Genomic DNA, 69,396 nt, shown 5'->3' with positions numbered 1-69,396 from the left:
GCTTTTAAGTGGGCTTTGTCCGGGCCGGATACAAAACACGGGTCATGCGGATTTGTAACATAACTACCAAACACACAACTAAACCCGGATAAGCCCTTCTATCTAACTGTAACATAGCTACCAAACGGCCCCATAAAGTGTTGATCGTCTTTTATCTGTGTGTATTTGAACATTAGAGTATTAACATCTCACACATGTTATAAGATTATAATACTTCATATGAATTATGTTTGATTCATAAGATTGAATATCGTAATTTAATTCTTGATAAATAATTACAGTATGATAATGAGTCATGACCACTTTCGCACTAACAAAAATAATCTCACAACTTAATATTAGATGAACAATTATATGATAATAAGCCATAACAACTAAAAGACAGCTTATAGTACTCCTATATTCCATAAAGTAAAAATTGTGGAAATAATACAAGCATTACATTTTTCCTCAAAAAGACACTAAGAAATATACCATGGTTTTATTTTCTCATATGTTGAAAATACGCCCTACTTATTATGCGAAACTATAGATGTATATTAAAATCTGTGCAAACATAATATTGCTAAAAGTATATTGTATACATAGATAACGTTGATACACATGCATCTTGTGAATTGTATGATTGAAATCAGTAGCAATTCCTAAACATAATTTTAGAAGTGGGTCTAAAGAAATGGAAATAGCTTGCAGCCTGAATTAAACAAATAGGGAAAGAATAACGGTTTTTCTTTCACTTAAAAATGAATAAATTTGTAAGTTTACAATAATTTTTAAAAAAATTCAAAACGACACATATATTCTTAAAGAAAAGAATTTATGCGTATTAAGGAAGACAAGATGAGAATTTCAATTGACCATAAGAAAAATTACGTCTCTCTCGTGGCAGTCTAGCATCAACCCTAAATCCGTCATTCAATAAGATAAAATTATACGAAGATTATACGCAAGAATTGTGCACATTCCCTCTAACAATGATTTAATTTCATATTATGCAAGAGGAATGCTCAAATTCCGTCTACCAATGATGTGACTCTACATTATTTGGGTGACTATTTATTTGGATAGAGAAAAGACATTTGTGAAGTTGGAAATCGCCTAGCTAGCATAATATAGGAGACTCGAAGAAAAAGGAAAACAAACGTGGGAACATAGTCTAACATGATATACTGGATTAGTATGTCTACGTTTGTTGTTGGATATTTTAGTGTAATTGAATTAACTTGATTGATCAACGTGGTTATAATGAGACATCAAATAAGTTGAAAGTGCGGGGTGTACACTTATTTGAATTCCTTATGATTAGACGGGGTTTGGGGGCAGCAGCCCCTGGCTGGGGTCGAGCTGTACAGAAAATTCATCCGGAAACGTAATTTCCGAAAGTTGAAGGACTATTTTGCAATTTCCTATTCCCGCCAAAAGCTGTTAAAAACAGTTATGAAACGAAGATACGCGACTCTTCGTTTTCAACCTCTTCTTATGATCAATTTTTGGGTTCAAAGTTTGATACAGGATCTACATACGAATATCTTCGAAACCTGAATTGAATCCGATCAAATATTGGTAGAACCGCCAAATTGATTTGATCTGAAAGTGTTTCACGCCTTTCAGTACATCCGATTTGTTCACGTTTTGTTTAAACTCCCTAACATTTGTGTCTCTATGTATACGTATATTATAAAGTACTCCATGTAGATATAGTACTACTACTATTTTTGCGTCCAATAATTCTCATCCATGGCATATTGCCATTCATCAAATAATGTAGTCTTTCAAGTAAATTCTTTGACATAATAGTTTTGTTTTATTATGTAAACTGAATATAGAATCAACACTAATAAAAATTAGCAATATCCTCAAAAGTAGACTTAAAAGAAAGGTTGAGTGATGTCCAAGAGGAATAACTAAAGATAAATTCTAGTGGGGCCCATTGGTAGTTAAAGTCTTTCTTTTTTATCAACCTCTGAACCTTTTCTATATTCAAAGCAATGGCCGATAAATATTTGAGTTTTGTGAGGAATAAATTCCAAATACCGATTAAATAAATGAATATAAAAGGTATTACATTTTTAGACATCATTCACAAGCATAACTAAAGTCAATCACCAGTAGCCACACATTGACTGTTTTCTCTTTATATTGTTGAATCTATTGTTGTAGATGATAATATAAACATAAAAGTTAAAATGAAGATGCTCATCTATTAACTAGAATAGAAAGATCTTATAGTTTCGAAGATCAATTATATATGCATTGAGCACAGCATCACCTTGACAAATAAAAGTTAAAATGATCTTATTTTTGTATTGTTACAATTATATTTTCACCTTGACAATCTAACTATTGATTTGAACAATTAAATATTCATGTTGAAGATGGGGATTCCAACCCTTGATCTTCCAAAAACAAGATTCAACCATAGAGCCAAGGAAAAATGTCCTTTTAATGTTCCAATGTGTTGATTCCTTTTTTTTCTTTATTGGGACAGATGAATTAAAAAGACAACATAGGTATATGGTGGGAGTAACAGGTTGAAGATTGTGAAAGAATTCTTCTTTCCATACACATTCTTTTGGACCATCCCTCATTAAAACTACACTATTTGTGAAGTTATCCCAATGCATTTTAGGGGGGATTTACCCTTCAAATTATGTTTCACATGTGATTTTCTGTTGCACTATTAAATGATACCTATAGGAATAGGATCATAAATATTCCTAAAGGGTAGAAAGAAAAGAGGAAGTTATTCTACATTCCACCACCTGTTGCTACCAGTCCATTATAATTTATTCCACCCCCAAAGGGCCCTGCCTTTCTTTTCATTCAATCTAATTCTGTGCAATTCTTGGGGCCTCTCATCGCTCATCATTTTGCTTCCCCTCAAAGAAAAATATCATTATTTTCCAATACTAATATTAGTTTTTTGCAGACCTTTCAGTTTCCACTACATGGTATTCCAAGAAAATGCTGGTGATGAAAAAGTTATACACCGTGTGAGGCAACTTAACATTATTGAAAAAAAATGTACGTGGAGACCAGTCTAATTAGAGAAACTTATCAATCACTAGTGAAAAAACAATTAACTTTAGGGTCTCAACTCAAAAGCATTATGGAGCTTAAAAAATTAGCTGACAATTATTAGGCAATATTCTGATTTGTGATGCTTCAAATAAGAAGTTTTCAAAGCAAGTACTACTATAATGCTCTTGCCCTTATCTTTTCTTGTACAGTTATCAAAACAAACTAGTGGTGCATATCTTTTAGACTTTTTTAGGGGACAAAAGCAGGGTAGGGGACTATCACTTGTTTCTTGAAAAATAATATCTGAATTTGGTAAGGAGTAAGGTCCAACTATTGCATAGTATGAGTATCCATCAATGCAGCTTTGCCTCTCAGCTTCACTAGAGTTAGCAACTTTTTTGACTTGTCACCTGCAAAAATGTGGCACCACGATGATATGAGAGATGGATTTTTATGTGAGTTACAATGCTAACAACAAATTGAATTCAAGTTCAATCTTGCACCACTACACCTATCCGTCATTCTATTCTCTACCTCTGCAACTAGCATTCGACGCCAACAACAACGACAGCGATCACAATCTGCAGCAGCCCCACCAATATCTCCTCTTCAATATCTTTGTTAGCATCCACTTCTTCATCTTCATCCATATAATTCCTGAGAATCTCAATAACTTACTTTTACAAGGTACTCACTGAATGATCTTTTGAAATATGAGTCTACTGATCAGTTTATAATATGTAGAAGGACTGTTTGTTACATTATTTACAATTTACTATAAATTTAATCAACAAATAGTAATAACGACAAACCATGTGATAAATAAATTTAAAGGCGTGGCGTCTGACAATCTCATGAGATGCAGAAACTGAAGGCGATCTCTTGCAACAGCCAGAGAGGCTTGAAACTATGTTCTGCTGCCTATGGGCAGCTCAGAACTGGTCAGGGAGTCAACTACATCACCGTGCTGGCATTCGCGCCTTTAATCCAACGTTATCGTCTGCAGCTCACGGCTGTTGATGATCTCCTGAGGCATGCTCTATTGGAAATTTTATTCTCTGCTTAGAAGAAACCATCGAACAATAACATTCAAAGAAGGAATATTCTACATTCAAATAACTAATTAAATTCGAGCTAGCATAGTCTGCCATCAACAACAAATCCATAAGTCGAGAACCCAACATACTGAAGGTACTATTAGGCCATCTGCAACGCTGTCTCTTATCCGTCCCTTAACTGTCTCTTAAATTACTATTCATGGGCCCTACTGTACTTTTTTACTCCAACCTGCAACCCTTCATCTCTTATCCGTCCCTTAAGTGCCTCTTAAATTACTATTCATTCAATTTCATTTTTTATTTTTATTTCCAACAAATTCAATTAATAAAAAACACACTTCATTAAATAAAATAAAAATACAACTTAAAATCCTAAAAAAATATATAATTAAATTCGTGGCAAAATAAATAAAAAATACATAATTTAAAATATTAGAAATTAAAATGCAAATTATTGACCATAAAAATTCAACGGACGGAAGAAAATCTTAGTCAAACCAAATTTATAATAGACGCGTATGAGAAAAAGCAAGCGTCATCGATCGCTGTTTGATGAAGTCCACGTCAGATCATTCAACTCTGTATATTTTGATGCTCTAAATTCATTTTCATTTTTTATTTTTATTTCCAACAAATTCAATTAATAAAAACACATTTCATTAAATAAAATAAAATTACAACATTGCATTCTTAAAACAATAAAACAAAACATAATTAAAAATCCTAAAAATGAAAAATACATAATTTAATTTCTACCGTCGATGATGTGCGTCTACTAGTTGTCAAAGTTTGCCCAAATGTGCTCAATTAGATCACGTATGCACTCCACTCCACTTGGAGTTGGGCGTGGGCGGTAGAGTCACGTATCTTTGCCCGAATAGACAGCCGTTCTTGTATAGACGGATGCACTCCACTTCGAGACGGACTACTTGCTATTGAGCTTCCAGGAGTTTCAGGGTCGAACAAATTTCCCGCCTCGGATCCTTCGTCTTGGACAATCATGTTGTGCAAGATTATGCACGTATACATGATGTCGACCATGCTCTCCATGAACCACGTATGAGCCGGGGCTTTGATAATGTTGAAGCGAGCTTGGAGAACCCTGAACGCCGGCTCCACATCCTTCCGAGCAGCCTCCTGCTTCTACACAAAAAGAGCATGTTTTGCGTTCACAGGCCTGGTGCACGTCTTCACGAATGTTGGCCACTTCGGGTAGATGCCGTCGGCAAGATAGCACCCCATTTTATAGAGCCGGTTGTTAGCGGTGAAGTTGATGGCCGGCACTTTACCATCCAAAACTTCGGCGAAGAGGTCGGATTGGTGGATCACGTTTATGTCGTTGTTCGAGCCTGGGACCCCGAAGTACGCATGACAGATCCATAGCCGGTAGCAACGACCTCGAGTATAACGGTGGGGTGGGTGCCTTTGTGGCCGCTCGTGTACGACCCCCTCCACGCCACCGGGCAATTCTTCCATTGCCAGTGCATGCAAGCGACGCTGCCAAGCATCCCGGGGAATCCGTGTACTTCTTCGTGAAGGCGGAGCAGAAACTGACAATCTGTCATGCTTGGCTTTCGGAGAAATTTGTCGGTGAAGGCTGCCCGGACGCCTTTACAGAATTGGATCAAGCACATTCTCCCAGTGCTTTCTCCAATGTGGAGGTATTCGTCGAACACATCCGTCGTTTGTCTAGTCGTAAGTTGACGGATTGCTGCAGTACATTTCTGCAGCGTCGTGTGGCTGGGACGACCGACAATGTCAAACCTTTCTTGGAAGAACTCTTCCCGGGCCGCCAATGTATTTGCGATGTGGAGAAATAGCGGTCGCCGCATGCGGAAACGGCGACGGAAGTAGGTATCTCCCCATACCGGGTTATCGCAGAATTAGTCGCGTACTAACCTTGCGGCGGCTTCCTCCCGGTTACGATGGATGTAAGTCCGGGAGCGTCTTTGGGGCGGCGCGGCTTCCTCCGCCTCCCGGCGTCAATCTTCTTCAAGTGATTCTTCCATTATTCGACGCATTTGCTCAAATGGATCCATTAGATCGATTAACTTTGAGAGAAGAATAAAAGAGATGATTTGAGATGAAAATTGGAGTGGAAAGAAAGATGATTTGAGAGGATTGGATGTGTGTTTGTGTGTGAAATGAGGATGAAATAGGAGTATTTATAGAGTAAAAAAATAAAATAAAAAATAAAAAAAGGGAAAACGGTCGAAAACGGTAACATTATCACCGTTTTCGAATTTTAATTTTAAAATTTTTTTATTAAATTTGATTTAAAAAAAAATATTTATTGCGTCAGCGTGACGAAACTTACTCACGGGTCGGCGAGTGGGCGTCAAGCATCGCCCCGGAGCACGCCACGTCGCGCAAGCGCGTGGCGAGACAGCTCGCGTGCTGTCTCGGTGTGACGGGGGTCTCGACGGGATGGTGCAGCGTCCCGCGCCCGTCTCGTCACGGAGGGACGGAACTCGAGCCACCCACGTAACGCGTTGCGGGTGGGCGTAGAAACTAAAAATAAAACACAAAAATATATGAAAAGACGTTTTTTCAACAAAAATAAGTACTTACTGGAGTAGAAAAATTGAAGAATTGTAAGAAAATTGAAGAACAAGATTCAGGCAACAAAAGATGAACAATCTATAACATCAGTTATTCTACTCCAAATGTAAACCGTGATTCAAACAGTCATGAAAGATGAAACAAACAAAAATTTCAGAGAAAATTGTAAGTAAACAAAATATTCAATGGCCAAGGAGAACGCATCTTCTCAAAATAAGCAAATCTTCTCAACCAATCCAAGAATAACTTCCAAACTCTAATCTATCCAAACAAGACATGTACTCCATATTTCAAGAAACTAGCTAACAACTTTATCAACCAAATATGCATCTGATTTAAAAAGAGCCAAAAAAAAAATACTAAGCCAAATTATATACTCCGTGAAATACCAAAAAGATCAGAAAAGATACAATCTTGTTCAAAAGAAACACACAAATGTGCAATCATCTACCAAATATAATGAGAGATTATAGTTATAATTATTACTTTTAAATAGTTGTATTAGGATTGATAATTTTTGACACTAAGATATAAAGAATTGTTTTGGTCAAAACTTATTGGATTGAATCCCCATCAAATCTACCTAATAATTTCGGGTTGAGTCGAATAAAATAATATTAGTATTATTTTATAATTTTTATTACTATAAAAACATGTTATACTTAAAATTTACTATTATTTATATTTAAATTGTGATGGGGAGTTAATCATATAATATTTTATTGTGTAAATTAACTTTTAATCATATAATATCGGATTTGGGGGATTCCGTCTTTGTCAACTCGAATGATTGTATTGTTAAAAATAGGATTGTAAATATGAAATTCTTGAATTTGGGTCAAAGCCTTACTGAATTTGAATCTTTAGGCGATGATTAAGTTTGAGTTGGGGTGAATAAATGTTTATATACTTAATAATATTTGATCTGGATGCTTGGAAGCACTAAAGCAGAAAAACAAATCATAGATTCTCATCGTCCTCGTCAGTCTGTGGTTAATAATTCGAGCAAAGAAGCAATCCACGAACCTAGTTCTCTGTGATTTTACAATTTTGTTGAATCAATAGAAAATTTGAAAAATGGACATTGAAGAAAGACAGGCGGAGCACATAGACTATTTTGTGAAGAAGGCTTCCACTCTGAACGGCCCCGCACTAGCAAACGTCGTCGTTGAGGCCACTTCGCACCCTTCTCTATTTGCTTTCTCCGAGATTCTCGCAATTCCCAGTGTTCTCGAGGTATGTGTTGCTTATTTTAGGTTAGGCTAGTGGCACTGAAAGTTTGAAGATTTTAATTTTAGTTTTGCTAGTGAAGTTAGAAAGGTTTCGCTTATGATGATTTTGGTTAAGTGGGGTTCATTGTTAGTTCTCTTACTCCATATTTTAGTTTTTGGTTTATAATTTTTTATACAGTTACATATACTGAATTTGTGTTTGTTTGTAAGAATTTGTTGGTAATTTGCTGTATTGTCTCTTTTGTGTCTCTGTGGAAGTGTCTCTGATTGTGCTAACAGTTGTTGGGAGTTAATAGAAAGGAGAGTTATAATTACGCCTTTATGATATTAATGTGGTGAGTTAATGGAGGGATTTTTTGTATAAGATTGAAGGGAAATGTGCAATATTGTGCAGTTCGGACAATCTCGTAGTTTTGCTTGCTGATTAAAATGCAGTATATAAGCTTTGATTTTTAAGTTACCGGTTGCTAATACCTATTTAAAACTTGCTTTAGTTTCAAGTTTTTAACCTATGTATATATATGTGCAGCTTGAAGGAACTGAGAATAATGTCTTCCTTGATTTGCTTCGCATGTTTGCACATGTTACTTGGAGTGAATATAAGAGTAAGGCTCAATCTCCTCATATACAATTTTTCATGGGTATAGATTTCACCCAAATTACATGATCTCTTCATTATGACTTATGTTGTGTCATTTCCTCAAAGTTATTGCACTTCATTGTCTGTGTTCCATGTTGGAACATATATAATCGTCTGTTTCCTGGCTAAAATTCTCTGCGTTTCAGCTAGATTAGTAATTTCTTTTTATGTTTCCACACCAGGGATTTTGTATTTACTGTCAGAAGAAATCTTTAAAATCTTTGTGTTACTGGTGTTTTAGTGTTGACGATCTTGCTGTCTTCCTTAGCTTAGGGATGCTCACACCATGATAACACTCGTGCATTATGGATGTACTTTTGTTTTCCATTAGTTTATTTTTTACTTGAAGTTGTTTGGACACCTCCAGTAATATACGCCCTATGACTATAAATTCAATGGGGGTAACAGGTGCCTGAACTCATCTGTTATATGTTGTCAAAGGACTCCCATTGATTGATTGTTAACAGAATTTACAGCCAAACATGATTTGGGAAGCTGCTTTATAAAATAGAATAATTACTGGCCAGTTGGAATCTTAACTCTTTATAGGACTAGGAGCCTTTGATCTGTAGTGAGAATTTGGAAAAAAATATCTTAAATGTGCATATAGATGGAAACACACGCACTAAATATACATGGTCAGGCTGAATTTTTAATTTTTATTGAAAAAGATGATCCCAATAACTCTGCACAATGAAATAAATTACTGATTGCAAGATGTATACACCTATGCTTTAACTACAGCATATGGGCACTCCTATGTTTCTATTAGGCTTCTTCGTCTGGCTTTTTGTGTCATTTATCAATGGGGTAAGTGTTAATGGGGGAACAGTGCCTTAAAAAAAGGAAAACCTTCTTGTGAATGTTGGCAGAGAGGCCTTAGCTAGAGCATCATAAGTTTGATATTTTGGTGCTTATACTAAAAGAGTTCCTTCTACAATATCTATGGATGCATTTTTCTTTCCTTACCAGTTTTACATTTTTATGCCACGTGGCAGATGTTGCTGGTCGTCTTCCACAATTGGTTCCTGATCAAGTTCTCAAGCTGAAGCAGCTGACTTTGCTTACTCTGGCCGAGACAGACAAGGTAGCTTGTAGCACACACTTTCTAGCTAGTTGTAGATATCTGCTACCTCATTTCATTGTCAGTGATTACTTCTTATAGGTGATTATATTACCACCCGATCCTGAAATTAGTTACATTATGTTGTTCTGTTTCATCTAAGAAAGGTCCTAGTGGTTTGATATCTCAGTCATTTTGTATTTATTCTATATAAATATCTTGTCGATTCAGAATTTGAGGAAAATTATATTAGAAAAGTTACAGAGCTGGTGTGGGGGTTCTGAAGAGTCAATTGAATGCATTCTGAAACTACTACTTGTTCATTTTTACCATAATTTCCTGGTGCAATTTTACTCCGTGTGTAAAAAACTTGTTTTCAAAATGTGCTGGTCACCAGCCCATTTTACTACATCTGTCCATGAAAAATAGTCCTATGTTTCCATTTTGGTCCATCCACCAAAATAAATCCTTATATATATATGCTAAGTTTCTCTCTCTAATGAGGTGGAATACTTCAACCACTTTTTTTTCTCTATTTCTCTTACTTTACCAATTTTCATTTGTACCCATGTCGTCCACTATCAAGATTATTTGTCATGGACAGATGCAGTATTTTCTTTGGTTTGACATGCCAGATGATGCAAAAAAATTGCATTTGTGTAGTATTCTTTCATTTGTGTTTTCGGAATATTTGTTATTTCATTGCTTGAAATGACATATTTTGCTGTGATTATTTTAGGCTGTTTTTCACGTTATCTAACTGCTCTTGCTTGACTCTCTGATCTCGGCCTCCCCCCTAGGTATTGCCATATGACACATTGATGCAGGAGTTGGATGTTTCAAATGTTCGCAAGTTGGAGGATTTTCTCATCAATGATTGTATGTATGTGGTAAGCGTTTATGCTTTTTGCTCCAGAATATGTGCAACGAATGTCACTTCAGTTCTGAGATGAACTCGCCACCAATATTTTTATCAACATGATATCTACTCCATTTTCTTTTACTTTTGTTGAGCCTTTGAGACTGCCCCTTTCCTCACTTTTGATAGCCATCTTTCATTTTTCTTTACTAGCGTCTTTGTGCTTCCTTTTGAAACAGGACATACTAGCTTGTTGTTCTTCAGTGTAAGGTCGGTGATATGAAATTCCAGTGGTGATTTTTTTTTTGTGCTTTCATGGGCAGGGGATAGTTAGAGGAAAGCTGAATCAGTTACGAAGATGCTTTGAGGTCTCACTCTAATAACATACCTTTGATTAATGTGTTTAGCAGTTAAACATTTGACTGGTGAATTGGTAAATCATCAATCTTTGGGCTTGTAGGTGCAATTTGCAGCTGGGAGGGATATCAGGCCTGGACAATTAGGCAGCATGATTGATATTCTAGGGAATTGGTACATGTTTCTCCCTCTGAGATTTGAATCTTTAAGCTGATTTGTCCTTGTCCTAGTTTAAAATTCCAACTGCTGGGGTTTAAGTTTCTAAGTATCTTGTTGGGATTTAGATAGCTGGTCTTATCTGATCTTATCTTCAAAATTATTGTTCTGGAACCTTTCTCTGCCATTTTCTGTCAGAGTCTTAATTTGTATCAGCTGAAGACTTGAAGCTGTAACTGTTCATTTCTTGTAACTTGCAGTCTATGTGTGATATTAGAAGTTTGTACAACTGTATATAAAGACTCTTTTGGTTATTTCTTAGGCTGGCTACATCAGATAACCTTCTTGTCTCTATTCAAGAGAAGATCAAATGGGCTGACACTATGGGTGGGATTGACCAGAAGCACAAGAAGGAGGTAGAAGAGAGGGTAGAAGAAGTGAAGAAGACGCTATCTATGAAGGTCAGTTAGAGTGAACTTTTCGTAAAGAATGAACTGTTCTGTGTTTTATGGTGCCGTTTCTTACATAGTACACGGCACAAAGCTTTTAAGCCGTCATTGAAAACTTAAATGCCAATTTGAATCCATGATTTGTGTTGGGGGCATGGGTAAAATGGCTGTCGTTTTACGCTGGAGTATGAACTATAACATAAATGCTTTGCGAATCCAATTTTCCTCTAGGGTTGATAATATGATAAATTGGAACAATTAGATTCTGAGTTGCTTATATCTCAGCTTTAGCCAACATAAACAGTTGATTAGAGCCATTACTTGCATAATTCTTATAAGACTTCAAAGAATGCTGGTTTAGTCATTCAAATGCATAAATGAGGTTAGGCTTGTATCATTATACAACTTTGTTGTTTAATTCTATTATGCAAAGTAGTTGTATACAAGCTCTGGATATGTTGGTCGATGTGGTCTTACTTACACTGTGGCAGAGGTTACATACTGTAAGCAGGCAGACATTGACTACCCAGGGCATGAAGAGAACTTTTCTGAACTTGGTGGAGTAATGGACTATGACCAAGATCGTAATCGGCCAAAGAGGTAGCCGACCATATGTCTATTATCTTAGGCTTCTGCTATGAATGTCATGGGCTATAGCTGCTAATATGCTAAGGTGTTTTCTATCTTTTAAGTATATTTCTTTTTTCCTCCAAAATTAGAGAGTTATATCTATGCTCTTCATGTATCCACCCTACTACCAACTGTTTATCTCTTTACTCCTTTGAAGCCCTTCAGAATTAAATTCATATTACGGTCAGCATGGGGGTGTGTGAAAAAGGGACGAACCGATTATATGATTGAAACTACTTAAGAGATTACAATACCCCTAGTTATATAATTGAGTCCATTTGGTTTTTTGGGATCAGGTATATCCTGTATTATATTGTTGTTTGGCTTTCACAACGTACAGGAGACGACATCCCGCGATAGAACTGAGGGAGTCCCTTGGATGAATTGGTTGGGTAACTTGCCATCTTGCATTCATGTCATTGCAACAAAACAAGATCGATGCTCGTGAAGATGTGGTGATCCCTGTGCCATTCTCAGCTCGTTCTAGACTCGAAAGTTGACAGGATCGCTTGTGATCTGTCACGCCATTATTATTTATGGTTTTGACTAAATGAGAACTGATAACCACTCCTACTTTTGTAATGCGGGTGGACGAATATTAGTGATGAACAGAAGTTGAGCGTTCCATCTTGTTAGGATTGGCACACACAAGGCTTTCACACACTCAATAAGATCACACACACACTCACTGTTGTATGAGATCACACAATGCAGAAAACACACACACTCACAGTTTGAGTATTGAAGATGATAATCTTGGAGAGAAAACTGGAAAACTCTTTATTGATTAAACTCTACTCTAAACTACATACACGGTGAGCTATTTAAAGCTCTATATTCAAGTAGCAACTGCTACTAACTAACTACAAGAAGAATCAAGAAAGCAAGAAGAATAACCGCTACATCTCAGCTAACTAACTGCTGCTCCAACGGCTAGTTCGGCTAGGTTGCTTCTACCTTCTCGGTTCAAGACCGAACTCCTTCCTCGGTTCAAGACCGAACTCCTTCCTCGGCTTACAACCGAACTCCTTCTCGACTTACAACCGAACTCTTCCTTCTCGGCTCATTCCAGCTCAACGCCGAGCTTCCTTACCGAGCTTCCATACCGAGCTTCCTTACCGCTGAGCTTACCGACTTCTGCCTTCTTCTTCTTCTCGGCTAGTTCCAGGCTCGTTCCAGCTCGGTAAGCCGAGCTTACCGAACTCCTTTCTAGCCGAGCTTCTTCCAACTGAAATGAGCACTCCATTATTACAATTCTCCACCTGAGGGCTCATCTCAGTTCTTGCACAAACATTGATCAATTTCTTGCAATGATCAAACTTGTCTCTACCTAGAGACTTTGTTAGCATGTCAGTCGGATTGTGCAAGGTGTTAATCTTAATCACCTTCACTCTCCCCTTTTCAATCTCATCTCTAATGAAATGCAACTTTATGTCTATGTGCTTGCTCCTTTCATGAAAACCCGGATGTTTAGCCAAGCACATAGCTGAGCTGCTGTCACAATGAATCACCATTGTATTTTGGTCAAAACCGAAGTCAGAAATCACTCCCTGAATCCAAAAACTCTCCTGTACAGCTGCAGTGAGAGCTATATACTCTGATTCTGTTGTTGAGAGAGCAACAACACTTTGCAACCCTGACTTCCAGCTGATTACAGTTCCAAACATGGTGAAAAGATAACCTGTTTGGGACTTTCTGTTGTCCAGGTTTGCAGCATAGTCTGCATCACAATAGCCCTGCACAACCTCCTCAGATTCACCTTCCCAGCCATTGAACACAATCCCCCAGTCCTTAGTTGACTTCATGTACCTCAATATCCACTTAAGAGCATTCCAATGCTCCTTCCCCGGGTCTGCCATGTATCTGCTAGTCACTGAGATAGCATGAGCCAAATCTGGTCTTGTACAAATCATAGTGTACATAACACTTCCAACCACACTAGCATAAGGGATAGCCTCCATCTCATCAGCCTCTTGCTTAGTTTTAGGGGCTTGTTCCTTTGATAGCTTAAAACTCTGGGACAGAGGAGTTGATGCAGCTTTTGCATTTTCCATTTTGAATCTCTGCAAAACTTTCTCAATATAGTCAGTTTGCAGCATCCACAGCTTCTTGCAGCCTCTATCTCTCTGAATATGTATGCCTAGGATCTTCCTTGACTCTCCTAGATCCTTCATTTCAAAACTTGACTTCAGATCTTGTTTAACTTTCTGAATTTCTGTCATAGAAGGCCCTGCAAGTAGCATATCATCCACATAGAGTAATAGGTAGGCAACGGGAGTCCTGCCTGCCTTCTTGATGTAGATGCAATCATCATATTCTGACTTGGAGAAGCCAATCTTCTTCATCTGTGCATCAAACTTCTTATTCCACTGTCTAGGACTTTGCTTAAGTCCATAAAGACTTTTCTGTAACAGGCACACCTTGCCTTCTTCTCCAATCTTCACATAGCCCTCTGGTTGTTCCATGAAGATAGTTTCCTCTAGATCTCCATTGAGGAAGGCTGTCTTCACATCAAGCTGTTGTAGCTCCCAGTCAAGCTGATTCACCACAGCCAATAGAATCCTAATCGAAGTGTGCTTCACAACAGGTGCAAACACTTCATTAAAATCGATTCCCTCCTGCTGTGTAAAGCCTCTAGCCACCAGCCTTGCCTTGAACCTGATTCTGTCTTTATCAGTGGTTTCTACCTTCTTTTTAAACAACCACTTGCAACTGATCAGCTTCCTCTCCTTTCCATCTGTATTCAGCTTGGATTTGTCCACCAAAATCCATGTTTTGTTCTTGAGTAAAGACTCTATTTCCTCATTCATGGCTTCAATCCATCTTTCTCTATCTTTACTCTGCATAGCTTCTTTATATGTGAGTGGATCTGCACCATCAATACCTTCAGCTGCACACAGAGCATAATACACAACATCAGAGAACTTTGTTGGTGGCCTTGTTTCTCTTCTAACTCTGTCCCTTGCAAGCTGATAGTCTCTGATAGAGTCTGATATAGACTCACCAGCCTGGTTGCCCTGAGTTGGAGCCTCTTCTTTATCTGAATCAGACTCACTCCCTGAGTCAATAACTCCACCTGCTCCTAGGCCAACCCCCACAGGCTCCACCTTGAAGAAATCACCCTCATCTTCATTGGAGTCCGGCTTATCTTTCAGGAATGGCATCTGATCCTCCAAGAACACCACATCCCTACTCACCAAGACCTTCTGCTTACCGGGCTCAATACACCAGAGCCTATACCCCTTAACACCCCTCTGATACCCCAGCAAGATACATTTCAGAGCCCTAGCTTCAAGCTTACTTTGCCTAGCATGAGCATAGGCCACACACCCAAACACCTTGTATTTTGAGTAGTCACTATGAGCTCCATACCACATGTAATCGGGAGTTTCAGATTTCAGGGCAGTAGATGGGCATTTATTGATGAGATAGGCTGCTGTATACACAGCCTCACCCCAGAATCTGCTGCTCAAACCAGACCCAAGAAGTAGGCACCTCACCCTCTCTAGGATTGTCCTATTCATCCTTTCCACAACACCATTTTGCTGAGGATTACCAGGAACAGTCCGGTGCCTCTTCATACCCTTCTCTTTACAAAACAGATCAAACTCAGCAGACAAGAACTCTAGGCCATTGTCTGTCCTTAAGCATTTAACACTTCTACCCTTCTCTAGCTCAACCTCCTTACACCATATCTTGAACTTTGTGAGTGTTTCAGATTTTTCTTTAAGAATATATACCCACAACTTTCTTGTATAGTCATCAATGATAGCTAGATAATATTTTCCTCCACCAATTGAACACACCGGTGAAGGCCCCCAAAGATCACTATGTATGTAGTCTAAAGGGGCTGTAGAAGAGTGAATACCTGTAGGATAGGGTGCCTTCTTAGCCTTTCCAAGTATACATTGCTCACAGGGGTCCATCTTGTTGAAATCTCCAGAGATCAGACCCTTCTTGATGAGTTCTTTCAAGCTTCCTTCGGCTGGGTGGCCCAATCTCTTGTGCCATAGCATTATGGAATCATCTGACACTGCATTGCTTTCTCCATCAACAGCCTTAGCCTTCAGATAATAGAGAATATGCTCTCTGTCAGCCTCCATCATCACTGCATCTCCAGATTTCACAAACAATTTTCCTTGACTCATCAATATGGTGAACCCTTTCTGCTCCAGCATTCCCAATGAGATGAGGTTCCTCTTTACTTCTGGAATATACCTCACCCCAGTTAGGATCTTTATAGAGCCATCTTGTAGGCTTAGCTTTACCTTCCCTATTCCTTTGATCTGACACATGTGGTTATTACCAAGAACAACCGTACCCGATGCTTCTTGAAGATCATGAAACCAGCTTCTATTGGGGCACATATGGAAGCTGCACCCCGAGTCCATTATCCACCTATGACTGACCCCACTATCACTGATATTCATGAGTTGAGCCGGGGGATCAGCACTCTCCACACAATCAGATTGATTGTGTCCCTCTGAGGCCATCTTTCTCTTCCATGCATGACAATCTTTCTTCAAATGTCCAGGTTTCTTGCACCAATAGCAAGCTCTGGTTTCCTTCTGAGCATCAGAACTTGAGGGTTTAGGGCCCTCAAACTTCTTCTTGAAGTTCTGCTTCTTGAACTTCTTCACATTCAAGGCCTCTGCAGCTTGAACATTGGAGCTTGCAGAGCCTCTGTTGGCTGTCTTCTGGAGTTCTTTGGCCATCAAGGCTGAATAGACTTCTGCATAGGTGATAGGTTTATCTCTTCCATAGATAATTGCATCACTTAGCTGGTCATACGAGCTAGGCAAGGCATTCAATGTGAGAATGGCCTTATCCTCATCTGAGATCTTGACATCAACAGATCCCAGGTCATCAATGATCTTGTTGAACTCCTCTAGCTGCTCAATGATGGACCTATCTCCAGAAAAACTATAGGCATACAGCCTCTTCTTGAGATACAGCCGGTTAGCCAAGGATTTGGCCAAGTAAACTTCATCTAACTTGTCCAAGATCTCCACCGCAGTCTTGGCTTCTTGAACTTCCCTCAAGACCTTATCTCCAAGGCACAGAATCACTGCAGAATGTGCCTTGAGCTGCATTTCCTCCATCTTTGCCTGAGCTTTTTCATCAAGCACTGGAGCCTTTCCTTTCTCCTCTGGTTTTGCAAGAACTGCCGCCAAGCCTTGTTGAATTAAAACCGCCTTCATCTTCATCTTCCACAGGCCATAATCATTCTTGCCTGTGAACTTTTCTGCATCAAGCCTTGCTGCCATCTCTGAAACCGTTTGATCCTCTGCAAATCAGTTTCAATATCCCTTTCCCACAGACGGCGCCACTTGTTAGGATTGGCACACACAAGGCTTTCACACACTCAATAAGATCACACACACACTCACTGTTGTATGAGATCACACAATGCAGAAAACACACACACTCACAGTTTGAGTATTGAAGATGATAATCTTGGAGAGAAAACTGGAAAACTCTTTATTGATTAAACTCTACTCTAAACTACATACACGGTGAGCTATTTAAAGCTCTATATTCAAGTAGCAACTGCTACTAACTAACTACAAGAAGAATCAAGAAAGCAAGAAGAATAACCGCTACATCTCAGCTAACTAACTGCTGCTCCAACGGCTAGTTCGGCTAGGTTGCTTCTACCTTCTCGGTTCAAGACCGAACTCCTTCCTCGGTTCAAGACCGAACTCCTTCCTCGGCTTACAACCGAACTCCTTCTCGGCTTACAACCGAACTCTTCCTTCTCGGCTCATTCCAGCTCAACGCCGAGCTTCCTTACCGAGCTTCCATACCGAGCTTCCTTACCGAGCTTCCTTACCGCTGAGCTTACTGACTTCTGCCTTCTTCTTCTTCTCGGCTAGTTCCAGGCTCGTTCCAGCTCGGTAAGCCGAGCTTACCGAACTCCTTTCTAGCCGAGCTTCTTCCAACTGAAATGAGCACTCCATTATTACACATCTCATTGCGGAGAGTTATAAACTTCATGTGTGGATATCTTTATTCATTTCTTATGGCCACCTCTTCTCTTATTTATAATTGTCCTTTCATGTCAGAAAATATCAATTTTCTACCCATTGTGATTATGTTGGATGATAATGGTATGTGATGGGGTACGTACTAAACAAGCCCAATAGCAGTGACGGCCCATCAGCCCAAAGCCCAAGGAAGAGTATCAGTTCGACATTACCAAAGAGTTCGGCCCCAGCCTACAGCTCGGTAAAAGCCGACCAATCAAGCTCTACTCTCAGATCGGCAAAAGCTGCTCGGCAATAGTTCAGCAGTTCGGTCCCCAAGGAAGAGTATCAGTTCGACATTACCAAAGAGTTCGGCCCCAGCCTACAGCTCGGTAAAAGCCGACCAATCAAGCTCTACTCTCAGATCGGCAAAAGCTGCTCGGCAATAGTTCAGCAGTTCGGTCCCCAAGGAAGAGTATCAGTTCGGCATTACCAAAGAGTTCGGCCCCAGCCTACAGCTCGGAAAAAGCCGACCAATCAAGCTCTACTCTCAGATCGGCAAAAGCTGCTCGGCAATAGTTCAGCAGTTCGGTCTCAGTTTTCAACCGAACTGGGAGATAGTGGACTCATGCAGAACCTCCACGACCTCCACTACACGATCTATTTAGTGGTGGACCCATGCAGGATCTCATGAGCTCCACGACATCCACGATCTAATTAGTGATGATGTAAGCCACGACCTAATTAGTGATGATGTAAGCCACGACCTAGTTAGTGGTGATGCAAGCCACGATCTTAGTTCAATGTATAAATAGAACTTAGATCAGATAGACAAAGAGGGGGAGAAAGCTCTCTAGACATCAAATATCATATAGCAAGTCTGTATTTGTAAGCTGGTAAACCAGATCAAGCAATACAATCTTGCCCTCCTTTCTTCCCGTGGATGTAGATTTACCTCAGTAAATCGAACCACGTAATTCCTTGTGTCGTGATCTATATTTTCTTTTACCTGCATTTACTACCATCAAAAATTCGCCCAACCATCACTGGCGCCGTCTGTGGGAAACAGAGAACCAAATCTGTGATAAAAGTGAGTTTTTGATCCTCTTCCACCAAAAAAATGCATACCAGATCACATAACACCCATAATACCGTTCGTGATAACCATGAGGAAGCTAGTCCAGCCCGCAGATCTGGAAAACAGCCTCGGGAGAAATCTACTTCCAGTTCTCACGGAGAAGGAACAAGCCGCTCAAAGACTCATCGCACCGAGTCTTCCCAGCAGCCCGATTTGAACGAGGCTGTCAAGTTGTTTTTGGCCGAGAAGCAGGATGAATTCTTAACATTCCTACAAACAGGCCAAAAGCCTGAGACGAAAACGGTGGATTCTCCCTCCTCATCCAGACATGAAAGTCACTACCGCAGTAGTGCCGTGTCTTCCAGGAAGAAGAATCCTCAACCCCGACATGTTCCTGTTCCTCCTCGGTACCGGAATCACAGGAGAACTCCATCTCCTCCATACCGAAGAGATGTCGGGTTCGCCATGTACGGAGCATTGAAGACTCCGTTCTCGGACGATATCACCCGAACTCCCTTGCCACAGAACTACCGAACTCCGTCGATGACTTATGACGGGTTAGTGAATCCTCATGACTTCCTGGGACGCTATCAGTATAACATGGCGAACCAGGGTCTCAATGAGGTCCATATGTGCAAGCTGTTTCCCGAGCTGCTTATCGGGAACGCAAGAAGGTGGTTCGATAGCCTCCCCCAAGGCAGCATTAGATCTTACCGAGATCTAATGGATGCTTTCCACAGGAGGTTCTTTCAGAAAGCGGAAGCCCGAATCACTTCGGCTCAGCTGCTTTCTATACGTCAAGGTCGTGACGAAAAGATCAGCGACTTTATGACGAGATTCCACAAGGAATGCCTACAAGTAGATGATCTCAATGATCTACTTGTCATTTCGGCATTCCAAAATGGAATCCTGCCCGGAGCTCTCTACAGAAAGCTCGTGGAATGCAGTCCGCAAACAGCTCAAGAGATGTGGGACATTGCGGACCAGTTTTCTCGTGCCGATGAGGCAGACCGTCGAAAACGGTCTTTAGACAGCTCATCTAGAGAAGACAAAAAGAAGCCCGATCATAGCGATCAGAGGCTTCCTCGCCGAACTCCTTCCCCACTAAAGGAGGGATAGCGGTCATCCGAGGTGATCAAAAAAGAGCGAGTGTTTACAGATTGCGCTTAAAAGTGCCGAGCAATCAGATCGGCACCATCAAGCATAGCAATCACAGCAGCCGGAGTCAGAGGCAGGCGAAATGACCGAAGTCACACCGGAGCCGAACTCGATGGTGTACGGCACTGAAGCCGTGATTCCGGTTGAGATCGGCGTACCCAGTCCCCGAACTCTAAATTTCTCCTCAGAAATGAATGATGACGGACTGAGAGCCGAACTAGATCTGGCCGAAGAAAGAAGAGAATTGGCCTGCATAAAAGCAGCCAAGTACAAGGAGCAAGTAGCCCGGTATTATAACCAAAGGGTGAAAAAGCTGCAATTTCAAGTGGGAGATCTCGTCTTGAGAAACAACGAAGTAAGCCGAGCAGAAAAGCTGGGCAAACTCGAACCCACATGGGAAGGTCCATATCGGGTGTCAGAAGTCCTCGGCAAAGGGTCTTATAAATTGACTCACATGTCAGGAGAACAAGTACCCCGAACATGGTACATTTCCAACCTCATGAAGTTCCATTTGTAAGAGACAGTCCGGTCAGTCAGTCTTGTGTCTAGTTCGGTCCTAGGGGTATGTGCTTTCTTTGTTTTTTACTTGTTTTTCATGTTTGTCTATGTGCGTTTTGTTTGTCTATGTGCGTTTTGTTTGTCTATGTGCGTTTTGTCTGTCTATGTGCGTGTCGTCTCTTACAAATGTTACTGAGGTATCTTGTTCTTCGAAGGCTGATCCCCTTTTTAGAACATATATAAGCCAACGATTGTGAGTCCAAGCTTCTAAGGAGGATACAAGACCACAATTCAGCTTAAGAAACAAGCAGTACGTCTGAAACGAACTGCAACAAAGGGAAAGTCCGATCCACGCGATAAAACTCGCCGAATTAGGACAAGGGAAAGTCCGATCCACGCGATAAAACTCGCCGAATTAGGACAAGGGAAAGTCCGATCCCCAAATTAGGACAAGGGAAAGTCCGATCCGAGCGATAAAACTCGCCAAATTAGGACACAAGCTTAGTCCGGTCAAAGAAATTTACTTCATAAGACCAAAGACGAGTCCGGTCAAAGAAGTTTACTTCATAAGACCAAAGACGAGTCCGGTCAAAGAAGTTTATTTCATAAGACCGAGGACCAAGTCCGGTCAAAGAAATTTACTTCATAAGACCAAAGACGAGTCCGGTCAAAGAAGTTTACTTCATAAGACCAAAGACGAGTCCGGTCAAAGAAGTTTATTTCATAAGACCGAGGACCAAGTCCGGTCAAAGAAGTTTACTTCATAAGACCAAAGACGAGTCCGGTCAAAGAAGCTTACTTCATAAGACCGAGGACGAGTCCGGTCAAAGAACTTTACTTCATAAGACCGAGGACAAGCACGATGAAATTTTTTCGCTGAGCTGTAAATACGCAGTGATAGAAGCGAAATGAAAATTTCATTTATTAAATCTTGTTCGGCATACAACTCCGCTGCCCTACGAGAAGGCGTTACGCTATTACAAAGGACTATTCTACTGTCCACGGTTGCTAAAGTTGAGCCACCTATTCAAAAAATCCTCGTGAAGCCGAGTTCGGGCGTTCTCGGCAGCTGAAGAATAAGCAGGTCGACGAGATGCTCTAATCGACCTACCGCCTCTTCCCTGAGCCAGGGAAGCTCTAGCACCTCGGCGGCGAAGAGTCTCTTCACGAAGCATTTGTTGATCTTGCTCACTCATAATCACAGCTCCTCTACGAACTTCAGTCCGTCCTTGTCTTGACGATTCCGGTTGCTCCTGAGTCCGTTCTCGTCTTGACGTTTCCGGCTGTTCCTGAGTTCGTTGCTGACTTGGAGTAGGGTTTTGAGCAAGTGAATCAGGGGTTTGAGCTGGAGTGCGACCATCTGTTGGCGGGAAATGCCTAAGGAATCTCTCGATTGAGGGACGCCGGGAAAAAATGATGTCGTACCGAGAAGCCCAGCGCCGCAATGATTTCACGACTTGTTGGCAAGCCGAGCTCTCCAGCGCATTGTTCCTCCGGAGTACATGATATTCCTCCCACAGTTCGTCAACTCGTTCCTGAACTTCAGAGATGGTCATTCCCCCGCGCCTGCAGATGAAATCCTCATACGCAGTCCTCTCAGCGACGGCAGTGTTCAGCTCGGCCTCCAGATCTTTCTTTTCGGACTCTAAGTCCTTATTGTCGGCCTCCAGCTTCACTAAACAAGCCAAGAGTTCGTCATTCTTCATCTGGTCAGCCATGGCTTTTTTCTCAGCTTCGTCTAAAGCGGAAGAGTACAGCCGCTTCCAGTGAAGTACCTCCAGCTCCTTAAGAGTTAAGAATACAAAGCAGCTATGTCAGTTCGGCATTTCAGTTTACTGAGCAGGTAGTAAACCACAACAGGAGTAAAAGAGAGTACGAAAAGCTATACGAAGACACAAGTGTAGAAAGAAGAATTTTTTCATTCATAAGAAAAAATTTTTTTTTACACGAGGGCTTCAAGGCCATTTTACAAGAAGGAAGAAACTAAACTAAGAGAAGAGAGACGAAATCATACTCCGCCAGCTTCGTCTCCGGCTCCTCGGTGAGGTTCAGCTTCCTTCTCCTTGTCTGCCTCAGCTTCAGCCTCGGCCTCCCTGCTCCCCCCAGCCTGCTCGGTGCCCCCATCACCGATCAGCAGCACCTCTTGCTCGGCCTGCCTGTCTCCGGTCTGCTGATCCAGCTGCTCGGTCTCACCCTCTCCGTGGAAAATTGGAGCGGGTGAAACTGGCCCTAAGGAGGCAAAGATAGCCTCCATATTCTCGTCCCGGTCAGCTCGGCAACTACGAACTCGGTCAGCAGAAAGCAGGACCGAGGACGAAGCAAGCTCCTCAAGGAGCGGCAGACTCTGGAGACGAGCTGCTATCTCTCGGCCGTACAGCGGCAGGACGACTTCGGGCCCCTGCTCGGCATTATCGGTCATCAGTTTCAGCAGATCACCGACAAAGGCCGAAAATTGATTGCTCAGAAAGAGTTTCTCCGCGAAAGCACGGAGAACCTCCCCTTGGGCAACCACGGCGGCAGCATCCCTCCGTTTCGTCTGCTCTCGCTGGATGACGAGCTGGTTTTTGGCAAACTGGGCTTCATCCTGGGCCGAGATCCTAGCAGCTCGGGCCTTCTCAAAGTCTGCCTTAGCCTGTTCGGCCTGGTGACGAGCAGCCGCCAACTTCCTCTGCATCTTAGCATAATCGTTGGACGCTTTGGAGAGTTCAACGGCGACGAGCTTGGAGAGCATATCGTTCCTCTGAAAATGGAAAAAGGAAAAAGTCAACCGAGGGGCCACACAAAATACAGGAAAAAAGCAAGGCCAGAAAATCAAGAAGAGAATTCACCTCGGCGAAGTCCGTGGGCCATAAAAAGGGCTCACAGATATGTTCCGAAGGAGGCGCCAAGACCACGTCTTTCTCCGGCGCTCTTGGGGGCTTCTGGGTCTTCCCCTTCCTATTTGCCGAAGTCGACTCCGGCTTCTTTGGATCCGAAGAGGTCTTTTGCCTCTTCGGATTCTTCTCGGCATCAGACGCCGAGCTGCTGGTTTTCGGCCTCTCCGGTTCCTTAGATTCGGAGGATTTGCGACCGAGCTTGTTTAGCAAGTTCACTGCCAAAAAGCAAGAAAACAAGGTTAGTTTTCGTCGTCAAGGCAGTAATGCATAAAAAAGAAATCCTCACCCTCAGCCTCTTCGTCCGAAGACGAGGAGTCGAACACGAAGTCGCCCTTGACGAGCTCAGACTCCAGGTACTGCTTCCTAATCATAGGAATCTTATTGAGCTCGCCCTCGAGCTCGTCCAACGGTTCTAACCGAGGATGAGGAATCACGGACTTCGGCCCTCTCCAGGGAAAGCCCGGAGCCGCTGTCCTATTATAAAAAAAGAAACGATGTTGCCACTTTGGCCACTTGGTTTTGCAGAAGGCCCTAAAAGGCTGTAAAGGGATCAAGTAAAACCAAGATCCTTTTCTCTTAAACTGGAAGAAATTAAGGATTGCCCTCAGAGACAGATCCTTATCTAACCTACGCAGTTCGGCAGCAAAGGCCGATAAGTGCCTCCAAGAGTTCGGAGTCACCTGACCTAAAGGGAGTTGAAAAAAATCAAGCAGCTCTACAAAGGCAGGGGGAAGAGGGAAACGAAGCCCGCATTCCAAGCCGGCTTCATAAACGGTGGCGTAACCCTCCGGCGGCGAGTCAGCCCTATGAAGGTCGTCGGGAATCGCAACCTTCCCCCCAGGAAAAAAATATTTTTCGTGTAGGGATATCACAGTATCCTTACTCAAGATGCTGTGAAAATACTCTACGGTCTTCTCCCCGGATTCTTTCCGGCTAGAAGACCCCTTATCCCCTTTCCTACCGCTACCTGACTCAGAAGAAGAAGAAGACATAGTTCTTACTCTTTGAAAGTCTGAAGAAATTCTGAAGAAATTCTTGAAAGCGGAAGGAAATTTTTACGCAAAAGAGAGAGAATGCAGAAGAAGCAATAGCAAAAGTGTTCAAATGATGAAGAAAGGACGTATTTATCAGATTCGGAGAAGATTTCAAAATCATCGCACCGTTTCGAATCCCACCTTTTCAGGATTCAACGGCCGGATTTTACTGTCGCATTTAATGCAGTCACGCGCAAGGCACGTCCCCTAACGTCAGCCTCCCCCGTACCTTTATCCAGAATGCCGAAGTGACTCGCTTCGCCGAAGTGATTCACTTCGCTTTTCGGGGGGGTAGTGATGGGGTACGTACTAAACAAGCCCAATAGCAGTGACGGCCCATCAGCCCAAAGCCCAAGGAAGAGTATCAGTTCGGCATTACCAAAGAGTTCGGCCCCAGCCTACAGCTCGGTAAAAGCCGACCAATCAAGCTCTACTCTCAGATCGGCAAAAGCTGCTCGGCAATAGTTCAGCAGTTCGGTCCCCAAGGAAGAGTATCAGTTCGGCATTACCAAAGAGTTCGGCCCTAGCCTACAGCTCGGTAAAAGCCGACCAATCAAGCTCTACTCTCAGATCGGCAAAAGCTGCTCGGCAATAGTTCAGCAGTTCGGTCCCCAAGGAAGAGTATCAGTTCGGCATTACCAAAGAGTTCGGCCCCAGCCTACAGCTCGGTAAAAGCCGACCAATCAAGCTCTACTCTCAGATCGGCAAAAGCTGCTCGGCAATAGTTCAGCAGTTCGGTCTCAGTTTTCAACCGAACTGGGAGATAGTGGACTCATGCAGAACCTCCACGACCTCCACTACACGATCTATTTAGTGGTGGACCCATGCAGGATCTCATGACCTCCACGACATCCACGATCTAATTAGTGATGATGTAAGCCACGACCTAATTAGTGATGATGTAAGCCACGACCTAGTTAGTGGTGATGCAAGCCACGATCTTAGTTCAATGTATAAATAGAACTTAGATCAGATAGACAAAGAGGGGGAGAAAGCTCTCTAGACATCAAATATCATATAGCAAGTCTGTATTTGTAAGCTGGTAAACCAGATCAAGCAATACAATCTTGCCCTCCTTTCTTCCCGTGGATGTAGATTTACCTCAGTAAATCGAACCACGTAATTCCTTGTGTCGTGATCTATATTTTCTTTTACCTGCATTTACTACCATCAAAAATTCGCCCAACCATCAGTATGAAATATGGTACTCCTTTAAATTTAAGACTAGTTTTGGAATAATTCAGTAATCCCTTGTGTTGGTTTTGGAGAGGGGATTAAGATTGTTCTACTTTAGTCACTTTCAAAAGGTTATCAAGCAGTATAAGCTAATTCCAATTGTATAATTATAATTATATCTTTATTTAAATAGGCACGCAATATATAATAAAATATTGCGATTCCATTCTTCAATTAATTTATAGAGTAAATTGCCAAATAAAAACGTATAAATTCATTTGTCATCTCAGATTTATAATAATTTTAAGGGTAAATTGTCAAAAATCATAAGTTTGATTAATTTATGGTTTATTCTGTAACTTCAAAAATATGTCAGAAAAATAATGATCAATTTTCTCATGTTGATTTCTTTTGAAATTGTTGATATGGAAGTAAAAAATTCATAGTAGATGTCGATGAATTAAAAGTGTTATCTAATCATAAAAAATGACATCATTTAGGTACAAATTAAGAACAAATTGATGGTTTTGAAAACATAAAGTCTTACTATTACTGTATAAAAAATGCCATCAAAATATAAATTAGATAGTACTATAAAAAAAAACTACTAGTGCTAGTAAATAAAATTGGAGCCGAATTTGCAATGGAAGCGAGTTGCTCGTCTCCGCCATGGGGCCCCACAGCGAGACATTGTTTCTTCCTCCTTCAAAGAAAAACCCACCGCATGGCCACCCTCCTCCAAATCCACGCTTTCATGCTCCGCCACGCCCTCGATACAAACCTCAGCCTCGTCACCATGTTCATCACCGGCCTCTCCTCAGCTGATCCGCGCAGCGGCATTCGTCACGCGCGCCAACTGTTCGATCAATTGCCGCAACAACCCGATGTCCCCCTATGCAACGCGATGATGAAGTCCCACCTCGCTTCTCTTCAGTTCTCTGAAGCCATTCATCTCTATAATTGTCTTAGGAGGGAGGAAGGCTTCCTACCCGACAATTACACTTTTACCATTCTCACCAAGTGCTGCTTCTTGAATTCATCGATTTTGGAAGCGATGGAAGTGCACGCTCACGTGTTGAGATATGGTTTTAACTCGAATTTATACGTGGCAAATGCGTTGGTTGACATGTATGGGAAGATGGGGCAAATGGGCTTCGCTAGGAAAGTCTTTGATGAGATGACTGAGAGGAGTTCTGCGTCGTGGAACGCTCTCATATATGGGTATATCAGGGGTGGAGATATGGGTGCTGCGGAAGGAGTTTTCGATGCTATTGCTTCCATGCCTGAGAAGGATTTGTTGTCGTGGAAGATGATGATTGATGTGTATGTGAAGTCGGGGAAGATGGCATCAGCTGAGATGTTATTTTATGCCGTCCCTGAGAAAGATGTGGAGCTTTGGAATACTTTGATTGGCGGGTATGTGAAGTTAGGGGATATGAGATCAGCAAAGTTGTTGTTTGATGCCATGATGGAGAAAAATGTGGTGTCTTGGACCACCATGATGAATGGGCATGTGAAGCTAGGGCAAATGAGATCGGCTAAGATGATTTTTGATGCAATGCCAGAAAGAGATGTAGGATCTTGGAATACTTTGATTGGAGGGTATGTGAAGTTAGGTGATATTGCAGCAGCCAAGATGTTGTTTGATGCCATGCCAGAGAAAAATGAAGTGTCTTTGAGTATGATGATCAATGCTTATGTGAACACGGGAGACATGAGATCGGCTAACATGTTGTTTGATATTATGCCCGACAAAAATGTGGTTGCTTGGAGCACTATGATCAATGGCCATGCAAAGTTAGGGCAGATGAGAACAGCTAAGATGTTGTTTGATGCCATGCCCGTGAAAAATGTGATATCTTGGAATACTATGATAAATGGATATGTGAAGTTGAGGGACATGCTATCAGCCAAGATGCTGTTTGACGTCATGCCAGAGAAAAGTATCGTGTCTTGGACCACTATGATTGACGGGTATGTGAAGTTGAGGAACATGAGATTGGCGAAAATGTTGTTTGATGCAATGCCGGAGAAGAATGTGGTTGCTTGGTCCACTATGGTCAATGGATACGTAAATATGGAGGATATGAGATCGGCAAAGATGTTGTTTGATGCCATGCCAGATAAAAACGTGGTTTCCTGGAATACTTTGATTGGTGGGTTTGTGAAGTTAGGCGATTTAAAATCGGCTAAGATGTTGTTTGATGACATGCCCGAGAAAAATGTGGTGTCATGGACCACTATGATCAACGGTTATGTGAAGTCAAGGGAGATGAGATTAGCGGAAATGTTGTTTGATGCTATGCCAAAGAAAGATGTGGTGTCTTATAATACTTTGATTAAAGGGTATGTGATTTCAAGCGATATTAGATCAGCCAAGACATTGTTTGATACCATGCCGGAGAAAAATGTGGTGTCTTGGAATACTTTGATTGGTGGGTATGTGAAGATAGAGGATATGAAATTAGCCATGAAGTTGTTCGATGCTATGCCAGAGAAAGATGCGGTTTCTTGGAATACAATGATCAAGGGGTTTTTGAAGTTGGGGGAGATGACATCAGCCAAGATGTTGTTCGATTCCATGCCAGAGAAAGATGTAGTATCTTGGAATATGTTGATTGATGGATATGTGAAGTTGGGGGATATGAGATTAGCCAAGGTGATGTTTGATGCCATGCCAGAGAAAGATGTAGTCTCGTGGACAACTATGGTTCACGGATATAGTAGCATTGGTGATGTAGATCATGCTAGGCAGCTATTTGATATGATGCCTGGCAGGAATGTGTGTTCTTGGAGCACAATGATTGGTGGATACTGTAAGAAGAAGAAACCCCATCAAGCATTGCTGTTGTTCCAGCAGTTCCTCGCATGCAAATTGTTTGAGCCCGATAGAATTATGATTCTTGCTGTGCTTCCAGCCATTGCAGATTTGGGTGCTCTGGATTTGGGGAATCGGGTGTATGAATTCATGAAGAAAAAGAAGTTAGACGTATATGCAGATGTTTCGACAGCAGTGGTGCACATGTATGCTAACTGTGGGGAAATCGAGAAAGCAAGAAAAGTTTTTCACAAGGTTCAAACAAGAGATGCATCTATGTGGACTGCTTTCATCAACGGCTTGGCACTCAATGGGTGTGGCAAAGAGGCACTGCAAGCATTTGCAGATATGAAGAGAAACGGGTTCAACCCAAACGAGGATACTTTTGATGGTATCTTGTCAGCTTGCAGCTATGGTGGTTCAGTAGAGGAAGGAATCGGATGGTTCATTAAAATGGGAGAGTTGGGACTCAACCCTAAGCTAAAGCATTACAGCTGTTTAGTTGATCTCTTGGCTAGGGTTGGGTGCACGGAGGAAGCTGAGATATTGATTGAGAGCATGCCTTCTGAGGCTGATGAGATCATGCTGGCTTCATTGCTGCTTGGGTGTGTTCATGCCAAGGACGTTGCCAGAGCTGAGAAAGTGGTAAGAAAGGCGATGAATGTGAGACGAGCTAGAGAGGCTAAGAATGAGATGCGGTACAGCGCAATTGAGATGAATAACCAGATTTTGGTGGTGGTTGATGGAGATAAGTGCCTTCCGTTTTGGGAAGTCACACATTTGCTGTTGGATCAATTTCATATGCACATCAAGATTGTAGGCACACTAAGTTTATGGTTGGAAGTAGAGTAAGTTTTTGAGTTGAAGAAATAGTAGTAATTGATATTTGGAGGGAAATTGATAGATTATTGCACTTCATTTTAAAGGTCATAAATTGATAATAAAACGGTCATGAAATTGATCTTTACTGTGTTTCACAGAGCTGTTTTCTGTTTTGTGTAATTATATTTTCCATTTTTTTTTATTTAATTATTTTTAAAATGAAATTTATATTGTTAGTTTGGATTGAGGCCAGGGAGAAATATTCTTTTATTTCCAAATAATTTGAATTAGTTTGTATATTTGTTTCACTAACCTATTATTCTTATTAGTAGCTTTTTGGCATGTAAAAACAAATTTCACTAACTTATTATTCTTATTAGTAGTTTTTTGGCATGTAAAAACAAATTTAGTCAACAAATTCTTTCGAAAGGACTGATGATCGCTTAATCATCAAAAAATAAAATTACTATAATGCATTAACTAATTTTGTTATGCATCAAATTGATTAAAAATATAAATAAAGTGTGTGAACGATCATAGATTTTTTAACCAAGTGTACAAAAAGAGAAACAAGGTAAAATGATAAGAGAGAAATGAGAACAGCCAAAATAAAGGGGAGAGAATGAAGTGAGAAAGAATGAATTATATAATTTGAATGATCTAAAATAGTATTAAGGCATAAAATTGACAGACAAATAGAAATTAATTGGAATTGAATTTTTAGAAACTAGTTGGAATGTTTATTTTGAAGCCAACCTCAAATTTTAAATGTGAATAACTTTTTAATTATTTTAAAATAATAGCTAAAAAACAAAAATATTTGAAGAAAAAACAAAAACAAAAAATAAATATTTGAAGTTTTATATTTTCTCATACTTCTGAGAAATATATTTCGAAAATCTTGGAGAAAGAACTGCATGTTTTGTTGAGAAGAAAATGTTATAAATTTAAATTTTAAGTTTTGAATTTTTTTTCCAGCTAATTATGTAAAAATGCAAAATTAAATAAAATTGAGTAAAATTATCCACAAAAATCGAATCAAACGCTCAAAACTCTACTATATATTCATAATCCCACCATTTCACTCTTAATAATAATTTAATATATTTACTTAAATTAGGATAAAATTATTGAAATTAAAAAATATATATAATTAAAATATAATTATTATGCCAATAAAATAATACTTAAATTAAAAAAAGGAAATAAGGAGAAAACGAAAGGAAAAGTGTAATATACCTGCGCGGTGCCTCCTTCCGAGCCCGCACACGCGCGTGTTAGCGCAGCCTGAGACGCGCGCCAGCAGATTCACGTCGCAGGCTACGCCCGTGATGCAATGCAGCAGTGCCTCTCCACCTCCGGTCCGGCAGTCCGTTTGAACTTAACAGATCAAAAGTACCCCAATTATGTGTACCACGTACACCACACATAAAGGGATCCATCATGCCAAGAAAATCTCTCTACTCTCTGCAACTTGGGACCTATGCAATAATAATAGCCAGTGGAAGAATGTACAAATAAAGCAAAATTTCATATCCACATATATGGACTTGTTTCCATACTCATGATGATCAAGATCATTTCCATGTCTTGTTCTTGCACCGCGTATTAGTCTTAGTATCCTTGGTAGTTGAACGATCTTGTGGTCGCGACTGAGGTGGCTCTGCGTGACTTTTGCTAGCCAAGGCCTCATTATTCACCACCATGATCCCTTTCTCAAAATAAGGCAGCTCATCTCTCACCCATTGATTGTCAATCAAAACATCATCATCATCATCTTCGTCTTCCTGCACATCAGTTAACTCCAACATCATCATCATCTTCTTCTCAAACTATGAGATGAGGCACAAGAAGCACTCACATTTTGATAAGCATGTGTAGTAGAAGGAGGATGATGCCTTGTTTGTTTTGGCAGAGGACCTGGGAGGGTGCTCTCGGGTATAAGCACGCCACCCAAGTTATACTCTGCTAGAAGCTGAGATGCTAGGTGAGTCCCCACTGGCATCCGGTGGTACGTTGATTTTGGCTTCGGAGGCAAAGGCAAGTCCAATGTAGCATCCGGCCAAATAACTGACCTAAAATAGTCTTCCTTTTCCTCTTCAACTAGACTCCTCAGATTATGTACTCGCCTTTGCAGACCTTCAAGCCTTTCAAGAATGTCTTCATGGTCCTTATTACAATCTCTAGCCTCGTCGTTCCCCAACTCACTATCGCTCTTGCCTTCTTCACACGTACCTGCCACATGATACATTGATTATTTGAAACAAAACAACTCTTAATTAATGAACAGAGAGATGTCTGTTTTCCTCACCAGAATTCTTCACCACATTGTGAGAAATCTGTTGGTTATGCTTCTTATGTTCTGCGAAAAGGAAATCTCATCAAACTCTTTCAATTTCCATACACAAAATGGAGTTGAAAGTGATGAACAGAAGATTGCACCATAGTAAGAGAAAAGGTTGTGGCGCGACATATAGGCTTCTACATTGTTTGTTGCTTCACTTCTCCGTCTTCTCTTCCGCCACAGAGCCTGATCACCTGGATCCTTGTTGTGGGCATATGCTCGGGATTGTGCATCCAGCTTCTTGATTTGCAACTCGACCCATTTGCAACGCCACATAAGAGGGTGGATAAATGCTCTCCAATGAGATGTCAACTTCTTCCTAAATAAATGTTTCACAAAACTTAAAATCATGTGATCATGATCTTGATTGTGATAAATTTAGATGTCTTCATGAGATATCAATGACAGCAATTAGTACCTTTAGTTGGCCGTATTATAGATGAAACAAACACAGCAAATACAGATCATGTTTCAAGTGTGTGGAGAAGTCTAATTGGTACCAACCTCTTGGTAAACAAGTAATTGGGGAATTTAGATTCAACATCATCACAATCCGAGCCATCAAAGGAGCTATCCGAGTGACCTAACTCAACCCCACCAGAACCCGAACATTCGTTATGCATATCCTGACTTCCTTCGTCATCCAAGTATGCACCGTGATCCTCCTCGTCCAACATCATCAGCTCCTCTTCAAGTGTTTTCGCAAAATCATCGTATTCATCACTCGTTGAAGCTTCCATCTTTTCTAGATTCTATACTGACACAAAAATTAAAATGGAACACAATCCCAGCTTTACAATTCTTGAGAAGATAATTGCTACAACTATTGAATCAGAAATCCTACAACTACAAGTTCACAATTTAGAAAATTGACCACGAAACTAAAAGATTTAATGTAATCCAGCTCGAATTTAGTCGACAATCAACACTTTTAAGATTAAAATTGTAAATCCACAATACATAAAATAACATAACACACAAATAATAGGCTGGTGTTTATGTTTATTGAATTGGTATTTTTTCATGGTAAGGTGGTAATTTGATAAGTAGACAAAACTGCACAAAATATATCAATTACTTTATCGTATTCTTTATTCTTTTATCCTAACCGTGTCTCTATAAACCCTACAAAAACCCTATATATGCTGTATTTCATTTCTTTTGTGTATTTCCAGATCTCAATACATATTATGATTATGTACGTATATTTCCAGATTTCGTACTCTTTTTTTATCTCCAAGCAAACCCTAATCAGTCTCAAGATTTCGTAATACTCCTATGTATATTTCCAGAAATCTTAAAAACTGTTTGTATGAGTATGTGTAGTTTAAGAAGAAAAGGCAGGCATACAATGAAATCTATCGATAATTTCGAAACTAAAATCTGCAAATCGCTCTATTTTTCGAGATTTCGTGATATGTATAGTTCCAGATTTTGTATAAGCTGTGTGTATGTATTTGTTTAGTTGAAGAAGAAAGGCATATGAATCGAGTATTTAGAATTAGAAACTAAAACTTACCGTGTATGAAAAAGATGATCGCTACTCCCGAATTTCCGCAAAACTTGTGAAATTGCTAATTTACGTGGGTTTTAAGCTTCATGAATGCTACTTATTCCATAATTATGCTTTTATCACTCCAATTAAATAATAATGGGCCTCTAATATCTAAAAGCCCAAACTTAAAAATTACCATATTTAGTACTAGTATTAATTCCCATAGAAGTATCTATTTATAGAAATTTTTCCGAGAGGGAGGGAGTATTTGCGAATAAATTACAATAATATTTTGTTTACAAATTCCGTTTGCAAAATTAACAAGAATCAAGAGTTTGAGATATGTGTAGCTTTATCTACGAGAATTAATGATCGATATTCAATATAGGTTGATAGATACCACTCCCTCCGTTTTTCCATAGTTGAGTCATTTTTCTATTTTGAAAAGTTCTCTCATAGTTGAGTCATTTCCCTATATAGTAACTTTTTTCTCTTTCTTACTTTACTCTCTCTTACTTTATTCTCTCTACTTTATTCACTTTCTACTTTATTCTCTCTACTTTTTTCCCTCTCTTACTTTTTTTATCTATTTATTTAACACATTCAACATCCATTTCTTAAACTCCGTGCCGAAAATTTTTACCTCGACTATGAAGAAACGGAGGGAGTAGTATATGTGTAACTCTAACTCAGTATTTTCCATATTTTATTACTCTTAACACAAATTGTACTAGCGTTTAATTGAATTAAGTTTTAATTAATAGTGGGATTTATAAATAAACTTAATTAATTTTTGTAATTAAAAGTAAGATATTTATAGTAAGAATATTTAGATACTCCCTCCGCCCCATTTTAGCAATCTCGATGTTCCATTTTAATCCATCCCACATAAGGAGTTCCAGTTAGAATTTTCCATAAATGATAATAGGTTTCACACTCCACTAACTTCATTATACACATTTTATTATAAAACTATTATATAAAATGAGACTCACATCCTACTATTTTTTTTATTAATTTTTCTTTACATTTCTTAAAACTAGAGTCCAATTCAACTGAACTGCTAAATCATTTAATTTGAGCCGTCTGTCATTCATGTGATCTTGATTTCTTACTAAATTAGTGGGTGTTTAGACTCTCTCTTTGGAATCTTGCTTTGAATCCCGGCAATGCTCTACTCATTGTGGCTTCGCCTGGAGTTCCTGCTCTACTCCATCTTTGTTCTTCTTCTGGTATCGGAAACTCTCACTGGCCTACATGTTTGATGGAAGGTATGCAACGGCACTTTAATCTCGACCCATCTCTGCCTCGCTTCCAATACTTGAATTTGTTTGACGATTCCTTGAAGCAAGAGCGCAATGCATCATCTGAACCTTTTCCAGAAGAGCGGAGCTTCACGAGTTCTCCGTGCCGGTGCTCCACTCAAACCTAAAATATTTGCACGTATCGTTCTTAGATACCTGGAGCAGCACCAGACATCCATGGATAACCATTTTTCTACTAGTAATAACATCCTACCTTAAGTTTTCCTATTTTACATTTTTTATGTAACAATCTTGGAGATGAGATGAGATGAGATGAGATGAGATGAGATGAGATGATGTATTTTGTTGGGATGTGCCGTTATAAAGGCTTTCTACATTATAGTTACATCATCTTGGAAAAAGTAATTGCATCATGACTCATGTTACTGATGCCATCAGAAGAAAGGAAAGCTAGGTTTGTAGTCATCAAAATCGCAAGTGTACTACAAATAGTATAAAATACTGTACTACTCCATAATTTATTAATTGAATACATGTAGATAATAGGCATCATTATTTGGAGGTAAGATCTTGAAATGAATATAAATGATCAAGAAACGGAAATAAGTAGAGCTAGGGTGTTTCTTCAGTGGCTGCCCTGTGGTAAACAGTAGAGGCAGTGGAATTTAGAGGATCTGCATTATACTGACCGTAAAATGCATAAATGCCCACTGTAATTATGCCCAGCACTATAAATCTCACCCATGCTTCGTAGTGCAGCTGCAAAATATAGGATCAATTAGATACAACAAACCTTTAATTTCTTAAGGTTTTTTAATCAGAATTACCTGAGCGAACAAAAACATGTTGACGAAGATGCTAACACATGGAACTATTGGAACCCCGGGACATGAAAAGCCCGGTGGATCATTGTACCCCTGGAAACAACCACATAGCTTTCTAAACTTGCCTCTTTGCACACCAACTTGAACATTATATATACTAAGCAACTTTATTGAAATTACTTACTTGTCGTAGATAGAGAGCTGCACCAGTAAACACAGCAACTACACCACCTACAATTATAAAAACAAATGAAGCTTGGAAACGGAAGAGGGCACCAGAAGCAAAACCACAGCAGGCAAGTGTGCATAGACAGATGATGCCTTCTCCCCTCCTAGAAATCACCTTGCTGGAGACCTCACTTGACCTCTTATCCGTCCAGCGAAGGGTTACCACACATGCTGAAACTACCGAATAACCCGTCTGAAACAATTCATATCATAGTTAGACACTCTAATAAATTGAGTTTTTATAAGATCAACAGTGTTGTATAACAAGCTTGTATTTACAATTTTACTTAGTAACAGATCAGAAGATCATGCTTTTTTTCCATGTTAACAGTAAACAGGAATCTTTTGTGTCCAAATACATCATACCAAGGTTCCAACTGATAGAATATGCGAGAGCACTTCCACGTTTAGCAATCCGGACAAGATGATGGCAACTAGACCAACCCACACTTGAGAATGAATTGGGGTATGTCGTGTTGGGTGTACTTTCGCAAATATGGCAGGTAGTAAACCATCCCTTCCAAGTCCAAGATATAACCGTGACTACCAAATATAATTAAGCAAATGAGTCGTTGGCCATAGCTTGACTGAGACAAGCCATGTATTGAGGTAAAGATGAACAAGCAAATCACCTGAACATAAAGACCAACCAGAAGCGTCGTTGTGAGTCCAGCAACAGCACCAATGCTGATTAACACAGATACATATTGCAACCCCTTTGAAGTAAAAGCTTCCGCCAAGGGAGCATCATCTCCAAGAAATTGGTATGGGACCATTCCAGTAATCACTAAGCAAACACCAACGTACAATACAACACAGACCAGGAGACTACCAATTATGCCAAGAGGTAAATCTCTCTGCAAAATCAAGTTGACGCAGTAGGAATTGGTTATGAAGTATTTATAGCCTTCTGTGGCAACAATAATAAGTGAAAAATGTGATGTCAATTTATCTCCCTTTTGCATACCTGGGGTCTCTTGGATTCTTCAGCAGAATTAGCAACTGCATCAAATCCAACATAAGAAAAAAAGACCACTGTTGATCCAGTCAATATTGACTGCACACCATTTGGGGCAAAAGGAGTCCAATTTGAGACATCAACCTCAAATGCTCCAACAATGATGATAAAAATAACAATGAGAACCTGCAAAAAGTATCATATGAATCCTGACTTATTACTATATTTGAATTTAGCGCCTGGTAAATAATTAAGTATGAAACACCACAGAGCTGCACAGAAGAAGCACTACATAAATCTTCACCAATATGTTACAATGAAGCAGACCATGCATCTGTTAGAAGCATTTGAAATATCTGCACCACCACTATGCTCATTTGGTTGCTATTTTTCTTATTTCTACTAAACTGAGTACACATACATCTGTTAGAAGCATTGCAAAGAAGAATTATGGCACGTCACGTAGATTAGACCAATTTAGTCCTGGTAGACAAATCAAGCTAACACTGGTACTAACTTTTTAACTAGCTAGAATTCTGAGCATCAGACAGTGACTAAAAGAACGAAATTACAAGGTGTTATTCCTCCTGTGCTAAAGGCTGAAAGCCAACTGTATCTTTTTACTCAATCTCAATTTTTGTCTTTGCAAGTGAGGAGAATTACTATATGACATTTCATTCCCACTCATATTAGTGCTAAAAAAATGTGTCTAAAAATAGGCTGGGCCTCAACCGGAGGTCATTGACAGTGTCTTATAAATTTCTCGATTATCACAAGAACTCAGTGAGAGCTCTCGGATTGTAGTTGAGCCCCATCAAAAGGTCTAACAGCACCCAGGTAAGTTAATGCTTAACTATTTCAACATTGTGTTCCTAATTATTCACAACAAAATCTTGGATAATGCTTACAGAAACTGTCATAATCTTAAAAAGTCTTACTTTAGGTCTCTTATATTCATTGATTTGTACAAAAATATATCAAGTTCCATCCTATTAATTAATAGGACACAATATAGGTTTCTGCAGCTAGAATATTTTTTTAAAAAAAGAAGAAACTTTCAGGATGTGTAGACAACCTTTGTCACTGTCATGATTGAATTCAGAACTGAGGACTCTCCAACACCCCGGCACAAGACTACTGTCAGAAGCACGAGGAGGATAGGAGCTAATATATTAATAGATAAAGCTCCAAAAACTTCTTCTCCATGCCCAACCCAGCTAGGAATGTTACCCTGGAGGAAGGGAATCAGCTCGAGGACAGTAACTACATAGCTTGCTAGGCTACGAGCTATGCTAGCAGCCCCAATATGATAGTCAAGCATCAACTGAGCAAACACAAGAAAAGCTGTAAGCTCGTTGAATGCTGAGTATGTATAAAGATATGCTCCCCCAACAACAGCCGGAAAGCGAGAAGCTAATTCAGCATAGCAGAGCGCATTGAGCACACAAGATGCCCCTGCTATGATGAAACTAATCGTAACTCCTGCATTTGAAATCAAAAGAATAGAATTTCATTAAAGTGATGAATAATTTTCTTCAAATGACTATGTGGTACATCACAAACAGCATTGGAGGAAATATCAGATAAATACTCCAAAGGGTAATTAAATTCTAATTTTGACACATCCAACATCTTATAGAATCCTTAAATAGAAAACTAATAAATATACTTTGGACAGCAGCCTGGTTCCAAATATTCAAACTGCAAATGTCAATTACTAAAAGCACCAAATATAGATCAAGATTGGATGTAGAGAAAATGATCATTGACTTGCAGAAACGGGGGGAAATAGCCTTTGATTAAGGGAATCTACCCAAGCCATCTTGGCTGTCGAATCATATCCTCAATAAATTCTTTCTGCTAGTCTACGTCAAGCAGAATACTAAACTGGCAGATTACTCCGCTCTCTACTCTCATGAAGCAGTGTAAAAAAGTAGGGTGCAGAACTCACAGTATGCTCCAAAATAAAGTGAGATGTATGTTAAACGACCATCAGATTTTGGAGATTATTTTTACTCAATTAAAATCGAACACGAACACCAATTCATTCATGGAAACAGAAATTAACTACTTCAGTGTGGGCTACTAGCTAAATAAACGAAAATAAGCAATTAGAAAAATCCTGACCAGGACCGGCATCACGAGCAACGGTTCCGGTGACCACGAATATTCCGGCTCCGATAGAAGCGCCGATGCCGAGTAGAATCAAATCGAAGACGCCTAGGCGGCGAACGAGGCCTTGGGCGGAGGTTGTATGAACGGTGGTGTCGGTAGGCGGCGAGAGAGGCTTGGAGCGAAGCGCGGAGGAGCAGAAACGAGATAGGAACGACGGGGAGGAAGAAGATGACGTCATCGCGGAGCTCAGCTGCGATGAATTGCAGGCAGCGATTGGGTTGGTGGCATATGCACGTGGACTGACTCTTAACTATCAACGGATACCCAATTTCCATTGATAATTGGATTATTGCTAATTGTACAGAAAGGATAATTAAGAATTGAACACACAACGAAAAAGTAGGTAAGAAGAAGGAATTAAGTGGTGAGGCATGTTATTAAAACAGAATTTACATTAATTTTAATGGACTAATTAAGAGAGAACAAAAGTTATTGATTTTGGACAGGGTGAATATTATAAATTTGCAATATACTCTTCTGAATTCTCAACATCCGCCGCCTCCGCCATGATGCCGCCGCCAGATTCCGGTCTTTGTCCTACCTCACTTCCTTTCTTTCTCTCTGCTCGGTCTCATCTCACACTGCATGAGGTAGGGGAGGAGACGCGAACGCCGTAGAGTCGGAGGTCGAAGAAAGGAGCTTTCCGGCGGCACTCCGGGGCAGGGTGGTGGGGTCGGCCGACCCCACTCGACCACACCTGGATCCGCCGCTGGACATGACAATCCTATCAATATGGCCGACCCCACTCGACCCCACCTGGATCCGCCGCTGGACATGACAATCCTATCAATATTTATATATTTTATTTTTTCAAACACAATTTCCAATTGTATCATAAGGTATAAATATGGTTTCATATTTCATGTATTAAAAAACTTCTAATTTCATTTTTTTCTAAAATATAAAGATCCTATGTAAGAACCAAGAGCATTTTGATTATAAAGAACCCATAAATTCTTACACATGCCCATATATGCCACGGCCCATTTATTTATTCACTACCACATAATTCCTATCAATGCTTTGATCCTTCTCTACCATCATAGAAGCAAATATCCACACATTTATGGCTTTAGTTTTTATTGAGTAATTTACGATAATATTTAAAAGTTTTTCTACTTTAAGAATCACATTTATTGTTATTATAGCCTTTTCTCTTGGTATAAAATTTTGGAATACTAGTAGATTCAAAGAATGCTATATACTACTCTCTCTGTTCCATAGTAATGGATGCGTTTCTTTTCGGCACGGAGATTAAGAAAAATTGTGTTAGGTGAGTTAAGTAAATGGAGAATAAAGTGAAAAATGGAAAAGGTAGAGAGACGAATGGAGAAAAAAGTAAGAGATAGTAAAGTAGGTGTTAAAAAATGTGTTGACTTTTACTAAAAAGGAAAATGACTCTATTACTATGGAACGTACAAAAATAACAAAATGACTCTATTACTATGGAACGGAGGGAGTACTAGACTTGCCTTCTAAATGTAATTGATGGAACTATTAATAATCTAATTAAATTCAACGGATAATATCTATTCAAATAACGAGTTTGGTCAAATTCTGGTTTATTCTTTGAACTTAAAATATTAAATTACGAATTTCAATTTTTGCTCAATCGTCTCATTCATACACAAATCGACATCTTTTTGTGATGTTAAAAACGACATTATTTCAGTAAAATAATAAGAGAAATGGGAAAATAAAATGAATATAAAAGAATATTTACTTATTTTAATGAAACACGTTATTTTGAATAACGTTAAAATGCGATATTTTGTGCATGAATGAGACAAATGAGAAAAAATGAAACTTCGTGATTTAATATTATAATTTCAAAGTTCATGAAATAGACCAAAATTTTACCAAACTTCATGATTTAAATGACTATTAACCTTAAATTCTAATCCTACTCCTAATCGATCGGTATACTTAAAATAAAAATAATAACACATGTGTATGTTGGCTAATGATCGAATTGTTATTGTCCAAAGGCAAAAAATTTCAGGTTCGATGACAAAACTTAAACTCCTCTCCCCCCATGCAAAACGTCTCTGATCCCTAGTGAAATTAGATTTCACATCCACATCGACATAGACATAGACATAATGGTAGTTATTCGATTTCTGTTTCTGCAGAAATTTAACTAAAATTATATATGGGCTCTCTCTATGTTATGGGCTTTTCCGACCATAACATTTGCTACAAATCAACTACTAGTAGTTTGGTTTTGACTTTGTATAGCTCATCAGTATTATTTATAAAAATCAATTAAGCTTGTCTGAAAATAAGCTTATGAGAATATAAGTTATATAACTTGGCCATTTGTTACGCCATGGGACTGGTCGATCGTATTTATAAAGAAACATTATCATACTAAAATATTACTTCCTCCGTCTCCTAAACATAAGAGTAATTTCAATGTAAAACTAATAAAATAAAATAATAGAAAATGTCATTGAATATATTAATGAACAATAGAATCATATTATTAATAGTAATGAACTAAAGTCACTAGCAACGCTATTAGAAGCCCATGAAAGATGGAGAGTTTTGATGAAATCATAAAAAATGAGTACTATTTCGTTCATTAAAAATAGTCTTAGTAGTAAATGACACGAGTTTTAATTTAATATTTAAAGTAAAAAAAGATAGCAAAAATGATTGAATTATTGTTAATGAAAAATGAGACTTACATCATCAAAAGTAAAATTTTACTACAAATACAAAAAGATTAATTTTGATAAAGGAACAAAAATGAAAAAAAGCATGATTTTAAGTGATAAGATTAACCCAAGGTTGTGGAGGAACTATGTATTGATAACAAATAGTAGTAGTAGATGATAAATGATGCAATGAATTAATCAGCAAAATAGAAATAAAATTATCAATTTTATTTAATTTCAATTTGTTTCAATTAAGAAAGGGTAAGAGTAAATAAAGAAAGTCTTCTTCTCTTAATATACTAATTCCAGTACGTAGAAAAATATAAATAAAAAAACAAATGATAGGAGTACTATTTATGTGAAAATTGAACCAACCTAATTAGGGTTCTCAATAAATCCCCCTTCTAAGATTTGTGCCCGCGTCTGCGGTATACATACGATACATGTATAAAAATACACACACACACACACACACACGTCTGTATATAATAGTATTATATAATTATTTTTTATGTTCCTTAATTTCTATCAAGTTTTCACATACGATACATGTATAAAAATACACACACACACACACGTCTGTATATAATAGTATTATATAATTATTTTTTATGTTCCTTAATTTCTATCAAGTTTTCTTTTCCTCCACCTCACCTCTTCCCTTTCACATTCTCTGCAACTCCATTTCCTCCTCTTCTCTCTCTCCCCATTCATCAATTCTGCTCTCTCAACCTTCATTCACGTTAACCCCCAACACAAACTTCATACCCACCCACCTGCGCCGACACACACAAACACACGCACTCTCTTTTCATGCACTCAATTTGATTTCACATCCTCGGAATTTACCAAACGATGTGACGTCGCCGTCGATCTCCAAACAGATTGCTTTCCGATTTGCATCCTCTGATAACAATTCAATACTTTTTCGTTGAATTCGGCGCTCAAAGGCGATTGTTGCTTGCTGCTATGGCTTCTACTGTCCCTGCCAAATCTCAGCCGCTGCACAATTTCACGCTGCCGCATCTGAAATGGAATAAGGACCGAAACTCCACCGGCCAACACCAGCGCCGCCGCTCCATCAAATCGCCGTCGCGGCGGCCTCCTCGGCATCAGTCCCCTTTATGCGATTCCGCCGCGGCGGCGGCGGTGGCTGTGTCGCCTCGTCGGTCTCCGGTCCACGGGGATTACTTGGGGAAACGATCTCCTACTTCTGGAGAATCATCTAAGCCGTATCCGCTTCGGGAGTGGGCTAAACACTCGCCAACCAGCGGTGATCCGGCGTGGCATTTGCCGAGGCATGAATCGCCTCCTCAATCCGAAGCCTACGGCAAGGGAAAAGGCGGCTCTGTTGAGCATCGGAGACATCACTCAAATCATCCGGCGTTGGATGGTGCGAGGAACGGTCTCCATTCAACAAATTCAGGGCGAACAAGTCTGAAATCGGAGCCTAAATTGAAGGCGAAAGAAGTCGATGCGGCTGGAATCAAGAGATCGAAAATCCTAATCAAAATTCCCTGCAAGAGTAGCAAAACAGAGGACGAAAATCCACAAGAAGAGACGGAGAAAAACGAGGAAGACGTTTGCAGCGGTGAAGTGCAACAAGAGGAGAAGGTTAATAACAACAATACTATTACTGATGAAGAAACGAAGACATGGAATTTAAGGCCTCGGAAGCCTCTTCACAAGTCGCTGAACGTGAGCGGAGGTCCGGTGAAGAGTAACGGTACGGCGATGCCGGAAAGGAGTAAAGCGCCGTCGCCGTTGAGGAATCTGAACAATAGATCGGGGGATAACGACGGCGGTGGGAAGAAGGAGAAGAGGAAGCTGAGCATATCTATCCCTCTAACGAAAGACGAGATCGAGGAGGATATATTTGCGCTGACCGGATCAAAGCCGGCAAGGAGGCCCAAGAAGAGAGCAAGGAACATACAAAAACAAGTTGATGTAAGATAAGATCTGATTCGGTTTTTGCGCTTGAATTTCTATGGCATCTATGTGTCTCATTTTTCATGGATCGCAGATTTGTTTCCCTGGATTATGGCTGGTATCTATCACTGCGGAGTCATACAAGGTTTCTGAGAGTTCTCTGAAGGTACAGTCCTGATCATCCAGCCACGGTGGCTCTGAATTTTACTGGATGGCGGTGGTCTTCTACACAGGGCTAGATGCAGTTTCTGGAAGTTCTAAGCTTCCAACCTTTTTTTCTGGGGGATGGCTTTGAAGGTATACTCTTGTATTCTGAGAGGAAGAACTAGCATTGATTTAGGGTTTCTTTGTTCTTTTCTTGTTTCCTTTGTCTTCCCCCTCTTCAAGTTGCTGATCTGGAGATGGATGATAGTTCTTCTATTTAGCATTATGTAAATATGGATTTTAGATTTTCTTTTTCAGTTTCATGACTCAATTGGTTTTGATTCATTTTTTCTTTTAAATGAATAATGACTGATTTGGGTTGTTTCTTTATTTGTACATTATAACAGTTGAAATTCATGTCTTTTTCATGTGGCTCATGATTCTTGATAGTGTTGACACATCTCAAATATTCTCTTACATGCTCTCATTTTTTTCATTTTCTCTGAATGAGAAGTTTTAGTCTGATGCCATTTGATTTGAAGAACACCATGTTTATGCAAAGTACTAAGATACTTTTAGATTGTGTAGCTTGTGTATTCTGGCACTAGATGAAGATTGAAGTTGCTAAATCTAATAACCAAGTAAGAAGAATAGTGGTAGTAGCTACAAATTAGGGGCTTTAACATGAAGCACAAAACCTTGAGGGAAAGGTTTGGATTGTTTTCCCAGCAACCGGGCATAAAAGAAGTGAAGGAAAGATGTAAGTTTCCTACTTATGTTTTCGCACAATATGAATTTGGTGAGAAAATGGCAAAAAAGGGTGCTTCTGGGGAATCAGGTTTGAATGATTTCAAGGTCTGCATTTCGTGTGTGCTTCGATTATGGTAATATAAAAGTGGGCAGAATGTGGAATTTGGAGTTGAAACAAAGGCTAACCCAAATAATCTATTCAAGGAAGGGGTAAACTATGGCCAACTATTATTGGCTGGCTTGACTGACTTTTTCTGGATTTGAATTGCTCCCATCATATATATATATATTTGTTCATAACTGAAATGTTTCCCTATTCTCCATTATCTACCCTCCACGCTAGGTATAAATGGCAACGCTATATGCCTTATTGTTCTTTTTCTTTTATAGTAGGGTTTCATTGGATTCAGTGAGTTCCGACGATTTATAGGTGACTAAATTCCAAATCAAAATTTAATAGAAATAACGAACTTTCCACAAATAAAAAGATCAGAGATATTATTGCTATATTCTACTAAAATTTAATCTAATTTGTATTCACCAAGGATTCAGCCCAAGGTTTCGCTTATGGGTGCTAATCAATTACTAATAAAGAAAATCTCGCTATTCGTATCGAAGCCCTAATTTTAATTGACGTTGTCTGACCCAATAAGAACCCAAAATCCAAAATTAACTTAAACTGTGTAATATAGAGTTTAAAAGGTTGATAATAAAAGGATAACACCTCTTTAAACTTCTCAAAGTATAAAAGATATCTTATTTATCAATGGGTCGTAGTGCAGTTGGTAATGTAGAACTGTTGATCTTGAGATCACGAGTTCAAATTCAGTCTTAATCTGCAAACCCGCTCGAGCATGATTAATCGGATTCCATCAAAAGTGAGTTCGGTACACCTGTGGTTAAAAAAAAATCTTATTTTGTTAGACATAAAAGTTTAAAGATTCACTAAGTATAAAAGAAATCTAATAAGAGTTTATGGTGGTGAAGTTAGTTACCAAACGTCGTCCCAATCCTACAATAAAACTTATGGTAGCATTAGAATATTAAAACAAAAAAGGTAGAATAAAATGAGGCTCCATCGCTCCACATGGAGACAACAAGTAACGCTTATATTTCAGGATACCTCAAAAAGTAATATGCTATATATTTTATGTGAGGATTATAGCATTAGTGTATTTATTTTGTTTTATGCTACATTTAATTTAATTTAATTAGTACTATTAAAAATTGATATTAATTGATTAGGAGATAAGAAGAAGGCGAAAAAATTGATATAAATCCATATTGTTATTGTTTGAGAGGCCCAGCTGTAAAGCCCAATTATAACTGAGGCAAGAAATGGAATCTCACTTGAAATTAAGCAATGGAGAAACTTGAAATGGAAGAGAAGGAAGAAAATAGTGTTGTGGGCAATGGCGTAGTTCAAGGTTACTGGTTCTGGGGTAGCGCCAGCGCCGTTCAATTTTGGTGGGGCGTCGCCGCTTTGAAAAGGGGATACGCCGGCAATGGCAACCTCATGCCTTTGAAGGCCTTCACCGTGGCCTCCCTCTTCGTCGGCGCCTCCACCTCCGCCGCCGTAGCTACGCTCCAGCTCTCAGGAATCCGCTCTGTAAGTATTCACACCCCGCCCTCTCTTTCTTTGTGGACTATTTTTTGGTATCTGCAAGTATATGGGAAGATGTAAATTGTTGTGCAGAATCTCGTGTGAATTGGTTTATTTTAGGGTTCCTTTTTTTTAATTTTAAATTGTGTTGATCTTGCAATCAAATGCTGACTAAAACTTCCTAGATTGTGCTATTGCATCTAAATATGAGTTTTACACATTGTTATAACAACAAACGAAAAACTATAAATGTGTATCTGCTTGCAGTCTTTCAATTGTGAGATTCTTTTGTTGTAAGTAGAGTTATTGGTAGAATGTTGGCTGAAGTTGTAGCTATAACTATTTTGAATTGGGCTCAATAATGAACTCGTTTCATTTCGTATGACACATAAAGCTTGATTTTCTTAGAATCACCCTTTATTAATGACTCGAACTATCATCTTACTAACAGAGCTGTGTTGCGTCGTCTATAAATCTTGTTTTGACTTACCGTTGGATATTCAACAAATCAGTCTTGAGCTTAGCTCGTTAACAAGAGTTATACTTTTGATTTCAAATCCAGCTCAGTTTGGTTTTACCTCTAGTCAGGTTTTAGTGGCATTAACAGTGAGTTTACGGTTTTCTTCACTACTTGCTGCTGCAACATTCGTTCCGATGATCTAATCATTTACTATGTCATGGTGAGATAATTGCATGTGAGTTAAGTGGATAACTAGAGGACTGTTGGAGATTGAACAAAAAAAAAAAGGAATGATGAACTAACTCAAGTAATAATGTTATTTCAATATCTTATGGATTTCTTAGAGATACTGGAAGTGGTGAAGTGTGTTGTGTGGTGAACATAGAGTCTGGTGAAATTAAACCCTAGATGGTGCATATCAGACTCTAGCTATGCTGCTCTCGCTCAATCTCACTAACAGAACCACACCAAGCACCGATACTACTTTTTGGCCTCATGCTAGAAGTTGGACATAGAATTTGCTGGTACTTTATAATTTTAGGCCGATCACATTTTGAGTTGTTTTTGGGAGTCTTGGCTAAGCTTATTTTAAGGAACTTACAAGCACCTCTTATTTTAAAAGATGGTTTTAGAGCTTATGAGATATGTTAGCTATTTTGAAAATGAGCTAGATATGTCTTTTGGTGATTTAACTTCATTTAATTTATTTCTGTGCATTGTCTGATTATTAATTGATATGGTTATAGGTGGAAGACCTCAAGAGTGTAGGGGCAAATATAAGGAATGCATGCAAGAGCACCAGATGAGTCTCTTCCTATTGTTATCATAAGCAATAAAAGTGGAGAGTCTTTTATGTCCAATATCAAGCACATCACTATCATTTGTACCTTAGAAATCCAGATGGTTCCTTGTTCTTGACCACCAGTCGATGAAACCTGTATTTGATCTTCCAAATCCATTCAAAGACACTTTTTCAAACTAATTCGAGATGATAAATGTGGATAAAACACCAGTACACCACGCACACTCAAGTTTGAAGCGTTCTAATGCAACAAAATTCTTAGAACCATTAAACAAACTGCCCAGCTACGATTTGAGCACTGCCCAACTGGAATGTAAGACTCGAGCTTGAGTTGAGTTTGGGAAGGTGAAGTGAGTTCAACAATCAGATGCATGAACTTCGTCTTTGAACATCTCCGACATAAACTTGACGAGCAGCACAGTTCCTGCTCTCTGATCCATAGCAAGTGACAGGGGATCCAATTCTTACCCAAACCTGTCGGTAGCAATAAATTGAAGAAGGATCAACAACTAGGAGTCAATTTATGCCAAAAGGAATTAAAGTTCCCATGCTTATTGAAAAAACAATCTGCAACCAATGCAAAATCTGAATCAAAATGGGCTAAAGAGCAAAATTTACTTATTTGAGACACTAGACCACTACTAGTTCAAGTGCTTCATTCAATACTAGTTCAAACCTAAGTTCGATATGCTCTAAAAAGAATATCAAACTTTTTCATCCCGTTCTTCTCTCTTGATTATTCTTTCCTGCGGAAATCAGAAATCAGCATATGTAACTGTATGCTAAATGAAGCCTGCAGTGCATTTACATTTACAGTTCTGCAACCACAAATGGAGCTCATCCTTTCCAGCTAAATATTACAGAAATGCAAATCACAACACAGAAAATAGATCAAACATACTTGGCTATCATTTTGAACCCTTTCAAGAGCCTTGTTGAATATTTTGTACCTGAAAAATACTAGTAATATCTTCATTGAATAATATAACAGAAAAAAAGACCTATATACACTTTTTCAGGAAGTATAATTTTTAATTCACAATATAAGAACTACTTTGCAAACTGCATATGCTGCACCACCAGCAATGCCAAGGCCTGCAAGAATTACGAGACTATAAGTTGGGGAATCGAACGGGTGTTCAACATTGGATAGCATAGCAGGAACGGCCTATATGTGGAAAGTTGAAATGGTGACCAATCGACCATAGCACATTTCCTGGCCCATTCATCTCTGCATAGATTATGAAAACAGCGTTTTAAAAAGCTGCAAGTTAACATGCCAGCAATTTCTGAACCCTCTAAACCCCCACTCCCTGCGGAAAACAAAGATGAAAAAGAACCTTGAGCATAGTATATAGAAGGACATCAGAAATACTGCTAAGGGAGAAATGATTCAAAATGTCCTCAATATTGTACACAAATATGCAATGGTGCAGAACTCATATTCGTGGAGTAACACTTTTTTTGCAATGGATTCAAAGCAGAACTCGAGATTTTCAGCAATTCAAAAGAAATCTACATACCTCCAAGAGGACAAGCAACATGCAAAGTTGAAAGACAAAAAAATATTCAGCAAGATAGAAACTTTTTTTATATAATTACAGATAGAAAAGTAATGTTAATTCATACTCCTACAACATAATTCGATATGGCAAGGTAGAACGTCCTGGACTACACTACCCAGCATGGTAAACTTTTCTTTATTTTCCTATCCGATCACTTTTTCCTCCAACTTATGAACAAGATTTTAAACCTTAATCCATATTGAGACTTTGCACGGTTACATAACGCAAGCACCGAATCTAATCATTTAAAAAATGAGCTAATTTAACTACAATTAAACTAGAGCTCCCAATTCAAATGCACTCCCAAAACACACAAACCCCCAACATCCAGAAATTATTCCTATTGAACAAAAATTTTAAGTGTTCAAATAATCAACCAATGCAATTGCATAATTAGCAGAACGCGTGAACATAATTAGGTATAAACGCAAATTTGGAATTCCTATAGGTTTCAGTCCGTTGCATGATGATCTCAAAAAAATCGACCGTACTCTTCATTACAAACCCACCTCAAGCTTTGATTTATATTTATATTTTTATTTTTATTTTTGGATTTGTATTTTTCAGCCCAGGTTACTCGGAATAGGCCCAATAAGAATTGTTGGCCCAAAATTCAAATAAGAGAGAAATGAGGAAAGCGGGGAAATTTAGTGGGGATAGTGCCAATAACCGTCTCAACCGCCACTCTCTCCAATTCCCACACACACAGAATAGATACATACATAGATGCAAACAACATCTCAATCAAGCGGCATTTCAGTAGTAGAATGATGGATGGGAAGAGAAGGATACATGTTGATGAACTCCGCGATATAAAGAAAGGTCCATGGAAAGTGGAAGAAGATCAAGTGCTCATACATCACGTGAAGAAATACGGCCCCAGAGATTGGAGCTCTATTCGATCCAGAGGCCTCCTCCGCCGCACCGGCAAGTCCTGCCGCCTCCGCTGGGTCAACAAACTCCGCCCTGATTTGAAGACGTACTAACTCTCTCTCTCTCTCTCTCTCCTCCAAGTTCACATTTTTTTTTCTTCTCTCTGTGTTTCTAGGTTAAAAATGTTATTTTGATTTCTTCAACGTGTAATTTTGCTGATTTTGGAGATATTTGTGTAGGGGAGTGAAGTTTTCAGCGGAGGACGAAAGAACGGTGATCGATCTGCAAGCACAATTCGGGAACAAATGGGCCAAAATCGCGACGTATCTGCCCGGAAGAACAGACAACGACGTCAAGAATTTCTGGAGTAGTCGACAGAAGAGACTTGCTAGGATTCTGCACACCTCTACTTCTCCTTCATCATCATCCACCAAATCTCACAAGACCACCAAGCATCTCCAAACCCCTCCCTTCGATTTCATTCCATCTCTCAAGGTCTTACACTTACTAATTTCTCATCTTTTATGATACATTAACCAATCCCAAGAACATGTGTGTTTGCAGGCGCCAAAGTTGAGCCTATCAAGGGAGCAAGAATTTGCGGCCAAGTCCCAGTTGTGCCCAACCATTGAAGCGGTTCCGTTCGGGGAGGTGGTGTATCCGAACCCGATCAGCGCTGTTCCGGTGGACCAGCAGCCCTATGTCTCCTTCCCTCAGTTTCCAATACTTCAGCCGGACTACCCTCTGCTTTTGGAGGGCCAGGACTTCATTGGCAGGCTTGGAGCTCCCAGTTTTCTTGATGATGAGTTTGGCCATTCGGCACTGGGTACTGCGCAAGTCCCCATCGCCCCGTCGTTCCAGGCTTCTGGAACGTCGGAGAGTCACGACATGGTGGACATCGACAGCCTCATCGATGATGACTTCCCTCCCATCGACTTATTTGATCAAATCGAGCAGCTTCCAAGCCCCTCTCACTGGTCTTGATTGAAGTTACAAAAATGGCTTCTTGTAATTGTTGCTAATTCTTCTGTATTTTCATCTAACATTGTAGCTGCTAGTTTTAGGCTTTGTAATGTTCTGTATCTGCAACTCGTATTGTGAAATGAATTCTGGTGTCTCTGTAAATATTTTGTTTAGACATTTAATGATATGATATGTAACTGGAAAACAAGAGTAGGATCAATAACATGTCAAAAGGATCAAATGGGAAAAAAATGCTTTTACATTGACCACATTGGGTGATTTCAATTTTCAGATTGAGCTTAGCAACGACAACAGATTGGCAAAGTTTATTAGGATTCCCAACAAAAGAGAAGACAATAGATGAAGTACATAACACCAATTCACTAGGTTTCTTGGACTTGCATTAACTGGATACCAGCTAGATCTTTCACTGATCCCACAAACTGTCCAGCAGTAAACGACTTGCTTTCTTCGAAAACTACAGACCTCTGTAAGACTGAGTATGCACAATACTCGACTTCAGCCACCTCAACATCCTCAAAACATCTTGCAATAGTGGTTCCAACTCCTTCACCTGAAAAAGCATACCATTTTAGAAGTTACAGATCATCAAGAGAAACATATGCTGATTAAATGTGTAGAATGACAGCAACATAACATCGCATCAAGTGGCTCATGATGTAAGACCGCAAAAATAAGGTAACACGAATGTAAACGCCACGTTGTAACTAGCTACTGAGAAGCTTACCATGAGTCACTAGCAACAAGTTTTCCGAAGGATATTTGTCAGCAAGACTTGTGATCACCTGCATATATCTATCCCGGGCACCTTCTCGCGTCTCTTGCCATCCTGGAAGCTACATTCACAGACAAAACTGGGTTTTAGCATAGGAAAGTTGAACTGCTACAGGCTCATATTGTAGAGTACTTAACAAATGAAAGCATAATATTACCTCCTTATACACCATTTCAGTAGTATTATCAATAGTTCCAGCAGGCAATACAGATTCGCACTGCGAAATGTCAAAACTAAAAATCCCATCTTTAGGAGCAACGTTAGGCCGGATGGCTAAAGAATTCATCATCTCACATAATCCATACTCTATTGACACCTGAAAAATATGCAATGAGTTTAGCTTATTAGAATGCACACAGTTTGATTACTTTGAGCAATATTGTCGTCACTCGCTTCACACTCAAGCTTTATACAGACAGGCACAGACAAACACCCAAATCTTTTGACACTTGACTTGATCAAACAGAATTATAGACAGAAAGCTTGAGCACACATCACCAGCCTAGTTTTAGCTTCAGAAAAAAAAGCTAAGGGACATATTTTAAATTTTTAGCATTGCACAATATAGCTTACAAACCTGCATTAATATTTGCCTATATGACAAAGTTTATACTCCATGTCTAAGTGTGGGAATAAAAAATGTAGTTGGAAGAATACTTTGACCTTGTGTAGTAGTAATAGGTTTGGAATTGAAATATTACTACTAGGTTACTTGTATTTTTCTTGTAACTAATGGTGGGGTCTAGTATTGAATAGAATAGTTTAAGTGGTACATTCCACAGTCTCCACTATATTGATGATATAGAATTTGGATGATATTTGACATTGCTCAAGAAAAATATTATTTTTAATGCGAATTGAGAATAGATGAAAAGAATGCTTTGAAAACTAGCTAAGCGGTGAGACGATGAAAAAAAATAAGCAAAGTGGTTTTTTTGGGTGGGAGTTAGTGAACGATAGTGGTTTTCCTAGTTGCTGAGACATCACAATAGAGAGCACAAATGGATTTGGAATTCAACAAAAATTGTCAAATTAAGTAGAACAGTAAGCAGATGAAATTCGATGTTTTAAAATTCCGTAATTCACATCTAAAACATAAAACCAGTTATGATTAAGTAGGATCCAACCATTTATACCAAACTTAAATCCATTTTTGAGTATATGTCACACCAAAAAGTAATTTCACTCCAACCATTTATATCAAATTCAAAATTTACATCATTTTTTAGTTTTTGTCTCACAAAATTTTTGTAGTAATACCATATTTGGTGTTGTTTCAAAAAAAATACCAAAAATGAGTTTTGTTGGTGAAGATTTCTACACCAAAACTCATGTTTGGAGTATTGCGGGAGATGGTCTAAATGAAACAGAAAATATAGTGAAAAGGAGAATGAAATTAAAAAAAATGGTAACAAGTCAACATCAAAGATAAAGGAATGTTTTTCATGCATAGAATTAAGAAGCGACCTTGATTTTGGAAGGATCGATGGGATCGTCGGCGCAGAGGGCTGAGGCGACTCCGGAAGCGGTCTGGAGGCAGCGGAGGAAGGGGGAAACGAAGACGCGGTGGATCGGAAAGGAGAGGTGTTTATTGATTTTGTCGCCGGTGGCGTAGGCTCGGAGGTGGCCGTCGTCGGCGAGCGGGGGGTCCCAGGGGCGCGGGGCGGAGGCCGACCACAGAGGGGCGACGTTGTCCAGCCTGTCGCCGTGGCGCATTACGACGACGTTTTGGCGGAACTGCGATGAGCCGTCGCCATCTGACAAACCCATCAATGGATTTGGTTTTACAAACGAATTTCGATGAGAGTTTAAAGTAACAAGGCCTCGTCTTTTCAACTGAAATTTGAAGAAGCATCTCGTCTGTTTTTATAGTGTGCCTCATTCATTAAAAATAATGAATAACTAACCTTTTACTCAGTCAATTAGTATAAAAAAATCCAACTTAAGAATATATGTATATGTGTACAATCAATATTCTTAATAGTGGTTTTCACATTTTAATTACACTATTAGCAGTGGAGAATCCACGATTAAAGGAGCGAACATAGCTATTTTTTTGTCTTTAGAACGACGTCGATGGTAAACGGATGACGCGGACATGGAAATTTTATGTCCAGATAAGGAAAATTTGGTTGCATGGAGGGGGCAGCCGACCCTCCTGACTTTCTAACCGCCACTGACTACAACATTTTAACAAATGTATGCTCCCTCCCTCCCATAAAAATATGGACAATGTGTATGATACGAGAATTAAGACAAAATTGATAAAGTAAGAGAGATCAGAAGAATTGTACGGTAAAGTAAGAGAAATGAGGAGAATGATTATTAAAGTTGAGTTAGTGGATAGTGAGACATATATTATTAAATTGATATAACTTTCTAAAAATGAAATGCATATATTTTTGTGGGATAGACGAAAACGAAAAGTGTGCATATTTTTATGGAACGGGGAGTATATTTTTTCAACTAATGATTGCTACATATATTTCGCTAAGTTAAACAACTAATATTATTGATGGTTAATTTTGTTATACAAAATGAATATACAAAAAGTTAATTAGTATGATAACCTTTTAATGGGTTTGAATCTTTATTAGGTTAGACTGGTTAAAAATCTTATTAATTTTGGGTTAGAATCGAGTAATCCATTTATACAGTATTATTTTCATTATTTTTATTCTTTTTAAAAATTATACTTCACTTTATTATTTAGGTTTGTGTAATCAGATTTAAATAGTGTAATATCAGATTTATGTCGTTATTATGTTGTTATTAACATGTATGTGTTCAAATTAGAAGGTAGTATCATAACTTCATGTTAGAGTAGAAAATTTTCTTAACATGTCATCAGGTTCGAGTTAGACATTATTGGATTGAATCGCTATCACAATGATCCAATAATGATCCACTCAACCTGCACGAATTCTAGCACTAGTATTATTTTTCAAAAATGTCTTTTTCTTTCCTTTTCAAATAAACATTTAAACTCGATTGGAAATATGTTCGCCTAATTCGACCAAAGATCAGATATATCGTGAAAAGATGGGGTATGCAAATTAGGTAATTGCTAAAAGAAATAAGTAATTGACTAATAACAGTCTGCTAAAAGCCTAAAACTCAATTTATTTTGTAAAATATGCCGTCCAATTTAAATATAAGACACAAGGTATTGTTATCTGTCAATTTCAGGCAGTATATTTGAATTCCCAATTACTTTGATCTCAAACAAATTTATATGCGTATATCATGTATGTACTTCATTTCAAATGCCTCTGTCTAACTACACATACTAGTTTTTAATTTTGTTATCACAAATAGTAACACTTTGCTATTTGAGAATAAAACGTCTAATTACCGCGATTCCTTAACTGTATGAAGTAAATTTTGTTACGAACACGATTTAGTATTCTATAGATAAGAAAAGTAATTAGTTTTTATTTACTTCTATAGACACATTTCCTATTTGACATAGAAATTTATACAAAGATAATAGTACGTCTATTATCAAATAGAATGAGACATCTCTAATGATAAAATGCATCTATGTCCCGTAAGGAGTTAGTACGATCATTCGCAATCGCAACTTATCACTCATCGTTTCAAAACAAGTACTGGACCATATTCACTATAATAATTTGTTGAGTTTTAATATAAAAATGGTATGATATATGAGAGGTAGAGAAAAATGATGGGTCATATTACAATAATGAAAGATAGACTAATTTTTTTTAATGGCTCAAAAGGTAAAAACATGATTATTGGTTGTGGACAGATGGATAATGTTTTATGGTAAAAGGTATTGTATTCATTTCAAAACCACTTCTTATACCATAACTGAGACTGGATATCGGTCATTGGATGTGAATTTTAAACTCTCTTAATTGTGACACGTGACAACAGTGAATATTTAGTTGGAGACGATATGGGGCATTTATGAAATTTGTGCTGTGTTGAAGCATGCTTCATTATTGTGCAGATATATAGTTCATTGTGTTAGGATACTCAAACTCTAAATTAGTATGATATTGTATATTACTCTTTCTGTCTCCTTTAAGATGACCCCTTTCATTTTTGCATGTGTTTTGTAAAAATCATAATAAATAGTTAAAGGGGAGGAAAAGTAAATTAAGAGAGAGAATAATATGGAAGATACTATCTTCTACATTATTCTTTCTCTTACTTTACTTTTAATTCACTTTAACTATTATAGTAATTTTTCTAAAACACGCGTGTGTAAAAAATGTAAAGGGTCATCTCAAATAGGACAGAGAGTACTAACTTCAAGCGCAATATCTATCTCTCCATGGTGGTGATGATTAGGAGTGCATGCATCTGGAATAACAAATTGGTCTTCGCTCCCGTAATTTGAACGCAATAAAAATACAGGGAATTCCAAATATAGTGCCAATATATGTTTGTCGAATACCACTCTGCACGCGAAGCTTCCAAACTCAAAAGAGAAGACGCAAAGACAAGAGCCCACTAAAAAGGAATTTTATCCCATATATCTAATCTAGCTTTTATTTTTCTACATGCATATTTGTCTTTTCTTATCGTGTTTCTTGTCCTACTTCTATGACATATATACTTCTACTTGTAGTAAACCAAGTCACGCGATTTCGTCATCCAAACTTTAAATTCGTCTTATTGCGTGTACTATAAGTTGACTGGGGTAGACTAATTTTGTCTCATCGTTTGAGGTGTTAACTCGAAAAAGATCTCATCGTTTATGTAATTATCCTTTAGTACGCGTCATTTCATTTTTGAGAATAAATTGTCATGCAAAAAAGAATATAGCAATCGAAATAGTAATCGGTGTACAAAATAATCAATAGTACTCCTCTGTCAGAAAAAAATAGACAAACTGATATATGATACGAGTTTTAATGTGTAGTAATTGATAAAGTAAGAGAGAGATAAGAAAAAGTAAGAGAGAAAGGAAAAAATGTAGTGAAAGTGACGTTAGTGGATTGGCTCCACATTATTAGTACTACTGTGTAGGGTTAAAACTTTTCATTATTAGACTTGGTCTGATTTTGAGGAACGACCTAAAATGGTAAAGCTAGTCAATTTTTTCAGAAGGAAGAGAATGTTATATGGATAATCAATGTATAATTTTGATTATCACATCAATATTTCAATCACAAACTTTTCATTATTATTTTATTCCTAAAAGTGAAAGTGTGAGTACAAAGATGTAATTATAGGGATCATATGATATTTATACTGAATTAAACTGTAATAGAAATTATGATTAAAAAACAAAAATTATGTTAATATTTGGTAAATAAGATTAAAACTATGATTAAAAAAATATGTGATATTTCGATGCATTAGATTATTTTATAAATTAATTTGTAAAATTATTTTATTATCTTCACAAAAAGTAATATTTTCTTTTTGAATTTTATAAGAAAAGAAAAATAATAGAAACCACCAACCCACCATCTCAAAGGACTTCTAACTCTACTAGTCTTCCCACCCACCCACTCACTTTAAACTCTCCTAAATTTCTGGCATATTTCTCCTAGGTTTGTCTGTTTTAGTTTCTATATAATCAGTATTTAGGCTTTTATTGTTCTAGTTAATATTGTATGGATTTTAATGTTAGTACTAATATTTTTTCAGAATGATTGTAACTTGCATACATTTATCCAATTTATCGACACTTTTAAAATAGATTGCAAAATTTATATTTATTGTTCTTATTTATCAATGTTCATTATATTCAATAGAAAAAAGAATTACATTAATTACGGAGTAAAAGATATGGAAGATGTGAAATGATTAATTAAGACGTCCGACGTCTACCCATAATAATTTTAGTGTTCCGATCCCATAATAAAACTTACAAGAAATTCTCAAAAATTCCAAAAGTTAAAAGTGCAATATATCTATTTTCCTTTCCACAATAATTATAGTGTTCCCATGATAAAATGTACAAGAAATTCTCAAAAACTCCAAAAGCTAAAGTGTAAGAAATTCCTTAAATTAATTATTTATACAAGGATAAAATGGACAACGAAATTAATTTGTTGATGAGGTTATTCATTTTTCATTCTTAACTTATAAACATCCCATGTATCCTTGACTATGAATTTTAATTGTTGCTTGTTAATTTATTGATCTATTGGTGATATTTTTTAATGGCACGGTATAATTTTTTTTTGTATTCATAAAAATTTTGCAGCCAATATCTTAAGTTTAACTTAAGTGCTACACACCACTTGACCGTACGAGTTGTTGTATGCACCACTCGATTGAGTAGCGTGTTATGGAAAGAATCCGCAACAATAACACGGACGGTTTATTTTCTTAAATTTGTGTCCAAAATAATCGCCTCAACTAACGTTGGACGAACGTTCTCATGCCTCCTTCTCACGTTCTTATTTTAGGCGTAACATGTTCAACTATATGAAAAAAATGAGAATTTTCACGCCATCAAAATCATATCATTCATATTTTCAAATTTGATATTTTTTCTACTAGCAGACTTGAATAAAAAGAAAAGAACTAGAGGTCTTGAAAATAAATCCAGCGAAGCTAGGGTATAGTGAAATCCAGCTGTAAGGAAAGCCCATTTAGAACTTGGGCCAAGAAATGGAGCCCACGCAGCTCATTTGAGCTAGAGTTGTAGTAACATGTAATGGCGAAACTGGAATTGAGAATGGAAAGGAAGAAAGTAGAGCTGTGGCGCAGTTGAAGGTCACTGGTCCACGGCTGGCGCCTGCACGGGTCAATTCGGGTTGGGGCGTTGAAAAGGGGGATACGCTTGTAATGAGAGATATATATGCTTGTAGTGGTATTCGTTTGTGTTGTGTTCCTTACTACTCTATTTTATTATCTCATGCTAGAAAAGTAATTTTGTTTGGGTGATCAGATCTTGAGAGATTTGCTGGCACCATCTTATGTCTGGTTGGCGTTGTTTAGGTGATGTTTTCATGCTTCCCCTTTCCTTTTCTTGCATGCAAATCTCTGGTGGTGGTGGCAGCGGCGGACAATTAGGAAAGTGAGTTGTGTTTGTGCCTGAAATGAACGCTTTGGTTGTTGAAAATGCTATCCATATATGATGACTGTTGTATATGATTCCACTTTCTTTTAAGAATAATCATGTTTTGTTTGGAAATCTAAGTCAAGTAGTACTATAGATTTGCAAATCTTATGAGCTGCAAATGCATCATTCAAAATGTCTACTCGTATTCTTAATTCTTGTAGCCCACTCGATCAATCAGAATATTATTGACTATCAATAGTTATAGAGCTAGCTGTCTACTCCTTTGTGTAGTCAACTTTATTATCGAAGTGGAAATCGGCTTTGAGGGTGGTGGGATGATTGTAAAACCAGTAAATGTTCATTATGGCATGTTGAAACTACATTCTAAATATAATTATAGTGAGCATGGCGCATGCAGTATTTCTTTGTAGGGATACCATTTCTAAACCACCCATATTTTGAAGGGAAATTTACATATTAGTACTCCAATTATTGATCTTTTATGGGAAACATTCCGAACTATATATATATATATATATACTCCATAATTACAATATTAGTAAATCAAAACCTAAACTTAATTAGTTTCATCCGTGGAGGATAATCTAACTAATTATATATGGCTACATTTACATTCATCCAATTATATATGTCAACCTTATCAAGATTACCGTGATGTAGCATTATTCGAGGATATTGTTTAATACTACTATACAAAGTCTCTATTTATTCAAAATCAATACTATTTTATTTATCCGCAGACTACGAGTAGAAATACGTGATAAGGTACTTTCTTTTTTCGAAAGACGAAGAATTATGTGAGATTCCCAACAGTACTCCAAAAGGTCAATAAGTATATTATATTGGAGAAAGAACTTATGCCAAATTTTGCAAAAGTTTTCAAAAAAATCATGTATATTTTGAATAAATGCGTTAATAAAATATCAAAATTTGGTATATTTTGTGCATTTATACATTAATTCATAAAACTAGAATTTTTATATAGTATTTGTTAAATTTTTTGGTGTTTGTAAAATTAATTGATTTATATGACGTTTGTGTTTTTTTTGGTGTCACATGAATACATCCGCATGGATACGTAGCGTATTGATTTTCGATTCCTTCATATTTGCTTACTGTGTGGTTTTGGCGTCTCATGCTTCCCCTTTTATTGTTCATCATACATTATATATTTATATATACATCAAAGAATCTCATAAACCTACCTCACTATCTCAGCCATACCATTCATTCCCAATGGCAAAAATAATCAGCTATCAATTCTCTACCATTTTCTGCCGCGGCCTCCGCCTCGTCTTCGGGTGGCTCGGTCTCACCTTCCACTAGCTCCCTCTCCTCCAATTCTTCATTCTCCGGAGAGACAAAAAACTCGACATTTCCTCAAGAAAACACAATCAAAGATGCAAAAAAAGTTACCGCGGCGTGAGGAAGCGTAGCTGGGGCAAATGGGTCAGCGAAATCCGAGAGCCGAGAAAGAAGTCGAGAATATGGCTCGGAACCTATCCCACGGCCGAGATGGCGGCTCGGGCGTACGATGTGGCGGCTCTAGCCATTAAAGGCCATTCAGCCGTCTTGAACTTCCCCGGCTTGGCTCACGAGCTGCCCCGCCCAGCTTCCGCCGTGGCTAAGGACATCCAAGCCGCGGCTGCAAAAGCCGCCGCCTTGTCTTCCACCAGCGCCGAAGTCGAGCTGAGTTGCCATTCCTCGACGAATTTGGCGTCGGCTTCAACTTGCCAGATTTGACCCTGGCTAGCTCGGATCACAGTGATTCTGTTGGTGAAGAAGCTGATGATCGTTTGATTGGGACGAAACAAGATGAAGAACAAGAATTGCAAGATTGTAGATGTGAGGGAAATTGTGTTTCTGTATTGAATCAATTACACCACAAATTGGGGATTTAAACCCTTATTGGAGCTGAATACAACGGCTAGAAGATTAACAAACTAACAAACATATCCGTCAACTAGAATGGACGGCTCGGACGCAATCTATCTAACAAGAACAGATCTAACGGCTCATAGCCCATCTCTCACTTAAATGCTGAAAGCGTCTTTCAGCTCCACACGCTTTTAAGCGTAGCTCTTAATACTTCAGCTCGAGGCCCGGGTTCGATTCTGGTAGTCACCATCTTCACAGATTCATTGGCTTCTTCGTGGCAGCTGGCTGGAGCCGATATTGGAATATTCTGGCTGCAAGAGCCGTTTTTGTGGGAATGCTAACTCTTTCAACTTTTCATTTTTTTCTTTTCCTTTTCTTTTTATTTTTACAAATTTGAGTTTGATGTATTCGAAAACCAACTCAAGTTTATGATACATTGTTGCGTAATTATTAAGTATATACAGTACATAGTTTGAAAGTTGTGATCAATCAAAATTTTTAATGAATATTTCTCGTTTGATTAATCGAACTTTGAGTATGAGATGAGCCAACTAATTAAAGTTACTGAACTGTCTTGCATCATTTTGAGTTAATTAAATGACAATTGTTTATGTATAACACAGTTTGCCCTTTGTTGCTAACTTTATAATTTGGTTGATGACTTGATGTGTAGCTTCATCAAACAACTATGAGAAATATTTTATATATACTCCTCATCCGTCTTGATTTAAGTGGAATATTTATTGTTCAGCATAAGATTTTACGTAAATTATTCTGTGTGTTAAGTAAAAAGAGAAAAAAGTGATAAAGAGGGGGAAAAATAAAGAGATGGACATCTTAAAATAAAAAATAATAATATATACGTCACTTGGAGTAAAAAGAAGAGAGTATATCAATCCTTGCAATTCTCGCGCGAGACTTCTCCACATTTTTTTTTCAATGATTTGGACAAATTATGATGGTTTATAACACTAATTGCCACAAATAAGATAATGCACACTTAAATATTCATTATTTTACATAATAAATTTTGAAATATAAGTACATGGAAATTCCAAATCCATCCTTGTGTTTCCTTTTAAGGGTACTGTGTGTCTTTTGACTAGATTCAAAGATTCCAACGACACACTATTTTAGAGGTGCTCGCTATTAATTAATTTTCTGTTAATTCATACTTTGGGAAGGTGGGAAGAAAAAGAAAAAGAAAAAGAAAAAGAAAAAGATTTCCATTAGATTCGCTAAGTCATTATCAGTGTATCATTATTGATACAATATTCATGGACTACTATTTGTGTCTTCATTTTTTTCACATGTTTTTTTTAAAAAAAATTCTTTAATTAACTCTTTAGATATTTTCACTTTAATTATACAAATTTTGATTGTTAGAGTTATAAACTCACAAGGTATGCAATTTGTTCAAAATCCTATTTTTTTTAATAAATATTACTTGTAATTGATTATGACATATTAATATTATACTAGAATAAATATTACGAATTTATAGTAGTTAATCAATCTCACCCTGATTTGTATGTACAGATATTACGCAAACGCGTTTTGAACCTTTACGCAACTTTATGAAACAATTATTCCACGTAAGAGCATCCGCAGCGGTGGCGAAAGTCGCCACCGCCGTCCGCGCCGTTGGCAAGGCGAAGAATCGCCGCCGCTGCAGCCGCGCCGCTGGCACGGCGCTGCTCGATGTATCGAGCACGTCCGTGCCAGTGGACGCACACGTGTCGCGCTCTCATTCGTCAACGGCATAGCCGTTATGTTTAAACTTTTTTTTTAAAAAAAAAATTGGTTTTTTATTAAAAAAATCGATAAAAAAAAAATTCACTTCCCCAAAAAAATATATCCGTTTATAACCGTTTTTTACACCTTTTTAATTTTTTTTTTCATTTTTTTACCCAAAAAATACACACTTTCATCTATAAATACCCTCAATTTCACCCCAAAAATTCACATCAAACTACACAACTCTCATCATCATTCTCCAATATCCATTCTCATCTCCATTCTCTCATATCCATTTTCATCTTCATTCTCTCATACCCTACAACATCACTATGTGTCACGCCCGCATTTCCTAAGGATAGGAAGCACGGTGGATCGCGACTAGGGGAGGAATAAAGAAGCGGGGAAGAAAGGGGGAGGACAAGAATACTTGACCCAAAACATTTAATAGAAGGAAGTTCACTTCAAAACATTGTACTGTGACGACATTACTGTAATTAAAGTAATCAGAGTTAAATAAAAACATTGTATCGGATTACAAAGCAGCGGAAAGACCAAGAGGTAGATAATGTCGAGTATGACGACACGACACCATCCGGAAACCAAGTGAGACACCTTTTGACCTTAACTGCTCAACATCCGTCATCCCCATCGCCGCTCAACCTGCACATTAAGAAAACAACATGCAGGGCTGAGTACTTGATGCACTCAGTGGACACACGCCAAAATCCTAGTTTGTCATGCCATAACAGTGTAACCTTGGGGTTTTAAGTGTAAAAAAAATAACCCAAGTACACTAAAACATATTTCACAAATTCGACTGCGCAGTCATTTCCAGATATTTCCACCCTTATTTCCACCATCCTACACTATCTGATTCAACGGGTGACAAGGGGCGTGGCCACACCCCAGGTCAACTTGACCGGCCAACTTGCTCTCAGATGGCTCCCGGTCTCGTGTACACTAGCCTGAGGGTTCGCAGCCCTACAGACCCGAATTCGATTAAACATATGTGGTAAACCACTTCAGATAGGTTTCAAAGTAAAACAGTTGGCAAGACAAACAGTTCACCTCCATAAAAACATTTCCGGAACAAAGTCCGTAATAAAGAGATCCCACAGTATAGTAGGATAGGAAAGCCCACCTCAAATGCTTAACTTTTAAATAGTTTCCTTCTTCAACCACAATTTCCTCGTAAAAGATCACCCTTTTTGAAAGATAAACAAATAACACGATTAGAGTCCAGGAAGACGAGGTTTAAACGACAATGCATGATTTCTACGTGGATGACTTCAATATCTAGCACGTTACACATACACACACTTAACAACATCCTATAAGTCAAGCACACAGAAACACACGTCCGAAACACACCATGCACGCACCCGACACGCATACCACGTACCCAAGACACGCACACGACTCGCACACGACACACACACAACTCTCACACCCCCGGCATACCCTTACTGCACAAACGGCTCACTTGGCTCGGAAAAGGTTCGGAAAAAGGCTCGGCGTCTCGGCCTGGCTCGGTACCTCGGCCGGCTGTCTCGGTCCTGGCCGAGCCTGGCTCGGTTGCTGTCTCGGCGTCTCGGCCTGGCTCGGTGTCTCGGCCGACTGTCTCGGCCGCCTGGCTCGGTACCTCGGCCTGCTGTCTCGGCCGCCTGGCTCGGTCCTGGCTCGGCACCTCGTCCGGATGTCTCGGCCGTCTGGCTCGGTACCTCGGCCGCCTGTCTCGGCACCTGGCTCGGCACATGTCTCGGCACCTGGCTCGGCACATGTCTCGGCGTCTGGCTCGGTACCTCGGCCGCCTGTCTCGGCACCTGGCTCGGCACATGTCTCGGCGTCTGACTCGGCCCTGGCTCGGCACCTGTCTCGGCACTGACTCGACACCTGTCTCGGCACCTGACTCGGCACCTGGCTCGGTCACGTGCACACACCTACTTTCCCCCAACCAACGATTCTCAAACCTTATACGACATTCACAACACACATTCTACATCCCAAAACACACCCGAAAACATGAGATCAAACCTCCAAAACTCTCCACAACACCACCCTAGGCCAAACCCTAAATCTCTCGGCCAACACACACAAACCACTCGAACCAAACGCTGATTCCTCCGAGCCATCCCTTGGCCAAACACACCCACATACATCACAATATCAAAACACCCAGATTCACACCCATTGCACATAAATACATCACCCAGAAACGTACATCCCGCAGAACTGAGCAGTTTACTTACAAAAATCATTATAAAATCACCCGACCTCCAATGAAGCTGAAATTTTAACACCACACAAAAGACACACCAAGGTTTATACAGTTAAAATTTCGTACCAAAAGGAGATCATTTGATTCGTCAAAAACAGTTCGGAACCCACTGTCAGTCACAACCAAAAACATACTCAACACCAACACATAACCACAAGTCCTATTCAGCATCTAAACAACTCAAATTCGTCCTATATGCATGTGTTTTCGAAATTAGCATGAGTTAGGGTCTTGGGTTACCTTTCCCGGAGAGTTCAATCGTAGTTCGAACGTTTTACTTCCTCCTCCGACTCCGATTCACAACGAAAGTTAACAACCGCGAGATTGAGTGAGATTGATTGCTTGTGAGAGAGAGATTGAGAGAAGAGCGATGGTGAGGGGGAGAGATTGAGAGGGGAGAAAGTGCATCGGTTATGTGGGAGTGGGGAGAGGTTGAGAAAATAATGGGGGTGAGGGAGAGAAACCGAGAGAGAGATAGGGAGAGAGGGAGATTTACTTTGTTAATTAGGATTTTATTTCATAGATTAATTAATTATCCCAATTACATATTGCTTAGGTAAAAATCATATCCACAAAAACAATATAAATCAAATAAGACTTACCAAACCATATCTTAAACAAGATATTCACAAAATTCACTCCTTAATTTAAAAAAAAAATAAAAAAATCGGATATTATGATGCGAAGCATACGTTCTATGTTTTTCCCCTTAGACTACACACTTTTATGTGAATTGTAACTCACCAAGTCGTGCTTTGAGTGTAGTTTTGGGTGTTAGAAGCTGGAAAGTCGTCGGAAATGCACAGCTGAGAAGGCATTCGGAGTCCAGAGACTTTGCCCGGTCGGGCGATTTTCGTATTGCAAAACGCCCGGTCGGGCGTTTTCAGTTTCGCATGAGGAGTACAGATTATTCGCCCGGTCGGGCGAATTTCTCTTTTAATTCTGCCCGGTCGGGCGTTTGGTGCTGTAACTGCATTTTGGCAGTTTTCTCTCGGGAGTTTTGGGCAATTAAATAAGGAAGAGGTCGTGAGAAACAGGGGGAGGACGGCTGAGGAAGAAATAAGGAGAAGGAAGAAGAGGAAGGGAGGATCCATACTCCATCCCGGAGGAGATCATCCATCATCTAGAGTTGGAGAACACCACGGAGTTCACGGTTCACGGTTCTTTTGGTGTAATTCATTTTAGTATGTTTGGCTAGATTTCCTTCGTTGCTCCGAATATGTTGTAGGGTGAATTGTTGGATACTTAGATGATTATTATGGTTTGATTTACGTGTGATTCTTGTTTATGAATTGTTTAATTATTCTACTAATCTTGAGACGTCTAGATAGGTAGAACTTTGTAGCCATTATTCTATTGCCTCTTTAGCATAGATTTTGGTCGTACTCATATGCAAGGAACTCGAGATTTGATACTTGTTCAGGGAGATAATCTCGAGTGGATCGATAGTTTTCTTCTATATATTTGGTTTAGTGTCTGCTGTGCTTCCGCGTGGGCATTAAGTTAAAATGAGCTAATTATCGTGTTTGACAATCATAGAAGCTAAACTAAAGCTTACTGCGCGACCTAGCAGGAGTGATAGGTTAGTGACTAGAACTTGGGAGACGTGTTCAGCTTATCCTAGGTATACAATTCTCTTGAAGTGTTCAGCGGATAGGGAGCGTAAAACAAACTTAATCCTCTTAAGCATAGTCTTGATCGTAGTAATCCATCGAAGTATCCCAATTCGTATGCCCAAGACATATAGGAGCAATGATTTCTTCTTATCCTATTTACTAGTTTTGTATTTTATTTATCTTTGTTTGTTTTATCCTTTCTTTATTTTTATCATTCTCTAATTAAATAACCTACGCCTCCCTGTGGTTCGACACTCTTTTACTACAACTACATCTGTACTCTTGCAGAAAGTTGTAATTTTAGAGCTATTTTATTAAGCTTGTGTGTAAGTAATTCATTGATATAAAAGCTCGAAAATTACACATCAAGTTTTGGCGCCGTTGCCGGGGAGGCAACTGGTTATTTAATTTAGGATTCTTTTTATTTTTATTTTTGTATAGCTTTCTAACATTTTATTTTCTTGTTACAGAGTTGTAGCTAGAAGGCTAAGTCGAGCCAACGACTTTAAACAAAGGCGCTAGTTGGGAGGCAACCCAATGAGTTTTTAGTTTTTTATTTTCTCTTAATAAATCGAGGGTTTTGTTCGCTCAATTCTTTCCTTCGATGTATTTTTATGAATTGAGTATTTTGTTTTCTTTTTGTGTTTTTTTTTTCTTTTTGTAGGAGCAACATGGAGATGAGACTCATATTGGAGCTTAGGAGGAATCACACCTACAAAGGAAAATACACCCACCCTCCCACCCGAATGCACTATGGACATCATGCCAAGTTTGGGGGGAGCTCTCTTTCCCTTTACTTTATTTTTGTTCTTCTTTGCATGCATTGAGGACAATGATGCATTTAAGTTTGGGGGGGTTGTGAATGATTTGTGATGCATGTTTTTGGGTGTATTATATGCTAAAGTGTTTTGAATCATGTAATTGACGGGTGCATGCTTTATCTTCGGCTTTCTGGTTGGGAAATCTTATTTGATTTTACTTGATCTTTGAAGCCTAGGATGAATGGAATTTGTGCATGAATTTATTTGAAAGAGCATGTTGTGATTACATCCGATTTCTTGAGTTGAGGAGAGTATGAAAGTCACATGTCTTGTGGAAATTATCTTGGATTGATTTGCTTTATCGAGTTGCGTGCTTGCATTCATTTGTGTTAATGATATGGGAGGATAAGGCACTAGGATGAACTCCATGGCCAAATAATCACAAGCCTAGTCCAACAAATGATCCCCTAGAAGCCACTTTGAGCTTAATTCCCTATTCTTTGTGTAAACACTTAGCCGATCACTTAGCTACTTAAATAAGCCTAATTCTAGCCTCATCAATAGACCTTGCTACTATTTGGGTGCTAAATACAAGTTGAGCTTTGTGGTTGAGTTTGAGTGTGGGTGGTGAATGGTAAAGAGTAGACACTTCTATACTTGATGTAACGTGAAAAGAATGAAGTCCTTAGAAAAATTCAAAAAAAAAAAAAAAAAAGAGACGACCTCCAAATTCGCAAAAGTCGAGGTCTTTGCAAAAAAAAAAAAAACAGAAAAAAAATTTATGAAATAAAGTAAGAGCTTCTATTTTTTAAGATGTAATCTTGTCTAGAATGATCTCAAGTTTGGGGGAGTGAGAGTTGGTTGTAATATTTTGATGTTTGATCTTTGGAAAGAAGTTGTAGGAGGGAAGAATTTGGCACTCAAATGTGTAGCCTTTGAGCTCACTATCCATATTTATCCTACCTCATCCCTAGCCTCATTACAACCTTGAATTAAGACCTTGGACCTTGTTGTTGATGCTTGTGGATGTTTTGTAAATAGCTTGGTAGAGTTAAAAAAGTTTGATTTGAAATCCGCGAGTCTATGTGGTAAGTAATGCTTGACGAGTCAATGATGACGGTTTGAGTTGTATGATCACATGTTTGGACTTACCTTGAAGTGCACCTTGACTTGAAGTTCTAGGGGGATGAGTGATTGTTCTTGAGAGTGGGAAATCTCGATTGGAAATGTCGGGGGTTTAGATCTTGTCACTCACGTCCCTACATGATTCTTGTTGATGAAAATCTCTTTGCGGGTTAGACTTGGTTGAGTTTTTGTGCTTAAAATGTATCTTGCTCGGGGCGAGCAAGAGCTTAAGTTTGGGGGTATTTGATGCGAAGCATATGTTCTATGTTTTTCCCCTTAGACTACACACTTTTATGTGAATTGTAACTCACCAAGTCGTGCTTTGAGTGTAGTTTTGGGTGTTAGAAGCTGGAAAGTCGTCGGAAATGCACAGCTGAGAAGGCATTCGGAGTCCAGAGACTTTGCCCGGTCGGGCGATTTTCGTATTGCAAAACGCCCGGTCGGGCGTTTTCAGTTTCGCATGAGGAGTACAGATTATTCGCCTGGTCGGGCGAATTTCTCTTTTAATTATGCCCGGTCGGGCGTTTGGTGCTGTAACTGCATTTTGGCAGTTTTCTCTCGGGAGTTTTGGGCAATTAAATAAGGAAGAGGTCGTGAGAAACAGGGGGAGGACGGCTGAGGAAGAAATAAGGAGAAGGAAGAAGAGGAAGGGAGGATCCATACTCCATCCCGGAGGAGATCATCCATCATCTAGAGTTGGAGAACACCACGGAGTTCACGGTTCACGGTTCTTTTGGTGTAATTCATTTTAGTATGTTTGGCTAGATTTCCTTCGTTGCTCCGAATATGTTGTAGGGTGAATTGTTGGATACTTAGATGATTATTATGGTTTGATTTACGTGTGATTCTTGTTTATGAATTGTTTAATTATTCTACTAATCTTGAGACGTCTAGATAGGTAGAACTTTGTAGCCATTATTCTATTGCCTCTTTAGCATAGATTTTGGTCGTACTCATATGCAAGGAACTCGAGATTTGATACTTGTTCAGGGAGATAATCTCGAGTGGATCGATAGTTTTCTTCTATATATTTGGTTTAGTGTCTGCTGCGCTTCCGCGTGGGCATTAAGTTAAAATGAGCTAATTATCGTGTTTGACAATCATAGAAGCTAAACTAAAGCTTACTGCGCGACCTAGCAGGAGTGATAGGTTAGTGACTAGAACTTGGGAGACGTGTTCAGCTTATCCTAGGTATACAATTCTCTTGAAGTGTTCAGCGGATAGGGAGCGTAAAACAAACTTAATCCTCTTAAGCATAGTCTTGATCGTAGTAATCCATCGAAGTATCCCAATTCGTATGCCCAAGACATATAGGAGCAATGATTTCTTCTTATCCTATTTTCTAGTTTTGTATTTTATTTATCTTTGTTTGTTTTATCCTTTCTTTATTTTTATCTTTCTCTAATTAAATAACCTACGCCTCCCTGTGGTTCGACACTCTTTTACTACAACTACATTTGTACTCTTGCAGAAAGTTGTAATTTTAGAGCTATTTTATTAAGCTTGTGTGTAAGTAATTCATTGATATAAAAGCTCGAAAATTACACATCATATTACATTCCTCCCACCTTAATAAAAATTTCATCCCGAAATTTTCCTAGATCACTCAAACAAACCTGGGTACTTATCTTTCATCTTATCCTCTAATTCCCACGTTGCTTCTTCGACTCCATGATTCCTCCATCGTACTTTCACC

At 38.9% G+C, this 69,396-nt stretch overlaps 9 protein-coding genes and 1 long non-coding RNA gene across 13 annotated transcripts; 6 read left to right on the top strand and 4 right to left on the bottom strand.

Annotated features, from left to right (window-relative positions):
* Window positions 1-3,292: 3,292 nt before the first annotated feature.
* On the bottom strand, window positions 3,293-3,960 carry LOC121771645. Its single transcript, XR_006044186.1, has 3 exons — window positions 3,834-3,960; window positions 3,556-3,678; window positions 3,293-3,431 (listed from the first exon to the last, which is right to left on the bottom strand). It is a non-coding gene; the product is annotated as an uncharacterized LOC121771645 (long non-coding RNA).
* LOC121771636 lies at window positions 3,421-4,041 on the top strand. The gene is made up of 2 exons (XM_042168462.1): window positions 3,421-3,708; window positions 3,887-4,041. Exons 1-2 carry the CDS (start codon window positions 3,465-3,467, stop codon window positions 4,039-4,041), a joined length of 399 nt encoding a protein of 132 aa, XP_042024396.1. The 5' UTR covers window positions 3,421-3,464.
* Window positions 4,042-7,427: 3,386 nt separating this feature from the next.
* On the top strand, window positions 7,428-12,652 carry LOC121792594 (COP9 signalosome complex subunit 7-like). 3 transcript variants are annotated; one of them, XM_042190604.1, is made up of 9 exons: window positions 7,428-7,877; window positions 8,403-8,478; window positions 9,512-9,600; window positions 10,377-10,466; window positions 10,759-10,803; window positions 10,896-10,966; window positions 11,271-11,409; window positions 11,889-11,997; window positions 12,368-12,652. In XM_042190604.1, exons 1-8 carry the CDS (start codon window positions 7,719-7,721, stop codon window positions 11,961-11,963), a joined length of 744 nt encoding a protein of 247 aa, XP_042046538.1. In that variant the 5' UTR covers window positions 7,428-7,718; the 3' UTR covers window positions 11,964-11,997; window positions 12,368-12,652. The 3 variants fall into 3 exon arrangements, with proteins under 3 accessions (XP_042046538.1, XP_042046537.1, XP_042046536.1); XM_042190602.1 differs by having other exon boundaries at window positions 7,429-7,877; window positions 11,909-11,997; XM_042190603.1 differs by lacking the exon at window positions 11,889-11,997.
* Window positions 12,653-26,292: 13,640 nt separating this feature from the next.
* LOC121765779 (pentatricopeptide repeat-containing protein At2g44880-like) lies at window positions 26,293-29,617 on the top strand. The gene has a single exon (XM_042162010.1). The coding sequence runs from the start codon at window positions 26,457-26,459 to the stop codon at window positions 29,481-29,483; it is 3,027 nt and encodes a 1,008-aa protein (XP_042017944.1). The 5' UTR covers window positions 26,293-26,456; the 3' UTR covers window positions 29,484-29,617.
* Window positions 29,618-30,763: 1,146 nt separating this feature from the next.
* Window positions 30,764-33,392, bottom strand: LOC121771872. 2 transcript variants are annotated; one of them, XM_042168771.1, is made up of 7 exons: window positions 33,317-33,392; window positions 32,302-32,549; window positions 31,896-32,116; window positions 31,765-31,815; window positions 31,315-31,688; window positions 31,016-31,240; window positions 30,764-30,934 (listed from the first exon to the last, which is right to left on the bottom strand). In XM_042168771.1, exons 2-6 carry the CDS (start codon window positions 32,535-32,537, stop codon window positions 31,031-31,033), a joined length of 1,092 nt encoding a protein of 363 aa, XP_042024705.1. In that variant the 5' UTR covers window positions 32,538-32,549; window positions 33,317-33,392; the 3' UTR covers window positions 30,764-30,934; window positions 31,016-31,030. The 2 variants fall into 2 exon arrangements, with proteins under 2 accessions (XP_042024705.1, XP_042024697.1); XM_042168763.1 differs by lacking the exon at window positions 30,764-30,934 and having other exon boundaries at window positions 30,949-31,240.
* A 1,604-nt stretch (window positions 33,393-34,996) lies between these two features.
* Window positions 34,997-39,070, bottom strand: LOC121792593 (cationic amino acid transporter 9, chloroplastic-like). Its single transcript, XM_042190601.1, has 8 exons — window positions 38,695-39,070; window positions 37,643-38,049; window positions 36,577-36,753; window positions 36,242-36,466; window positions 35,976-36,152; window positions 35,566-35,802; window positions 35,385-35,474; window positions 34,997-35,316 (listed from the first exon to the last, which is right to left on the bottom strand). The coding sequence occupies exons 1-8, from the start codon at window positions 38,918-38,920 to the stop codon at window positions 35,170-35,172; spliced, it is 1,686 nt and encodes a 561-aa protein (XP_042046535.1). The 5' UTR covers window positions 38,921-39,070; the 3' UTR covers window positions 34,997-35,169.
* A 2,955-nt stretch (window positions 39,071-42,025) lies between these two features.
* Window positions 42,026-43,912, top strand: LOC121765770. Its single transcript, XM_042162000.1, has 2 exons — window positions 42,026-43,349; window positions 43,426-43,912. Exons 1-2 carry the CDS (start codon window positions 42,372-42,374, stop codon window positions 43,507-43,509), a joined length of 1,062 nt encoding a protein of 353 aa, XP_042017934.1. The 5' UTR covers window positions 42,026-42,371; the 3' UTR covers window positions 43,510-43,912.
* A 1,634-nt stretch (window positions 43,913-45,546) lies between these two features.
* LOC121769659 lies at window positions 45,547-47,270 on the top strand. Its single transcript, XM_042166422.1, has 2 exons — window positions 45,547-45,834; window positions 47,035-47,270. The coding sequence occupies exons 1-2, from the start codon at window positions 45,589-45,591 to the stop codon at window positions 47,092-47,094; spliced, it is 306 nt and encodes a 101-aa protein (XP_042022356.1). The 5' UTR covers window positions 45,547-45,588; the 3' UTR covers window positions 47,095-47,270.
* A 1,938-nt stretch (window positions 47,271-49,208) lies between these two features.
* Window positions 49,209-50,632, top strand: LOC121780572 (transcription factor DUO1-like). Its single transcript, XM_042178171.1, has 3 exons — window positions 49,209-49,634; window positions 49,768-50,023; window positions 50,093-50,632. Exons 1-3 carry the CDS (start codon window positions 49,423-49,425, stop codon window positions 50,510-50,512), a joined length of 888 nt encoding a protein of 295 aa, XP_042034105.1. The 5' UTR covers window positions 49,209-49,422; the 3' UTR covers window positions 50,513-50,632.
* Window positions 50,633-50,685: 53 nt separating this feature from the next.
* On the bottom strand, window positions 50,686-53,139 carry LOC121769036. Its single transcript, XM_042165694.1, has 4 exons — window positions 52,755-53,139; window positions 51,445-51,603; window positions 51,240-51,348; window positions 50,686-51,065 (listed from the first exon to the last, which is right to left on the bottom strand). Exons 1-4 carry the CDS (start codon window positions 53,055-53,057, stop codon window positions 50,875-50,877), a joined length of 762 nt encoding a protein of 253 aa, XP_042021628.1. The 5' UTR covers window positions 53,058-53,139; the 3' UTR covers window positions 50,686-50,874.
* Window positions 53,140-69,396: the final 16,257 nt, after the last annotated feature.

This window comes from Salvia splendens, chromosome 2, assembly GCF_004379255.2.
Source record: "Salvia splendens isolate huo1 chromosome 2, SspV2, whole genome shotgun sequence".
Lineage (NCBI taxonomy): Eukaryota > Viridiplantae > Streptophyta > Magnoliopsida > Lamiales > Lamiaceae > Salvia > Salvia splendens.
The sequence above is the reverse complement of the archived record's forward strand: the minus strand, read 5'-3'. Positions and strand labels throughout refer to the sequence as shown.

Excerpts from the sequence above, each read along its gene's own strand:
- LOC121771636 (XM_042168462.1), top strand. The coding sequence starts at position 3,465 with ATGGATTTTTATGTGAGTTACAATGCTAACAACAAATTGAATTCAAGT. Across the intron at positions 3,709-3,886 it reads CAATAACTTACTTTTACAAG|AAACTGAAGGCGATCTCTTG; the intron begins GTACTCACTGAA and ends CATGAGATGCAG.
- LOC121792594 (XM_042190602.1), top strand. The coding sequence starts at position 7,719 with ATGGACATTGAAGAAAGACAGGCGGAGCACATAGACTATTTTGTGAAG. Across the intron at positions 10,467-10,758 it reads TCAATGATTGTATGTATGTG|GGGATAGTTAGAGGAAAGCT; the intron begins GTAAGCGTTTAT and ends TTTCATGGGCAG. Across the intron at positions 11,410-11,908 it reads AGAAGACGCTATCTATGAAG|GCAGACATTGACTACCCAGG; the intron begins GTCAGTTAGAGT and ends TACTGTAAGCAG.
- LOC121765779 (XM_042162010.1), top strand. The coding sequence starts at position 26,457 with ATGGAAGCGAGTTGCTCGTCTCCGCCATGGGGCCCCACAGCGAGACAT.
- LOC121771872 (XM_042168771.1), bottom strand. The coding sequence starts at position 32,537 with ATGGAAGCTTCAACGAGTGATGAATACGATGATTTTGCGAAAACACTT. Across the intron at positions 31,689-31,764 it reads CAATGTGGTGAAGAATTCTG|GTACGTGTGAAGAAGGCAAG; the intron begins GTGAGGAAAACA and ends ATCATGTGGCAG. Across the intron at positions 31,241-31,314 it reads CTACACATGCTTATCAAAAT|GAAGACGAAGATGATGATGA; the intron begins GTGAGTGCTTCT and ends ACTGATGTGCAG.
- LOC121792593 (XM_042190601.1), bottom strand. The coding sequence starts at position 38,920 with ATGACGTCATCTTCTTCCTCCCCGTCGTTCCTATCTCGTTTCTGCTCC. Across the intron at positions 35,803-35,975 it reads TTCTATCAGTTGGAACCTTG|ACGGGTTATTCGGTAGTTTC; the intron begins GTATGATGTATT and ends GAATTGTTTCAG. Across the intron at positions 35,317-35,384 it reads ACATGTTTTTGTTCGCTCAG|CTGCACTACGAAGCATGGGT; the intron begins GTAATTCTGATT and ends TATATTTTGCAG.
- LOC121765770 (XM_042162000.1), top strand. The coding sequence starts at position 42,372 with ATGGCTTCTACTGTCCCTGCCAAATCTCAGCCGCTGCACAATTTCACG. Across the intron at positions 43,350-43,425 it reads ACATACAAAAACAAGTTGAT|ATTTGTTTCCCTGGATTATG; the intron begins GTAAGATAAGAT and ends CATGGATCGCAG.
- LOC121769659 (XM_042166422.1), top strand. The coding sequence starts at position 45,589 with ATGGAGAAACTTGAAATGGAAGAGAAGGAAGAAAATAGTGTTGTGGGC. Across the intron at positions 45,835-47,034 it reads AGCTCTCAGGAATCCGCTCT|GTGGAAGACCTCAAGAGTGT; the intron begins GTAAGTATTCAC and ends ATATGGTTATAG.
- LOC121780572 (XM_042178171.1), top strand. The coding sequence starts at position 49,423 with ATGATGGATGGGAAGAGAAGGATACATGTTGATGAACTCCGCGATATA. Across the intron at positions 49,635-49,767 it reads CTCCGCCCTGATTTGAAGAC|GGGAGTGAAGTTTTCAGCGG; the intron begins GTACTAACTCTC and ends ATATTTGTGTAG. Across the intron at positions 50,024-50,092 it reads ATTTCATTCCATCTCTCAAG|GCGCCAAAGTTGAGCCTATC; the intron begins GTCTTACACTTA and ends GTGTGTTTGCAG.
- LOC121769036 (XM_042165694.1), bottom strand. The coding sequence starts at position 53,057 with ATGGGTTTGTCAGATGGCGACGGCTCATCGCAGTTCCGCCAAAACGTC. Across the intron at positions 51,604-52,754 it reads TCGATCCTTCCAAAATCAAG|GTGTCAATAGAGTATGGATT; the intron begins GTCGCTTCTTAA and ends CATATTTTTCAG. Across the intron at positions 51,349-51,444 it reads CTGAAATGGTGTATAAGGAG|CTTCCAGGATGGCAAGAGAC; the intron begins GTAATATTATGC and ends CTGTGAATGTAG.